The following is a 72089-nucleotide window of genomic DNA, read 5'->3' as shown; positions in this document are numbered from 1 at the left end:
ACAAAATATACGTGTTTCTTTATTTTTAAAGGAGATTCTAAATACCAATTTTCACATCTATGACCTTTAAAAGTTTTGAGATATACAGTAGATACACTCATTTTAAAATATTACCCCCTTTTCACCCCCTCCCTTAATTGGATTTTCCAGAAACAAAAAAATACGTGTTTCTTTATTTTTAAAGGAGATCCCAAACACTGATTTTCAGGTCTGTAATATCTTCAGTTTCTGAGATATAAGTAGTCTCATTAAAGGCATTCAACTCTTTTTCCACCCCTTTTCACTCCTCCTATTGCGATTTTCCGAAAACAAAAAAATACGTGTTTCTTTATTTTTAATGAAGATTCTAAATACCAGTTTTTACATCTGCAAACTTTAAAAGTTTGGAGATATAGATTCACTCATTTTAAAAATTCACCCCCTTTTCACCCTCCCATTAATTGGATTTTCCAAAAACAAAAAAATACTTGTTTCTTTATTTTTAAAAGAGATCAAAAGTACCAATTTTCAGGTCTGTAATATCTTCAGTTTCTGAGATATAAGTACCGGTATCCTGTTTGAAGGCATTCAACCCATTTTTCCCCATTTTCACCCTTTTTCACCCCTCCTATTGGGGTTTTCAGAAAACAAAAAAATACGTGTATCCTTATTTTAAAAGAAGATTCTAAATACCAATTTTTACATCTGTAAACTTTGAATGTTTTGAGATATAGATACACTCTTTTTTAATTTCACCCCCCTTTTCACCCCCTTAGCGACGAAATATCCAAAAATCCTCTCTTAGCGAGCACCTACATTTTAATATGAATATATCCCCAAAATTTCATTTCTTTATGTCCAGTAGGTTTGGCTCGGCGATGATGAATCATTCAGTCAGTCAGTCAGTCAGGACAAGCTACTTTATATATATACTAGCAAGATACCCGTGCTTCGCTACGGTATATACTGAAATTTATAATTGAATGCTTATTGTTTTAGATATATAATCCGCCGAAATTCGGGATCTGACTCGTTCTCTGCGAGAATCCACCAAAATTCCCGATCTATTATTTTACGGCACGTTTCCTCCCATTTTTAAATCTTCCTTTCCAGCAATCGATTTCGTACTTCCCGGGTTAGGCTCAGGTATTCCTCCAGGTCAGTTGGGTCCGTAAATCTTTGGCATCTTTTCCTATAATATTTTTAATACGGATATAATCCTTCAGGAGATCCGGCGTGCTGTCATACTGGGTGCCTTGGCGGCACTGAACCCGCGACCGGACTGCATTCTTAGTCATTACCCGTCCAGGAGCCGTTTCCATCGCGGTCCGCAATTTGACGACGGTCCGGAATATTATTATTATTATTATTATTATTATTATTATGTGTTGCTGGAATGGCTGGTGACAGGGAAAACCGGAGTATCCGGAGAAAAACCTGTCCCGCCTCCGTTTTGTCCAGCACGAATGCCACATGGAGTGACCGGGATTTGAACCACGGAACCCAGCTGTGAGAGGCCGGCGCGCTGCCGCCTGAGCAACGGAGGATCAAGTACATTAATAACAGTAAAATCAATTGGTCTCACCTCCTTCTACACCCCACCGCCGTTAAGTTTATTTACAGCCCCCCCCCCCCCACGAAAAAGAATTAAAAGGATGCTTGTTTCTTTATGTTTAAGGGAGATTCCAAACACCAATGTTCACGTCTATTACCTTCAGTTTTGAGATATAAGTATCCACATAAAAATAATTTAATTTTTTTTCACTTCATTTCACAATAATCTCTCCTCCCCCTAAATGAATTTTCCCGCAAAAAAATACTTGTTTCTTTAATAGTAAAGGATCTTCTAAATACCAATTATCACGACTCTAACTTCTTCAGTTTTTGATTTATGTGTCCTCATGAAAGGAATTCAACTCCTTTACACTCCCGCCCTCCAAGATGGTTTCCCCACCAAAACGCCTTTTTCTTTGTTTTTAAAGGAGATCCAAATACGAATTTTCACGTCTGTAACAACTTTAGTATTAGATGTATGTATTCTCATACAATTAAGTCAACTAATGTTTCAATTCTTTCACCCCCCCCCCCCCCCTTCATTGGATTTTCCGAGAATACGTGTTTCTTTACTTTTGAAGCAGATTGCAAATATCAAATTTCACTTCTGTAACATCTTCATTTTTGAGATATCAGTAGCCTAATTAAAAGAATTCATCACCATTTTCAGTCACTTTTACCCCCCCCCCCCCCCGCCCACCACCCAAGTGGTATTTCCGAAAACTAAAAATACACTTTTCTTTATGTTTAATAGAGATAAAAAATACCATTTTTCACTTCTGTAACATGTTAAGTTTTTTAGATATCCGTAAAAATTCTCATTTTAAAATTTCACCCCTTTTGGGTTCCCCTTAAGTAGAGTTTCCAAAAACAAATAACCTATATTTCTTTACATTTACAAGAGATTTACACCCACTTTTTACGTCTGTAACATTTTACAATTCCAAGATATTCTGTAGATATAGTCTTTCAAAAAATTCACCCCAATTTGTCACTCCTGTTTAACCGCCATTAATTGGCTTTTCCAAAAACTAAAAAATACGTGTTTCTTTATTTTTAAAGGAGATCCCATATGCGAATTATCAGTTCTGTAATATCTTTCGTTTCTGAGATATGTGTATCCTCATTAAAGGCATTCAACCCATTTTTCACCCTTTTACACCCCTCCTATTAGGACTTACTGGAAACAAAAAAATACGTGTTCCTTTATTTTTAGAGGAGATTCTAACCACCAATTTTTACATCTGTAAATTTTAAAGTTTTTAGATGTAGACACACGCATTTTAAAACGTTCACCCCCGTTTTCACCCCCCAATATTTGGATTTTCCAAAAACGAAAAAATACTTGTTTCTTTACTTTTAAAGTAGATCCAAAATACCAATTTTCAGGTCTGTAATATCTTCAGGTTCTGAAATATAAGTATCCTCATGAAAGGCATTCAACCCATTATTCACCCTTTTATTCCCTTCCTATTGGGAGTTTCCGAAAACAAAAGAATACGTGTTTCTTTATTTTTAAAGGAGATTCTAAATACCAATTTTTACATCTATAAACTTAAAAAGTTTTGAGATATAGATACACTCATTTTAAAAAATCACCCCCTTTTCACCCCCCCCCATTAATTGTATTTTCCACAAACAAAAAATACGTCTTTATTTATTTTTAAAGGAGATCCCAAACACCAATTTTCAGGTCTGTAATATCTTCAGGTTCTGAAATATAAGTAGACTCATGAAATGCATTCGACCGTTTTTTCAACCTTTTCCACCCTTCCTATTAGGATTTTCCGAAAACAAAATATACGTGTTTCTTTATCTTTAATGGAGATTCTAAATACCTATTTTTACACCTATAAACTTTAAAAGTTTTGAGATATAGATACACTCATTTTAAAATATTACCCCTTTTTTACCCCCTTAATTGGGTTTTCCAGAAACAAAAAAATACGTGTTTCTTTATTTTTAAAGGAGATCCCAAACACCAATTGTCAGGTCTATAATATCTTCAGTTTCTGAGATATAAGTAGCCTCATTAAAGGCATTCAACCCCTTTTTCACCCCTTTTCACACCTCCTATTGCGATTTTCCGAAAACAAAAAAATACGTGTTTCTTTATTTTTAATGAAGATTCTAAATACCAATTTTTACATCTGCAAACTTTAAAAGTTTGGAGATATAGATTCACTCATTTTAAAAATTCACCCCCTTTTCACCCTCCCATTAATTAGATTTTCCAAAAACAAAAAAATACGTGTTTCTTTATTTTTAAAAGAGATCAAAAGTACCAATTTTCAGGTCTGTAATATCTTCAGTTTCTGAGATATAAGTACCGGTATCCTGATTAAAGGCATTCAACACATTTCCCCCCATTTTCACCCTTTTTCACCCCTCCTATTGGGATTTTCTGAAAACAAAAAAAAAACGTGTTTCCTTATTTTCAAAGAAGATTCTAAATACCAATTTTTACATCTGTAAACTTTTAAACTTTCGAGATATAGACACACTCATTTTAAAATTTCACCCCTCATTTCACCCCCTTAGCGAAGGAATATCCAAAAATCCTCTCTTAGCGGGCACCTACATCTTAATATGAATATATCCCCAAAATTTCATTTCTTTACGTCCAGTAGTTTTGGCTCTGCGATGATGAATCAGTCAGTCAGTCAGGACAAGTTATTTTATATATATATAGATAGACTAGCAAGGTACCCGTGCTTCGCTACGGTATTATACTGAAATTTATAATTGAATGCTTATTGTTTTAGATATATAATCCACCGAAATTCGCGATCTGACACGTTTTCAGCGAGAATCCACCAAAATTCCCGATCTGACTCTTCTATTAGATTACGGCAGGTTTCCTCCCATTTTTCAATCTTCCTTTCCAGCAATCGATTTCGTACTTCCCGGGCTAGGCTCAGGTATTCTTCCCGGTCAGTTGGGTCCGTAAATCTTTGCCATACCGTATTTTCCTATAATCATTTTTAATCTGGATAAAATCCTTCAGGAGATCCGGCGTGGTGTCCTATTGGGTGCCTTGGCGGCACTGAACCCGCGGCCGGACTGCATTCTTAGTCATTACCCGTCTAGGAGCCGTTTCCAGTGCGGTCCGGATATTTGACGACGGTCCGGAATATTACTATTATTATTATTATTATTATTATTATTATTATTATTATTATTATTATTAATGTTATTCTTATTCTTATTATTATTATTACTATTATGTGTTGCTGGGATGAATGATGACAGGGAAAACCGGAGTATCCGGAGAAAAACCTGTCCCGCCTCCGTTTTGTCCAGCACGAATGTCACATGGAGTGACCGGGATTTGAACCACGGAACCCAGCTGTGAGAGGCCGGCGCGCTGCCGCCTGAGCAACGGAGGATCCTTATAAGTACATTAAGAACAGTAAAATCAATTGGTCTCACCTCCTTTTACACCCCACCGCCGTTAGTTTTTTCTGCCAACCCCCCCCCCCCCCCCAAATTAAAAGAATGCGTGTTTCTTTATGTTTAAGGGAGATTCCAAACACCAATGTTCACGTCTATTACCTTCAGTTTTGAGATATAAGTATCCCCATAAATATAATTTACTTTTGTCACTTCATTTCAAACTACTCCCCCCCCCCCTAAGTGAATTTTCCCGCAAAAAATACTTGTTTCTTTAATAGTGAAGGATCTTCTAAATACCAATTAGCACGACTCTAACTTCTTCACTTTTAGATTTATGTGTCCTCATGAAAGGAATTCAACTCCTTTACACTCCCGCCCCCCAAGATTCCCCCCCCCCCCCCAAAACGCGTTTTTCTTTGTTTTTAAAGGAGATCCAAATACGAATTTTCACGTCTGTAACAACTTTAGTTTTTATTAGATGTAAATATTCTCATACAATTAAAGTCAATTAATTTTTCAATTCTTTCACACCCCTCCCCGCGCTTCATTGGATTTTCCGAGAATACGTGTTTCTTTACTTTTAAAGCAGATTGCAAATATCAAATTTCACGTCTGTAACATCTTCATTTTAAAGATATCAGTAGCCTAATTAAAAGAATTCAACACCATTTTCAGTCACTTTCACCCCCCCCCCTCCACCCAAGTGGTATTTCCGAAAATTAAAAATACACGTTTCTTTATGTTTAATAGAGATAAAAATGCCATTTTTCACTTCTGTAACAAGTTAAGTTTTTTTAGATATACTGTAAAAATTCTCATTTTAAAATTTCACCCCTTTTGGGTTCCCCTTAAGTGGAGTTTCCAAAAACAAATTACATATGTTTCTTTACATTTACAGGAGATTCCAAACACCCACTTTTTTCGTCTGTAACATTTTACGTTTCCAAGATAATCTTTCAAAAAATTCACCCCAAATTGTCACTCCTGTTTAACCGCCATTAATTGGATTTTCCAAAAACGAAAACATACGTGCTTCTTTACTTTTATAGTAGATCCCAAATACCAATTTTCAGGTCTGTAATATCTTCAGGTTCTGAAATATAAGTAGCCTCGTTAAAGGCATTCAACCCATTATTCACCCTTTTACACCCTTCCTATTGGGATTTAACGAAAACAAAAGAATACATGTTTCTTTATTTTTAAAGGAGATTCTAAATACCAATTTTTACATCTATAAACTTTAAAAGTTTTGAGATATAGATACACAAATTTTAAAAAATCACCCCCATTTCACCCCCCCCCCCCATGAATTGGATTTTCCAAAAACAAAAAATTATGTGTTTCTTTTTTAAAGGAGATCCCAAACACAAATTTTCAGGTCTGTAATATCTTCAGGTTCTGAAATATAAGTAGACTCATGAAAGGCATTCGACCCTTTCTTCAACCTTTTCCACCCTTCCTATTAGGATTTTCCGAAAACAAAATATACGTGTTTCTTTATTTTTAAAGGAGATTCTAAATACCAATTTTCACATCTATGACCTTTAAAAGTTTTGAGATATACAGTAGATACACTCATTTTAAAATATTACCCCCTTTTCACCCCCTCCCTTAATTGGATTTTCCAGAAACAAAAAAATACGTGTTTCTTTATTTTTAAAGGAGATTCCAAACACTGATTTTCAGGTCTGTAATATCTTCAGTTTCTGAGATATAAGTAGTCTCATTAAAGGCATTCAACTCTTTTTCCACCCCTTTTCACTCCTCCTATTGCGATTTTCCGAAAACAAAAAAATACGTGTTTCTTTATTTTTAATGAAGATTCTAAATACCAGTTTTTACATCTGCAAACTTTAAAAGTTTGGAGATATAGATTCACTCATTTTAAAAATTCACCCCCTTTTCACCCTCCCATAAATTGGATTTTCCAAAAACAAAAAAATACTTGTTTCTTTATTTTTAAAAGAGATCAAAAGTACCAATTTTCAGGTCTGTAATATCTTCAGTTTCTGAGATATAAGTACCGGTATCCTGTTTGAAGGCATTCAACCCATTTTTCCCCATTTTCACCCTTTTTCACCCCTCCTATTGGGGTTTTCAGAAAACAAAAAAATACGTGTATCCTTATTTTAAAAGAAGATTCTAAATACCAATTTTTACATCTGTAAACTTTGAATGTTTTGAGATATAGATACACTCTTTTTAAAATTTCACCCCCCTTTTCACCCCCTTAGCGACGAAATATCCAAAAATCCTCTCTTAGCGAGCACCTACATTTTAATATGAATATATCCCCAAAATTTCATTTCTTTATGTCCAGTAGGTTTGGCTCGGCGATGATGAATCATTCAGTCAGTCAGTCAGTCAGGACAAGCTACTTTATATATATACTAGCAAGATACCCGTGCTTCGCTACGGTATATACTGAAATTTATAATTGAATGCTTATTGTTTTAGATATATAATCCGCCGAAATTCGGGATCTGACTCGTTCTCTGCGAGAATCCACCAAAATTCCCGATCTATTATTTTACGGCACGTTTCCTCCCATTTTTAAATCTTCCTTTCCAGCAATCGATTTCGTACTTCCCGGGTTAGGCTCAGGTATTCCTCCAGGTCAGTTGGGTCCGTAAATCTTTGGCATCTTTTCCTATAATATTTTTAATACGGATATAATCCTTCAGGAGATCCGGCGTGCTGTCATACTGGGTGCCTTGGCGGCACTGAACCCGCGACCGGACTGCATTCTTAGTCATTACCCGTCCAGGAGCCGTTTCCATCGCGGTCCGCAATTTGACGACGGTCCGGAATATTATTATTATTATTATTATTATTATTATTATTATTATTATTATTATTATGTGTTGCTGGAATGGCTGGTGACAGGGAAAACCGGAGTATCCGGAGAAAAACCTGTCCCGCCTCCGTTTTGTCCAGCACGAATGCCACATGGAGTGACCGGGATTTGAACCACGGAACCCAGCTGTGAGAGGCCGGCGCGCTGCCGCCTGAGCAACGGAGGATCAAGTACATTAATAACAGTAAAATCAATTGGTCTCACCTCCTTCTACACCCCACCGCCGTTAAGTTTATTTACAGCCACCCCCCCCCCCCCCACGAAAAAGAATTAAAAGGATGCTTGTTTCTTTATGTTTAAGGGAGATTCCAAACACCAATGTTCACGTCTATTACCTTCAGTTTTGAGATATAAGTATCCACATAAAAATAATTTAATTTTTTTTCACTTCATTTCACAATAATCTCTCCTCCCCCTAAATGAATTTTCCCGCAAAAAAATACTTGTTTCTTTAATAGTAAAGGATCTTCTAAATACCAATTATCACGACTCTAACTTCTTCAGTTTTTGATTTATGTGTCTTCATGAAAGGAATTCAACTCCTTTACACTCCCGCCCTCCAAGATGGTTTCCCCACCAAAACGCCTTTTTCTTTGTTTTTAAAGGAGATCCAAATACGAATTTTCACGTCTGTAACAACTTTAGTATTAGATGTATGTATTCTCATACAATTAAGTCAACTAATGTTTCAATTCTTTCACCCCCCCCCCCCCTTCATTGGATTTTCCGAGAAAACGTGTTTCTTTACTTTTAAAGCAGATTGCAAATATCAAATTTCACTTCTGTAACATCTTCATTTTTGAGATATCAGTAGCCTAATTAAAAGAATTCATCACCATTTTCAGTCACTTTTACCCCCCCCCCCCGCCCACCACCCAAGTGGTATTTCCGAAAACTAAAAATACACTTTTCTTTATGTTTAATAGAGATAAAAAATACCATTTTTCACTTCTGTAACATGTTAAGTTTTTTAGATATCCGTAAAAATTCTCATTTTAAAATTTCATCCCTTTTGGGTTCCCCTTAAGTAGAGTTTCCAAAAACAAATAACCTATATTTCTTTACATTTACAAGAGATTTACACCCACTTTTTACGTCTGTAACATTTTACAATTCCAAGATATTCTGTAGATATAGTCTTTCAAAAAATTCACCCCAATTTGTCACTCCTGTTTAACCGCCATTAATTGGCTTTTCCAAAAACTAAAAAATACGTGTTTCTTTATTTTTAAAGGAGATCCCATATGCGAATTATCAGTTCTGTAATATCTTTCGTTTCTGAGATATGTGTATCCTCATTAAAGGCATTCAACCCATTTTTCACCCTTTTACACCCCTCCTATTAGGACTTACTGGAAACAAAAAAATACGTGTTCCTTTATTTTTAGAGGAGATTCTAACCACCAATTTTTACATCTGTAAATTTTAAAGTTTTTAGATGTAGACACACGCATTTTAAAACGTTCACCCCCGTTTTCACCCCCCAATATTTGGATTTTCCAAAAACGAAAAAATACTTGTTTCTTTACTTTTAAAGTAGATCCAAAATACCAATTTTCAGGTCTGTAATATCTTCAGGTTCTGAAATATAAGTATCCTCATGAAAGGCATTCAACCCATTATTCACCCTTTTATTCCCTTCCTATTGGGAGTTTCCGAAAACAAAAGAATACGTGTTTCTTTATTTTTAAAGGAGATTCTAAATACCAATTTTTACATCTATAAACTTAAAAAGTTTTGAGATATAGATACACTCATTTTAAAAAATCACCCCCTTTTCACCCCCCCCCCATTAATTGTATTTTCCACAAACAAAAAATACGTCTTTATTTATTTTTAAAGGAGATCCCAAACACCAATTTTCAGGTCTGTAATATCTTCAGGTTCTGAAATATAAGTAGACTCATGAAATGCATTCGACCGTTTTTTCAACCTTTTCCACCCTTCCTATTAGGATTTTCCGAAAACAAAATATACGTGTTTCTTTATCTTTAATGGAGATTCTAAATACCTATTTTTACACCTATAAACTTTAAAAGTTTTGAGATATAGATACACTCATTTTAAAATATTACCCCTTTTTTACCCCCTTAATTGGGTTTTCCAGAAACAAAAAAATACGTGTTTCTTTATTTTTAAAGGAGATCCCAAACACCAATTGTCAGGTCTATAATATCTTCAGTTTCTGAGATATAAGTAGCCTCATTAAAGGCATTCAACCCCTTTTTCACCCCTTTTCACACCTCCTATTGCGATTTTCCGAAAACAAAAAAATACGTGTTTCTTTATTTTTAATGAAGATTCTAAATACCAATTTTTACATCTGCAAACTTTAAAAGTTTGGAGATATAGATTCACTCATTTTAAAAATTCACCCCCTTTTCACCCTCCCATTAATTAGATTTTCCAAAAACAAAAAAATACTTGTTTCTTTATTTTTAAAAGAGATCAAAAGTACCAATTTTCAGGTCTGTAATATCTTCAGTTTCTGAGATATAAGTACCGGTATCCTGATTAAAGGCATTCAACACATTTCCCCCCATTTTCACCCTTTTTCACCCCTCCTATTGGGATTTTCTGAAAACAAAAAAAAAACGTGTTTCCTTATTTTCAAAGAAGATTCTAAATACCAATTTTTACATCTGTAAACTTTTAAACTTTCGAGATATAGACACACTCATTTTAAAATTTCACCCCTCATTTCACCCCCTTAGCGAAGGAATATCCAAAAATCCTCTCTTAGCGGGCACCTACATCTTAATATGAATATATCCCCAAAATTTCATTTCTTTACGTCCAGTAGTTTTGGCTCTGCGATGATGAATCAGTCAGTCAGTCAGGACAAGTTATTTTATATATATATAGATAGACTAGCAAGGTACCCGTGCTTCGCTACGGTATTATACTGAAATTTATAATTGAATGCTTATTGTTTTAGATATATAATCCGCCGAAATTCGCGATCTGACACGTTTTCAGCGAGAATCCACCAAAATTCCCGATCTGACTCTTCTATTAGATTACTGCAGGTTTCCTCCCATTTTTCAATCTTCCTTTCCAGCAATCGATTTCGTACTTCCCGGGCTAGGCTCAGGTATTCTTCCCGGTCAGTTGGGTCCGTAAATCTTTGCCATACCGTATTTTCCTATAATCATTTTTAATCTGGATAAAATCCTTCAGGAGATCCGGCGTGGTGTCCTATTGGGTGCCTTGGCGGCACTGAACCCGCGGCCGGACTGCATTCTTAGTCATTACCCGTCTAGGAGCCGTTTCCAGTGCGGTCCGGATATTTGACGACGGTCCGGAATATTACTATTATTATTATTATTATTATTATTATTATTATTATTAATGTTATTCTTATTCTTATTATTATTATTACTATTATGTGTTGCTGGGATGAATGATGACAGGGAAAACCGGAGTATCCGGAGAAAAACCTGTCCCGCCTCCGTTTTGTCCAGCACGAATGTGACATGGAGTGACCGGGATTTGAACCACGGAACCCAGCTGTGAGAGGCCGGCGCGCTGCCGCCTGAGCAACGGAGGATCCTTATAAGTACATTATGAACAGTAAAATCAATTGGTCTCACCTCCTTTTACACCCCACCGCCGTTAGTTTTTACTGCCAACCCCCCCCCCCAAATTAAAAGAATGCGTGTTTCTTTATATTTAAGGGAGATTCCAAACACCAATGTTCACGTCTATTACCTTCAGTTTTGAGATATAAGTATCCCCATAAATATAATTTACTTTTGTCACTTCATTTCAAACTACTCCCCCCCCCCCCTAAGTGAATTTTCCCGCAAAAAATACTTGTTTCTTTAATAGTGAAGGATCTTCTAAATACCAATTAGCACGACTCTAACTTCTTCACTTTTAGATTTATGTGTCCTCATGAAAGGAATTCAACTCCTTTACACTCCCGCCCCCCAAGATTCCCCCCCCCCAAAACGCGTTTTTCTTTGTTTTTAAAGGAGATCCAAATACGAATTTTCTCGTCTGTAACAACTTTAGTTTTTATTAGATGTAAATATTCTCATACAATTAAAGTCAATTAATTTTTCAATTCTTTCACACCCCTCCCCCCGCTTCATTGGATTTTCCGAGAATACGTGTTTCTTTACTTTTAAAGCAGATTGCAAATATCAAATTTCACGTCTGTAACATCTTCATTTTAAAGATATCAGTAGCCTAATTAAAAGAATTCAACACCATTTTCAGTCACTTTCACCCCCCCCCCCTCCACCCAAGTGGTATTTCCGAAAATTAAAAATACACGTTTCTTTATGTTTAATAGAGATAAAAATGCCATTTTTCACTTCTGTAACATGTTAAGTTTTTTTAGATATACTGTAAAAATTCTCATTTTAAAATTTCACCCCTTTTGGGTTCCCCTTAAGTGGAGTTTCCAAAAACAAATTACCTATGTTTCTTTACATTTACAGGAGATTCCAAACACCCACTTTTTTCGTCTGTAACATTTTACGTTTCCAAGATAATCTTTCAAAAATTCACCCCAATTTGTCACTTCTGTTTAACCGCCATTAATAGGATTTTCCAAAAACTAATAAAATACGTGTTTCTTTATTTTTAAAGGAGATCCCATATACAAATTTTCAGTTCTGTAATATCTTCCGTTTCTGAGATATATGTATCCTCATTAAAGGCATTCAACCCATTTTTTACCCTTTTACACCCCTCCTATTTGGATTTACAGGAAACAAAAAAATACGCGTTCCTTTATTTTTAAAGGAGATTCTAACTACCAATTTTTACATCTGTAAATTTTAAAGTTTTAAGATGTAGACACATTCATTTTAAAAAATTCACCCCCCTTTTCACCCCTCAATATTTGGATTTTCCAAAAACGAAAAAATACGTGTTTCTTTACATTTAAAGTAGATCCCAAATACCAATTTTCAGGTCTGTAATATCTTCAGGTTCTGAAATATAAGTAGCCTCATTAAAGGCATTCAACCCATTATTCACCCTCTTACACCCTTCCTATTGGGATTTTCAGAAAACAAAAGAATACGTGTTTCTTTATTTTTAAAGGAGATTCTAAATACCAATTTTTACATCTATAAACTGTAACAGTTTTGAGATAAAGATACACTCATTTTAAAAAATCACCCCCTTTTCACCCCCCATTAATTGGATTTTCCAAAAACAAAAAAATACGTGTTTCTTTATGTTTAATGAAGATTCTAAATACCAATTTTTACATCTGCAAGCTTTAAAAGTTTGGAGATATAGATTCACTCATTTTAAAAATTCACCCCCTTTTCACCCTCCCATTAATTGGATTTTCCAAAAACAAAAAAATACGTGTTTCTTTATTTTTAAAAGAGATCAAAAGTACCAATTTTCAGGTCTGTAATATCTTCAGTTTCTGAGATATAAGTACTGGTATACTGATTAAGGGCATTCAACCCATTTTCCCCATTTTCACCCCTTTTCACCCCTCCTATTGGGATTTTCTGAAAACAAAAAAAACGTGTTTCCTTATTTTTAAAGAAGATTCCAAATACCAATTTTCACATCTGTAAACTTTTAAACTTTTGAGATATAGACACACTCATTTTAAAATTTCACCCCCCTTTTCACCCCCTTAGCGACGTAATATCCAAAAATCCTCTCTTAGCGAGCACCTACGTCTTAATATGAATATATCTCCAAAATTTCATTTCTTTATGTCCAGTAGTTTTGGCTCGGCGATGATGAATCAGTCAGTCAGTCAGTCAGGACAAGCTACTTTATATATACAGGGTGTTAGGTGTATACGTGCAGATATTAAGCTAGTCGGCAAAGAAAAAGACATCTCACAATATATGCTATGTACTTTTTATCTTGTCCTATTAGTTTGCCCATAACTGAGCCAAATATTTCAGGACCTAATGTGTTTTGAACGGCTGTAGCAGGATATGCCGGTTACGTCATTCTGTCCACGCGTAGTGGAAGTACAGTAGCAGAGTCTAGGGCTTGTTGAACCTGTTTCTTATCGCAGGCCAACACATGTTGTTGTGCACTTCCCCTAAAGGCTTGGCAAGTAGCAGAGGATGACTCACGTGCCAGGCCACTTGCTGTACTCGTAAACCGGTCTAGGGTACTCTGTGTGAAATGTACACAGGATCCTTACAGTGACCTCGAAGATACGCACCAGCACATACGTGCGAATAAAGTATTGTGTAGTTGTGTGTGATTTATAAGACGTCAATGGCATTACTCAGTGATCCAACCTGACAAAATGAAAGGAAATAGTTAATAAGTAAATGAAAAATGAGCGCAACATTTCTGTGCTGTTATTGCGACAGTCTACGATGAATTTCTGACAATAAACAATGCGAGTTGTCTATGCTTATTCATAAAATTTTCAGGTCAATGAAAGAACGGTGGACACTGAAAGAAAAGGCTGTAAGCATTCAGTCATATTGTTATTAATGAGACAGATTTCAAAAACCGTAGTTGCAGCCATGCGTGAACATTGCTCGAAGGAACAATAGCTACTGTGGATTTCTTTTGCTAGATGCTTTACGTCGCACCGACACAAATAGGTCTTATGGCGACGATGGGACAGGAAAGGGCTAGGAGTGGGAAGGAAGCGGCCGTGGCCTTAATTAAGGTACAGCCCCAGCATTTACCTGGTGTGAAAATGGGAAACCACGGAAAATCATCTTCACGGCCGCCGACAGTGGGGTTCGAACCTGCTATCTCCCGAATACTGGATACTGGCCGCAGTTAAGCAACTGCAGCTATCGAGCTCGGTCTACTATGGAATTGCCACCGGGCATTTCTAATAGAAGTCTTATTCTTCTTTTTCCTAATCTGTTTACATTCCAGGGTTGGTTTTCCCTCGGACTCAGCGAGGGATCCCACCTCTACCGCCTGAAGGGCAGTGTACTGGAGCGTGAGACATTGGGTCGGGGATACAACTGGGGAGAATGACCAGTACCTCGCCCAGGCGGCCTCACCTTCTATGCTGAACAGGGGTCTTGTGTAGGCCTTGCGGCGGAATGGGGAGATTGGAAGGGATAGACAAGGAAGAGGGAAGGAAGCGGCCGCGGCCTTAAGTTAGGTACCATCCCGGCATTTGCCTGGAGAAGTGCGAAACTACGGGAAACCACTTTCAGGATGGCTGAGGTGGGAATCGAACCACCTCTACCCACTTGACCTCCCGAGGCTTAGTGGACTCCGTTCCAGCCCTCGTACCACTTTTCAAATTTCGTGGCGGAGCTGGTAATGGAACACGGGCCTCCGGGGGTTGGCAGCTAATCACACTAACCACTATACCACAGAGGTGGTCAGAAGGCTAATTACCGGGCAGTAAGTGCCGATAGGTAATGTAATGGACCCGTTTAATTAAAACGTCCGTAATAATAATGTTACTACTACTACTACTACTACTACTACTATCTTTACGTTCCACTAACTAATTTTCACGGTTTTCGAAGACACTGAAGTGCCAGAATTTTGTAAAGCAGTACGTTTTTAAATGCAAGTAAATCCACAGACACGAGACTGGCGTATTTCAGCACCTTCAAATACCACCGAACTCAGCCGCCATCGAACCTGCCAAGGTGGGATCAGAAGACCAGCGCTCTATCGTCCGAGCTACGCAGACCGGCATTGGGGCTTAGAGTAAGTTGATCGTGCGGTTAGGGGCGCGCAGCTGTGAGCTTGTATTCTGGTGATAGTGGGTTCGAACTCCACTGTCGGTAGCCGGGAAGATGGTTTTCCGTAGTTTCCCATTTTCACATCAGGGAAATGCTGGAACTGTACCTTTATTAGACTTCGAACGCTTCCTTCCCACTTGTATCCGTTTTCTCTCCCACTGTCGCCGTAAGACCTATTTGTGTCGGTGCGACGTAAAACAATTTGTAAGTACATGCTTCGGTAATTTCGGAGACATGTCTGCAATTATATTATTAATAATAATTCGGACATGTTAAAAGTTCACTATTTTCTTTAGTGTTTTCTGACAGATTACGAGCTACGAAGTTTGAGTGGGGCGATTAACTTTTATTTTAATAATAGTCAGTAATAATAGACTAACACAGTTTTTATAATAATATTGTTAGTGGCTTTTCGACGGATGCAAGCTAATCGCACGGCCAATTCGCCCAATAATAATAATAATAATAATAATAATAATAATAATAATAATAATAATAATAATAATAATAATAATAATAAATCTTCACGTGCCAATGGAGACGCGCGGTGTCGGAATTTAGCCCACTGGTATTCTTTAACGTGCCCGTAAATCTACCGATCAGAAGCGGTCGTATTTGAGCACCTTCAAATACCAGCGGACTGAGCCAGGATCGAGCCTGCTAAGTTCATGAAACCAGTGCTTGAACCGTCTGAGCCACTCAGCCTGGCAACGTTTATTTTGATACGTTGAATAGGCACTGCAAAATCAGCAGTAAGCTAGAAGGTTCTCATTTACATTTAAACATGTTCTCTTCGGTTGGAAGCACGAAAGGAAGGTACGTTTAATTAATTTATGTTTATAACATGTCCCTTACTGGTATGAAGTAAAACGTTCGATGTGTTTTGACATTTCAATTCCGATACTACTCACTTTGAAATTCTATCCCATGCATTCTTTCGTTGACGTAATAAACTTTATTTACGTACACGTCAACACGGGTTGTTTCTGCATACGGCGAGTAGGACTCCCAAAAGACCATGATATTGAAATCGCACTGTGGGAGAATATTCCATGTAAGCAGTTCGACAAAAGCACTAGACCTGTCACATGCTGGTTGTCTGCTGTTCTTAGCGACGGGGATGTCGCTGGACGGGTTCCCCACCCCTACATGAAACCGGTCTGTCTGACCTTGACCTGAATAACAGCTGTCAGAGATGCGAATTATCGTCCGTGCTTTGCGTTTTAAGGGCCGATGACATTAAGACAGCAATTATCATCATCATCATCATCATCATCGTCGTCGTCGTCGTCGTCGTCGTCGTCGTCACGAATAAATATTCAATAAAATAATCGTTTTATATTCATCATTACTGAAATAGGAACTATAAGTTAACATTTAACTTAAGAAGATTGCCTAGAGTGTTTTGTTAATTTATAAAGGAAAGTTTAACATTTCTTTTAATGCAATCTGTATGTTTTGTTTTCTAAACTGTTGTACTGTAATGTTTAACATAGGTATATTATGTTGTTCACAGGCGTTTTCGTGTACGTTCGTAAATCCGTACTTTTCTATTCGAGATAGTCTTGTTACCGTCCACCTGGAATTACGGAGCCCGTACTGTATGTTAGTTCATTATTTTTCTACAACAGAGTGTTACGAATGCGACTGTAGTACCCGCGACCACGCCACTCTTATGTCTGTGTCACTGATGTGCACTTTGTTCAGCTGTGTGCTGCTTGACTATGTGGCTCTCGTTACCTTCTTCTTCCTCTTCTTCTACTGCAGCCTTATGTCTTAACAGGTATACTGTATTCTACCGACATTATCTCAACACGCAGTAGCGTAATCTGCTGCGATTTACCGAGCTCGATAGCTGCAGTCGCTTAAGTCCGGCTCCATGGCTAAATGGTTAGCGTGCTGGCCTTTGGTCACAGGGGTACCGTGTTCGATTCCCGGGAGGGTCGGAAATTTAACCTTAATTGGTTAAATTTGCTGGCACGGGAACTGGGTGTATGTGCCATCTTCATCATTTCATCCTCATCACGACGCGCAGGTCGCCTACGGGAGTCAAATCAAAAGACCTGCATCTGGCGAGCCGAACTTATCCTCGGACACTCCCGGCACTAAAAGCCATACGACATTTCACTTCAGTGTGGCCAGTATCCATTATTCGGGAGATAGTGGTTTCGAACCCCACTCTCGGCAGCCCAGAAGATGGTTTTCCGTGGTTTCCCATTCTCACATCAGACAAATGCTGGTGCTGTACCATTAAGGCCACGGCCGCTTCCTTCCCTGTCCTAGCCCGTTCCAGTCCCATCGTCGCCATAATGCCTATCTGTGTAGGTGCGACGTAAAGCCAATTGCTGCTGCGATTTGTTATTAGCACCATTATAGTAAAATGTAATATAGTTGTGGCGGAATCTTCTTAGATAAGTTCGACATCTGTGGATTGTGTATAATTTGATAACTCATCTGTACTCATGAAAGCGACCGTCGGCCTGGCGTTCAGGTTAATAACTACATGTCTCTAACGTGTAACCTTGTTTATGTTTCTTATATTTGTTGATGTGTATGTTTGATGTTTATACACAATACGAGATTACAGCTGACTCATCCCCACGAGCTTGACCTGGTTCTCGCTTTACGCATAGTAATCTGTAGGTAACTACTGCGACCGATGCTAACTCACGTGACATACATTTCATCTTGTTTCCTCTTAAACCACGCATATTTTACTATTTTCTTCCACGTATTTCAGCTTTTAATGACCTAATAATAATAATAATAATAATAATAATAATAATAATAATAATAATAATAATAACGTTAAGTGCTTTACGTCCCACTAACTACTTCTACGGTTTTCTGAGACGCTGAGGCGCCCGAATTTAGTCCCGCACAGTTCTTTTTATGTACCAGTAAATCTGCCGACACGAGGCTGACCTACAGTATTTGAGCACCTTCAAATACCACCGGACTGGGCCAGGTTCGAACCTGTAAAGTTGGAATCAAAAGGCCTGCACCTCAACCGTCTGAGCAACTCAGCCCGGAAGGAGGCATGAAATGTAGGTACGTTTAATTTATTTAGTTGTATAACATGTCCAATATTCCTTTGAAACTAAACGTTCGATGTGTTTCGATAATTCAATTCCGATGCTACTCACTTGGGCATCCCATAACTGCTTTCGTTGGCGTAAGGACCTGCCATCTTTCTTGTACCTTTACGCAATGCACAACGGGGATCTACTGTATTTCACGTCCCGGCGCGCCTATACCAACCAATAATTATATCACACGCTCGTACAGGTCACGCACGGATTCAGGTTTTCAGGTCATTTCCATACTCGCTAGACCACGGGGCTGATGACCACACATATCCCAATCCCGTAAAGGACATAACAGCAAATGAACCAGTATTAACGCTGAGAATTCGGAACATCCAGGGTCCGAAACCGATGACCAGGGTTGTCTGAAGCCCCTAAGACGGAAACTGAATACTGACAACTACGAAACCACTCTGGCGAGAATGTAACGTAACAAGGCATACGCTACTGTAGTAGCCACCTTCAGCTGTTATCGTAGCTCAGTTGCTCTTAAACATAAAACCAGTTTGACAAGTATGTTACGTAACATCTCGTGCACTGCATAGGAAGCGTTCAGCTGTTGTACGTAAACATAAACAGAAACCAGTTTGGCACGCATGGCGCGTGACTCGCCTGTTCTCAAAGGGAAGCTATTCATTCACAAGAACAAGGCATACTACCTATTCTAAAAACATCGTGTCTCTTTGCTCTCGAAAATAACTTCCGAGAATTTCTAAAAGTTTGATATATAGTGGTTCGTCACATCGTTCTCTATTGCTAGAAGAAATATCTGCAGGTATACACCTAACACCCTGTATAGATACTAGCAAGATACCCGTGCTTTGCTACGGTATTGCACTGAAATTTATAATTGAATGCTTATTGTTTTAGACATATAATCCGCCGAAATTCGCGATCTGACTCGTTCTCTGCGAGAATCCACCAAAATTCCCGATCTATTATTTTACGGCACGTTTCCTCCCATTTTTAAATCTTCCTTTCCAGCAATCGATTTCGTACTTCCCGGGTTAGGCTCAGGTATTCCTCCAGGTCAGTTGAGTCCGTAAATCTTTGCCATCTTTTCCTATAATATTTTTAATACGGATATAATCCTTCAGGAGATCCGGCGTGCTGTCATACTGCGTGCCTTGGCGGCACTGAACCCGCGACCGGACTGCATTCTTAGTCATTACCCGTCCAGGAGCCGTTTCCATCGCGGTCCGCAATTTGACGACGGTCCGGAATATTATTACTATTATTATTATTATTATTACTATTATGTGTTGCTGGAATGGCTGATGACAAGGAAAACCGGAGTATCCGGAGAAAAACCTGTCCCGCCTCCGTTTTGTCCAGCACGAATGCCACATGGAGTGACCGGGATTTGAACCACGGAACCCAGCTGTGAGAGGCCGGCGCGCTGCCGGCTGAGCAACGAAGGATCCTTGTAAGTACATTAATAACAGTAAAATCAATTGGTCTCACCTCCTTCTACACCCCACCGCCGTTAAGTTTATTTACAGCCACCCCCCCACCCCCTCCGAAAAAGAATTAAAAGGATGCTTGTTTCTTTATGTTTAAGGGAGATTCCAAACACCAATGTTCACGTCTATTACCTTCAGTTTTGAGATATAAGTATCCACATAAAAATAATTTACTTTTTTTCACTTCATTTCACAATAATCTCTCTTCCCCCTAAATTAATTTTCCCGCAAAAAAATACTTGTTTCTTTAATAGTAAAGGATCTTCTAAATACCAATTATCACGACTCTAACTTCTTCAGTTTTTGATTTATGTGTCCTCATGAAAGGAATTCAACTCCTTTACACTCCCGCCCTCCAAGATGGTTTCCCCACCAAAACGCCTTTTTCTTTGTTTTTAAAGGAGATCCAAATACGAATTTTCTCGTCTGTAACAACTTTAGTATTAGATGCATGTATTCTCATACAATTAAGTCAACTAATGTTTCAATTCTTTCACCCCCCTCCCCCTTCATTGGATTTTCCGAGAATACGTGTTTCTTTACTTTTAAAGCAGATTGCAAATATCAAATTTCACGTCTCTAACATCTTCATTTTTGAGACATCAGTAGCCTAATTAAAAGAATTCATCACCATTTTCAGTCACTTTTACCCCCCACCGCCCTCCACCCAAGTGGTATTTCCGAAAACTAAAAATACACTTTTCTTTATGTTTAATAGAGATAAAAAAATACTATTTTTCACTTCTGTACCATGTTAAGTTTTTTAGATATCCGTAAAAATTCTCATTTTAAAATTTCACCCCTTTTGGGTTCCCCTTAAGTAGAGTTTCCAAAAACAAATCACCTATATTTCTTTACATTTACAGGAGATTTACACCCACTGTTTACGTCTGTAACATTTTACGATTCCAAGATATTCTGTAGAGACAGTCTTTCAAAAAATTCACCCCAATTTGTCACTCCTGTTTAACCGCCATTAATTGGCTTTTCCAAAAACTAAAAAATACGTGTTTCTTTATTTTTAAAGGAGATCCCATATGCGAATTATCAGTTCTGTAATATCTTTCGTTTCTGAGATATGTGTATCCTCATTAAAGGCATTCAACCCATTTTTCACCCTTTTACACCCCTCCTATTAGGACTTACTGGAAACAAAAAATACGTGTTCCTTTATTTTTAGAGGAGATTCTAACCACCAATTTTTACATCTGTAAATTTTGAAGTTTTGAGATGTAGACACACTCATTTTAAAAAATTCACCCCCGTTTTCACCCCCCCATATTTGGATTTTCCAAAAACGAAAAAATACCTGCTTCTTTACTTTTAAAGTAGATCCAAAATACCAATTTTCAGGTCTGTAATATCTTCAGGTTCTGAAATATAAGTATCCTCATGAAAGGCATTCAACCCATTATTCACCCTTTTACACCCTTCCTATTGGGATTTTCCGATAACAAAAGAATACGTGTTTCTTTATTTTTAAAGGAGATTCTAAATACCTATTTTTACACCTATAACCTTTAAAAGTTTTGAGATATAGATACACTCATTTTAAAATATTACCCATTTTTACCCCCCTTAATTGGGTTTTCCAGAAACAAAAAAATACGTGTTTCTTTATTTTTAAAGGAGATCCCAAACACCAATTTTCAGGTCTATAATATCTTCAGTTTCTGAGATATAAGTAGCCTCATTAAAGGCATTCAACCCCTTTTTCACCCCTTTTCACACCTCCTATTGCGATTTTCCGAAAACAAAAAAATACGTGTTTCTTTATTTTTAATGAAGATTCTAAATACCAATTTTTACATCTGCAAACTTTAAAAGTTTGGAGATATAGATTCACTAATTTTAAAAATTCACCCCCTTTTCACCCTCCCATTAATTAGATTTTCCAAAAACAAAAAAATACGTGTTTCTTTATTTTTAAAAGAGATCAAAAGTACCAATTTTCAGGTCTGTAATATCTTCAGTTTCTGAGATATAAGTACCGGTATCCTGATTAAAGGCATTCAACACATTTTCCCCCATTTTCACCCTTTTTCACCACTCCTATTGGGATTTTCTGAAAACAAAAAAATACGTGTTTCCTTATTTTCAAATAAGATTCTAAATACCAATTTCTACATTTGTAAACTTTTAAAGTTTTGAGATATAGGTGCACTCATTTTAAAACTTCACCCCCCTTTTCACCCACTTAGCAACGGAATATCCAAAAATCCTCTCTTAGCGAGCACCTACATCTTAATATGAATGTATCCCCAAAATTTTATTTCATTATGTCCAGTAGTTTTGGCTCGGCGGTGATGAATCAGTCAGTCAGTCAGGACAAGCTATTTTATATATATATATAGATAGATAGATATGGGATGTAGTATACTTGCACTTCAAGGGCCATAGGTAATCATTAATTCCTGGTCTCCTTCGGTCCTCAATTGTAACGTACATGTTACCGGATAACTGTTGCAGTGTGTGCACTCCCAACAGTTAAGAACTTATCTAACAATTTTCTGGATATATTCCAACTTTTACAACCCTTCATACGTCCTCCAGTCTATTGTCTACCACCATTCGCCCCTTCCCTCAAAAGGGAAGAAAGCTGCTATTGAAAATCAGTTCGCCTTTTCTTGTAATTTACGTAAACGTGAACTGTGGGAACCTTTTCATTCTATCAAGTGAAAAGGGTGACGTTGATATGAGGGTAAAAGAGTGGATTTTAGATTTAGGTAGCAGCTTTCTTGTCTAATCACACGGTGGAGCAATCCTTTTGAGATTAAAGTCTCGAGCCACTTTGTGACCTGGAAATGAAACGAGGAGAAAATAACAAGGACACTTCCTCATGGCAAAAATTGTTGAAGTAAGGCTCAGAAATGTTAAAATGTGATTAGGTATCTGTGCTAGGCTCATAAATTGTTTTCATGACGGTCTAACTGGGATGGATCAATGCAGTCCTCCTTTCGGTCCTGAACCATGGTGAGAGTCACTGTAGTGAAGTCCTAATTGACGAACCATGGTGTGAGTCACTGTACTGAAGTCCTAGTTGATGAACCATGGTGAGAGTCACTGTAGTGAAGTCCTAATTGACGAACCATGGTGTGAGTCACTGTACTGAAGTCCTAGTTGATGAACCATAGTGTGAGTCACTGTAGTGAAGTCCTAGTTGATGAACCATGTTATCAGTCACTGTAGTGAAGTCCTAGTTGATGAACCATGGTGTGAGTCACTGTAGTGATGTCGCAGTTGATGAACCATAATGCGAGTCACCGTAGTGAGGTCCTAGTTGATGAACCATGATGTGAGTCACTGTAGTGAGGTCCTAGTTGATGAACCATGGTGTGAGTCACTGTAATGAAGTCCTAGTTGATGAGCCATGATGTGAGTCACTGTAGTGAAGTCCTAGTCGATGAACCATGTTGTCAGTCACTGTAGTGAAGTCCTAGTTGAGGAACCATGATGTGAGTCACTGTAGTGAAGTCCCCGTTGATAAACCATAATGTGAGATACCGTAGTGAAGTCCTAGTTGATGAACGATGATGTGAGTCACTATAGTAAAGTCCTAGTTTATGAACCATGTTGTGAGTCACTGTAGTGAAGTCCTAGGTGATGAACCATAATGTGAGTCATTGTAGTGATGTCATAGTTGATGAACCATGATGTGAGTCACTGTAGTGAAGTCCTCGTTGATGAACCATGGTGTGAGTCACTGCAGTGAAGTCCTAGTTGATGAACCATAGTGTGAGTCGCTGTAGTGTAGTCCTAGTTGATGAACCATGTTGTGAGTCACTGCAGTGAAGTCCTAGTTGATGATCCATGTTGTCAGTCACTGTTGTGAAGTCCTAGTTGATGAAACAGGGTGTGAGTCACTATAGTGAAGTCCTAGTTGATGAACCATGTTGTCGATCACTGTTGTGAAGTGCTAGTTGATGAATCGTGGTGTGAGTCACTGCAGTGAAGGCCTAGTTGATGAACTATGTTGTCGGTTACTGTAGTGAAGTCCTACTTGATAAACCATAGTGTGAGACATTGTAGTGAAGTCCCTGTTGATGAACCATGTTGTCGGCTACTGTAGTGAAGTCCTAGTTGATGAACCATACTGTGAGTCACTGTAGTGAAGTCCTAGTTGGGTAAACTATCGCCAGCGCCTGATTGGTCTTGACAGTCGCGATACCACTTGCTATGCCATACGAGTGGGCATGCCGTACATATTTTGTGTCATGGCCCTTCTTGTGACTGGTGGTGAGAGGAGACAGGCTATAAGTAGGATAGCATGGTACTCCGCAGTAAGTTACCAAACTGGGAATATTCCAATCAATCAATCAATCAATCAATCAATCAATCAATCAATCAATCAATCAATCAATCAATCAATCAATCAATAGCCACTGAATTGCATTTAGAGCAGACGCCCAGGTGGCAGATTCGCTATCACTTGTTTTTCAAGCTTTTTCTTAAATAACTGCAAAGAATTTGGAAATTTATCGAACATCTTCCTTGGTAAATTATTCTAATCCCTAACTGCTCTTCTTATAAACGAATATTTGCCCCAATTTTTCCTCTTGAATTACAACTTTATCTTCATATTGTGATCTTTCCTATTTTTAAAAAATACCACTCAAACTTATTCGTCTACTAATGTCATTCACGCCATATCCCCACTGACAGCTTGGAACATACCACTTACTCGAGCAGCTCGTCTCCTTTCTACCAAGTCTTCTCAGCCCAAAGTTTGCAAAATTTTTGTAACGCTACTCTTTTTTCGAAACTCACTCAGAACAAATACAGCTGCTTTTCTTTAGATTTTTTCCAGTTCTCTTATCAAGTAATCCTGGTGAGGCCTCTATACACTGGAACCATACTCTAATTGGGTCTTACCAGAGACTTACATGCCCTCTGTTTTACATCCTTACTACAACCCCTAAACACCGTCATAACCATGTGCAGGTATCTGTACCCTTTATTTACAATACCGTTAATGTGATCACCTCAATGAAGATCTTTCATTACATTAACGCCTACGAACTTACATTGATCCCTATAAGGAACTTTACCCCATCAACGCAGTAAATAAAACTGAGACGAATTTTCGTATTAATGAAACTCACAACCTCACCTCTGAATGTATGTGTATTTTTTTTGTAGGTATTGCATCCTCAGTGTGTAATTGTCAGCAATATTTTGGAGACTCTCAATTTTTTTTGCTAGTTGTTTTACGTCGCACCGACACAGATAGGTCTTATGGCGACGATGGGACAGGAAAGGGCTAGGAGTGGGAATGAAGCGGCCATGGCCTTAATTAAGGTACAGCCCCAGCATTCGCCTGGTGTGAAAGTGGGAAACCACGGAAAACAGTCTTCAGGGCTGCCGATAGTGGGGTTCGAACCTACTATCTCCCGAATACTGGATACTGGCCGCACTTAAGCGACCGCAGCTATCGAGCTCGGTACTCTCCATGTTGGATGTCTGGCTGTACTGTTGTATTAGCTAAGTCAACTGTTGCCAAAGGATGCAGAGGTCTTCCTACTTCATTAGCAATTTCTGGTCTGATTTTGTTCAGGATAGTGAAGTGTATGGTCACGGTTGTCCTTCTTTGATGAGCTATACGTTATTATTATTATTATTATTATTATTATTATTATTATTATTATTATTATTATTATTATTATTATTATTATTATTATTATTATTATTACACTACTACGAAAGATGAATTCACCACCAGAGTGTCCGGCTCCATATCTAGATGTTTAGCGTGCTGGCCTTTGCTCACAGTGGTCCCTGAATCGAATCCCGGCAGGTTCGGGAATTTTGACCGTCACTGGTTAATTTCGCTGGCACGGGGGATGGGCGTATGTGTCGTCTTCATCAACATTTCATCCTCATCACGACGTGCAGGTCGCCTACGGGAGTCAGTTCACAAAACCTGCACTTGGAGAGCTGAACCTCTCCTTAGACACTCCCGGCACGAAAAGCCGTACACCATTTCATTATTTTACTCACCACCAGAGTGAACAGTTCTCTGGCCGACCCTGTTGATCCCAGGTAAGCATTTGAGGTCTCCTTTCTCTATGGTAAGTGAACCCACGTCACACTGGGTGAACTGAACTCTTGTCGCTGTTTCACGCCCCCTGTGGCAGGAGTGTTGGGTTGTGTGATCAGAAACGCCGAGTTCGCAGGGTGAGCTGAGTTCAAACAGTATTTCATTGTAGACTTTCGTCTGTGTTCTCTCCCTTTGAATGAAACATTCCGCTACTTTGCGGTAATTCTCCTCATCAGGATGCCGGGTTTCTTTAAATTCAACATCATGAATAATGCAAGGGGAAGAGCAGCACGAGAAAGGAGACTACATCTGGATGTTACAGTTATAATTATCACTTATGGCACTCTATTCTTCTTTATCAGTTTTGTAATTTGAATATTGTGGAAAGAAATACTAGTCGTCTGCGTTACGCGGGCATTGCTATTTCTTGATGCATGGAGTACTTTGGCGCAGCCCAGAGTAAAATGTAGTCTCAGTCAGTATGGAAAGTGTACCGCCATATCAGTCTTGTTGCTTCAAAAAAAAAGAAGAAGAAGAAGAAGGCTTGGTAAGTTATTCCAATCCCTAACTCCCGTTCCTATAAACGATTATTTGCCCCAATTTGTCCTCTTGAATTCCAACTTTATCTTCATATTGTGATCCTTCCTACTTTTAAAGACACCACTCAAACTTATTCGTCTACTGATGTCCTCCCACGCCATTTCTCCACCAACAGCTTGGAACATGCCACTTAGTCAACCAACTAGTCTCCTTTCTCCCAAGTCTTCCCAGCCCAAACTTTGCAACATTTTTGTAACGCTACTCTTTTGTCGGAAATCACTCAGAACAAATCGAGTTGGGGTTTTACCATAGACTTATATGCCCTCCCCTTTGCATCCTTACTACAACCCCTAAATACCCTCACAACCATGTGCAGAGATCTGTACCCTTTATTTACAATCCCATTTATGTGATTATCCCAATGAAGATCTTTCCTTGCATTAAGACCTAGGTAATTCAATGGTCCCCAAAGGGAACTTTCACCCCATCAACGACAGAACGTACCCGGGTTTTTGGAATCTAGCGGGGGATGGGGGCTCCGGGGTATATACATCAAAACTGAAAAAAAGGGGCTACAAAATGGTAAGTTTCTTTTATGATCTCTGATCAAATTTCGACAGAAAGGTAAAGATTGAAAGTCTACCGACTTATACATGGTAACAATAGTTTTTTTGAGATTTTGATTCAATATTATACACTAAAAATGTCACCAAAGGAACAATCATCTTCTTTTTCTACCGCTTTTCCCAAACGTGTGGGGTCGCGGGTGCGAACAGTGTAGCACGTGTAGATTTCTCCCTGTTTTACGGCCGGATGCCCTTCCTGACGCCAACAGTATATTGAGAGATGTAATCACTATTACATGTTTCTGTGGCGTTTGGTAGTGTAGTATAATGTATGAATATGAAGACGGAAGTGTTGAGACAAACACAAACCCCCAGTCCCCGAGCCAGAAGAATTAATGAGACGTGATTAAAATCCCCGAACCCGGGACCCTCTGAACCGAAGGCCTCAATGCTGACCATTCAGCCAAGGAGTCGTCACCAAAGGAAAAATATTACACATGTATTACAATTAAATAGAAGTAAGGCTTTGTTTAGTTCTTCTTTCGAAACGTCAGCGAACTGTAGGGAATGTACAGAAAACAAGAATACGGTTCAACCCGGAAGAAGATCTAAATAACTCCATACACCGTGAAAGCTTCATTTCTAAGAAGCACGGTGTGATTATACAATTAAAAATCATTTAGTATTTGACTGCCCACTAAGAAACTTCCTCTTTCAGTACGGTAATTCAGTCTAATGACTGGTTTGCCTCTGCGATGAGTCTTCTCCAACTGGATCGATCCTGTGCAGTACCGGTACGTCTTGCGTCTGCAATAGCTCCTGCATCCTGAGAGCACAAGAAATGTCATCATGAATGTCTTTCTTGGTCTTCCACGAGGGCATTTCCCTGATATTGTACCTTCCAAAATGTCTATCAACACATTCCCATGTCGAAGCCTATGTCCCATTCAAAGCAGTTCTCTCTTCCTAATCTGACTCATCAGCTCTTGGACAATGTTCAATACCTCAGTGCTGGTCTTCTGCTCCACCCAACTTATCCGTTGCAGCCGACGCCAGCACCACACATCAACAAGGCTTCTAACTAACCAAACTAACCCCATGACACTACAGCCCTGAAAGGCCTTGTCCTACCAAGCGACCGCTGCTCAGCCCGCAGGCCTGCAGATTACGAGGTGTCGTGTGGTGAGCACGACGAATTCTCTCGGTCGTTATTCTTGGCTTTCGAGACCAGGGCCGCTATCTCACCGTCAGATAGCTCCTCAATTCTAATCACGTAGGCTGAGTAGACCAGCCCTCAGATCCAGGTAAAGATCCCTGACCTGGCTGGGAATCGAACCCGGGCATCCGGGTACCCCTACACCACGGGACCGGCTCTCAAAGGCTTCTAGCCTGTTAATATCTCTCTTGGTTAACGCCCAGGCCTCAGTACAATACAGCGCAACAGACCAAACATAAGATTACAGTACTCTTTTACTATGTTTTCTGACACAGAAGGGACTATTTATCTCTGAAGGCTTGTTTTGCTATTGCTATTCGTGCTTCTATTTCAGCCTGACTCTGAAGGTTTTCTGTTATAATCAGGCCAAGGTGTTTGAACTATGCTACTTGTGCAATAGACGTGGGTTCCTACTAACTTCATTACTTTTGCCTTTATTAATATTGATTTCCATACCAAATTCCTTAGATTTTTCATTCAGTTTTAGCAACATTTGGATATAGTTGTTGGCCTCCCCGCAGCTATAAATTGATCATTGGCAAAATGTGATGGTCTGTATTAGTCTCCATCCCATTTTCACCCCAAGCTTGTTTTTTGTTATACATCCATTGATGATTTTCTCAGCAAAGACATTCAACAGGAATGGTGAGAGCAGACAGCCTTGTCTCACTCCTTTCAGTATCTGTACAGGGGCCAAACCTGATAACTGCATTTTGATGTTTATATAACAGCGGTATCATGCGATGTTGGCAACCTATATCAACGAGAAGTAGAAACAGTTTGTTCCATGGCAATTTATCAAACGCTTTCTCGTAATCAGTGGAGCATACATACGGATTCCTTCCGGAGCCCAACAATCTTTCACCCATACAACGCAGTGTAACTATGGCATGACGTGTAGACAAATCTTTGCGGAAACCAAACTGGGTGTCGCCAAGGTTCTCCTCAATGTAACTCTCTATTCCGCATTTTATGATATGGAGGAGTATCGTAGATGTGTAAGTGATAAAACCTATCTTCCTATAGTCTTTACTACAGCCCGGAAGTTCGGGCATTTAATTTGCTAAAATAGGCAGGGAAATAAGCACTTAACATTTACGAAATAGGCAGTAAAATAATTAAAATAGATATTTTAATGACAAAAATGGGCACTAAAATAATAAAGATGCTTTAATGTAAGCTACATAACACACATCAACGTCACATTTTTCTACTTAATCTTGCATCCTCCTGTGGGTGGGGATGATAGAATAACACCAACCGTATCCTCTATCTGTCCTAACAGGATGTGACTATGGGGGGGACCAGGGCCTCTCAAGTTGGGAGTGTGGGTTGGCGACCACGGTTCCCCTAGCTGAGTCTAGCGTTGCTTCCACTTACTTGTGTCAGGTTCCACGCTCTTACTTTTCCTGTCACCGGGCGAGTTGGCCGTGCGATCAGGGGCGCGCAGCTGTGAGCTTACATCCGGGAGGGCCGGGCTGAGTGGCTCAGACGGTTAAGGCGCTGGCCTTCTAACCCCCACTTGGCAGTTTCGATCCTGGCTCAGTTCGGTGGTATTTGAAGGTGCTCAAATACGACAGCCCCGTGTCGGTAGATTTACTGGCACGTAAAAGAACTCCTGCGAGACCAAATTCCGGCACCTCGGCGTCTCCGAAGACCTTAAAAAGTAGTTAGTGGAACGTAAAACAAATAACATTATTATTATTACATCCGGAAGATAGGGGGTTCGAGCCCCACTGTCGGCAGCCCTGAAGATGGTTTTCCGTGGTTTCCCATTTTTACACCAGGCAAATGCTGGGACTGTACCTTAATTAAGGCCACGGACGCTTCCTTCCCATTCCTAGCCCTTCCCTATCCCATCGTCGCCATATGACCTATCTGTGTCAGTGTGACGTAAAACAATAGCGAAAAAAGTTTTTCCTGTTTGACCTCCCTTGGTCAACTCTTGTTCTTGGCCGACCTCGAAGGTATTAGATTTGCGAGGCCGAGCGAGTCTTTCATTGTCACTCTCTTCGTGGCCCTTCCCTTTCTTTTGCCGATACCTTCATTTTCGAAGTATCGGACCTCTTCCATTTTCCTTCTGATTAGTGTTAGTAGAGGACGGTTTACCAAGTTGTTCTTCCACTTAAAACAATAATCACCAGCAGCACTTAATTTTATATACCAAGGACGGGACCTGGCAAACCTCTCCACCATTTGGCTTGTGAGTTTTCAGTAGAGACTTGTGTAATATAAAAATATCGTTTGTGTAAATGTTACTTGTATCTAGTAAGATGAAATGAATAGCTTCTTTATTATTAATACAGTACGTTGGAATTATATATTTTTCTTTCCATTCAGCAGCTGCGAATAGGGGGTAGGGCGAGGGGAGGGGGGCAGTTGCCCCTCCACTTTGTGGACAAAAAGTATTTTTTATTCCATTTTAGCCACCTGATATTTTTTAGTTTCGGCAGACTGACGAAACTAAGTTATTGATTATTGTTTTAGGAGGAAGTACAACTGGGCAACCTCCTCTATATAGCACTAATCTGAGAGAAAAATGGAAGGGATCCGATCCGCCCCTCCACTTCAAACTCCCAATTGCCGCTAATGTTTCCATTGATTAATTTTAACACATAAATAAAAGCAGAAAATATCGACAACTTAAAAAAATTAAAAAAGGCATTAAACTATCGAATAGGCTACAGAAACTGAAATATGCAAAATATAATGACTGGTCCTACGGTTCCCAAACGTACGGAAACATGTTTGTCTCTATGCGACACTTCGATATATCCACCCAGAAAAAAAGGCATTTTGCCTAATTTCCGAACTGTAGTCATTACCAAACGGTAGGAGTTATTTCTTTTGAATAGGTATGATGGTTGAAGAGTAAAAGTTCTCTGGCCATTCGCCTTGTTCGTTTTTTTTTTCCAGTTAATTCACAAAGCTATACCTTTGTTATTTCACCACTGTTCTCAATAAGCTCCACAGGAATATTATCAACCCCTGGTCATTTTCCGTCGCGAAGCTATTTAAGAGCAACTTCAAATTCATGCCTAGTTATACCATCCTCTTCCAGCATTCTGTCATCAAGTGCTACTGCTATCCAAGAAAAGTGGAACATTTGCGCTGTACAAATCCTTCACAAATATTCTCCATAATTCTTTATTCACATTACTGTCCAGTAACACTAGACCGTTTTTATTCTTCATCAACCTTGTGCAAAATCATTTTTGTTCCCTTGATGTTTTATTAATTTTTTCGTAAACTAAATTTAATTTGCCTTCTTGTTCCAGATGTTCAATTTTTTGTCGCTTCAAGTTCCACCACTCTTCTTTCAGTGTTCTACACGATCTCTCAATGTCATTTTTCAGCGTTCGATATTTCTTTCTGCCTTCCTCTGAAGGATAATTCTTGTACTTATTCCTTTCATCCATTTTTTGAAGTACCTCATTGGCAATGCATGGCTTACGACTAACCCTTTTAACTGATGCCGCAAATTCGCCTGCAGCCTTGATCCTTGTCCACAATTTGTTTACATCACTTGGGTTTGAGTTTGCACTTAATATTTCCTTATCAGTGGCCATTTTATATTCCTTTTTGGTCTCTTCTTCACGAAATATATGTAGATTCCATTAAATCCTCATTTTTCCCTTTTTCAATCAATCAATACTGATCTGCATTTAGGGCAGTCGCCCAGGTGGCAGATTCCCTATCTGTTGCTTTCCTAGCCTTTTCCGAAATGATTTCAAAGAAATTGGAAATTTATTGAACATCTCCCTTGGTAAGTTATTCCAATCCCTAACTCCCCTTCCTATAAATGAATATTTGCCCCAGTTTGTCCTCTTGAATTCCAACTTTATCTTCATATTGTGATCTTTCCTACTTTTATAGACGCCATTCAAACCTATTCGTCTACTAATGTCATTCCACGCCATCTCTCCGCTGACAGCTCGGAACATACCACTTAGTCGAGCAGCTCTTCTTCTTTCTCTCAATTCTTCCCAACCCAAACATTGCAACATTTTTGTAACGCTACTCTTTTGTCGGAAATCACCCAGAACAAATCGAGCTGCTTTTCTTTGGATTTTTTCCAGTTCTTGATTCAGGTAATCCTGGTGAGGGTTCCATACACTGGAACCATACTCTAGTTGGGGTCTTACCAGAGACTTATATGCACTCTCCTTTACATCCTTACTACAACCCCTAAACACCCTCATAACCATGTGCAGAGATCGGTACCCTTTATTTACAATCCCATTTATGTGATTACCCCAGTGAAGATCTTTCCTTATATTAACACCTAGATACTTACAATGATCCCCAAAAGGAACTTTCACCCCATCAACCCCTAAAAAGTCTTTTCAATTTTAACTGGCACACATTATTACCAGAGAGAGATCTGCTGCTACATCTGCTCCAGGAAATGCCAAAGATTTTTTAACGTGATTTCTATATCGTTGCTTAACTAGAATGCAATATATTTGGTAGCGATGGATGTCCCGTGGCATCTTCCATATACATTTACGCCTTGTTGGTGCTGTAAACCAAGTATTAGTTATAACGTAATGTTCTTGTTTGCATAAATCAGGAAGGCGTTGGCCGTGTGCATTTCTTGTGCCAAGGCCAAAATTACCTATTATATTTCCATCTTTCCCCTCTCAAACTACAGCGTTCCAGTCCCCCATTGTTAATTGTCAATGGACTTTGAATTTGACGCAAATGGAATAAACTGATATGAATTGAAAACAATATTCCTTAACCCATGGGTAAATAATGCAAGTATCGAGCTCGAATTATTATTATTATTATTATTATTATTATTATTATTATTATTATTACTTGTGATGTACATTCACTTATTAGTATTAGTATTATTATTATTTACGAAACTACGTCATGTACGACGATACAATCGTATTATTTGTGAGGTTATGTCATGAAACATGTGCTGTGTACATATATTTATACGAGTTTAGTTAATGTAAGAACCTGTAATTAATAGTATATAATGTATTATGACCTGTGTATATGATGTGTAATCCACTACAGTATTGTGCAAAGCATTGTAATTTCCAGAATAACACTAGGTAGGATGAGAACTATGTAGTCTATAATATTCTTTACATTATATCTATGCTTTAGGCACTCTAGAAATTACTAGAAGATATGTCATGATACATCCTTCTAGAAGCCTGGCCAGGCAACCTGTATAAAGCGACAGTATCGATGGTGGAGTGGAGTTATTGTTTAACAGGAGTCGTGTTGTGTTTAAGGCCGACATGTTAATGTAAGCAGTCAGCAGTCAACTGTTTCAAGGTTGCAGTCTCCATGTGCAAGTGATAGGCTGTTGTTAAGTATGGTCTTTGTTGATGTTTTCCGCACTAGTGTTTTGTTTGTGACGGCAGTGATTAAGGTTATGCGTGTTAATGTGAACATAATTAGTTCTAAATAAATACGTGTACCAATTGATAGCATTTTGTGTGCGTCTTTGTGGATACGACATCTTCAACAATAACTCTTCAAGTGACTCATAAACTACTTCGACCCTTTGTCGTCATTGGTTGAAGAGGGCATATGAACGTGGATGGTAACTATAAGCACAGGAGCTGCTGAAAAACGAGCCCTAATTAGCCTATTGCCTACAACTTTAACATGTAGGAGATGATTTGAAGCAACTTTATTCTTAACGAAAGCAACACCACCTGTCCTTTTTCACTACTTGAACATAGAACTTTGTAATTCCCACTTACAAATTCACTTCCTTCTCTCTATCGTGTTTCAGCTATTCCAATTGTAACAAGTCCATATCGCTCCATTTCCCTTTTAACATGTTCTAGACACTAAAGATGCCTTTGCTGGCGAGATGTAGTGTTTACAGTGCACTATGTCTTCTGGTATGGGTTATAGGCTATCAAATTTGTTACTTTCATTGACCTGTCTCAGTCTCATCCTTGGCTTTGAGGATATGAAAGTGACTGAGGTATGAGTGATGCTAGTAATACCATTGCCTATGCAGCCAGTCCCTGTTATGAATGGTGTGAAAATATCGCTCATAGGGTCGGTTGGTGCATGCATTTCAGTGGGCTTGGCAGACTGATATGTAATAGCAATGGCTGGCTCGGTGAGGAAAGCAACGGGAAACTACATCAATCCTCATTTCCCTAGTACGCCTCTTCAGTGACGCCTAGGCTATTTGTGACAGCTGTTGGCGGAGCTGCAGATGATCAAACCAGCCTTCGGGCTGAATACCCAACACACACACATACATACATACATACATACATACATACATACATACATACATACATACATACATACATACATAGACACTAAAGAGACTGCCAGACCCACATATGCGCGCGGCAAGCGAGTGAATCATACCTCAGAATCCATGACCATGGCAAAAAATATACCCCTGCTGCTCTTCCACACAGCACATGCAAAGTGTCCACTACTTCGTGTGGCGCTATAGAAATCAGTCAGCTGTGACGAACGACATTTTGTGCGTACTTCCACGAATAATTTTGTTAATGATAATTAATGATAATGAAAATCCTCAGCCTGTTTCGAGTCATTCAACCAGGTCAGGAATGGAATGAATGAAGCCCCATTTAGCGGCGTGGATTGGAACTGCGCCGGCTGCTGAAGCCTATCGCACTCCTCTGGGGCAATGATAAATGACAGCCAGATGAAATGAAATGATACTGGAGAGTGTTGCTGGAATGAAAGATGACAGGGAAATCCGGAGTACCCAGAGAAAAACCTGTCCTGCCTCCACTTTGTCCAGCACAAATCTTACATGGAGTGACCGGGATTTGAACGACGGTATCGAGCGGTGAGAGGCCGGCGTGCTGCCGCCTGAGCCATGGAGGCCTAATTTTGTTAGTAATTAAAGATAATAAAGGAAATAATAAGCTGATTGATAAGATAACAGGGTTTGTAAAAATTGCTTGTTTTAATAATGCAGGCTAAAATGAAATAAAAATGTAATGTTTCCCTACAAAGTGGGAGGATATATCCCCCATATCCCCCCCATTACGTACGCTACTACAACAGGCATACTGAAAAAACTGTCACTTCCTATTGGAGAAAGTGGGTGCTCCTTTTAATTAAAATGAAGTGAATAGTTGTCGAGAAAAGTGTACATGTATAATGAAAATTGTAAAACAGAAAAACAAGCTGAAAGGAGAGGAGTAACTAGACAAAGGGGAAGAAAATAATTAGGAAGAGTATTCAAACTTCCATCCCCAGCCTTTGTCACTCAGCAAGGACAAACGCTGGAGTTTCTTGAACACTCTACCATATGTTGCTATCCTGAACTAACTAACCTCTACTTTAATGCTAGTGAAATGAAGATTACGTCACTGAAATGAGTATCAAACATTCAAAAAACAAACTGGACAACAAACTGTCATATCATCGGTCAAAATTCTTCCCAAAACCTGACATCAGAAACAAAGTTTCAAAAAAACGAGGACGTGACTCGTTCAAGAGCTCGATTTCAAGTCCGACATTTTGAGGATATGTTCTCAAAGTATACACCTTTCGTATACAATTTTTTTATTTGCCATCATCTCCCCTTAGGGTATAGTTTTCATGGCAACACGATATTTCAGAAGATCGGCAACACAAGGACTTCAGTGATTGGCCTTGTTCTCTTCCTTGTCCAGAAGAAAAACTGCGTCTTTTGGACGAGGTCAGTAAAGAGGAGCTATTTGGAACTTGTACCAATTGTACACGCAAGCACAGAAATTGTGTCCCGGTATAAACAAATCATGGCGTTCCCCCACCTTCTTGCTGAAAGCATTGCTGCAGGTAGACAGCCCGCCACAAGGGGGTTTGAAAATGAAATGAACACATTGGTGGATGTATAACAATATACATACTGTGCCTTCAGTACTACCTGTTCACTCCCTCCCCTCTTTTTCTGTGCTCTAGTGATGGGTACCTCGTCAATTAGTCGTTCAAAATGAACGCTTCATTCTTGTGTGTATGTATGTATGTATGTTCAATCCTCAGCCCTAAGGCTGGTTGGATCCTCCACAACTCCGCCATCAGCTGTTATAGATTGCCTAGATATCACTAAAGAGGCGAAATGAGGCGTGAGGTAGTTTCCTGTTGCTTTCCTCACCGAGCCAGAAGTTGCTACTACATATCAGTCTGCCAAGCCCACTGAAATGGATGCACCAACAGACCCTATGAGCAAAATTTTCACACCATTCATAGCAGGGACTGGCTGCATAAGGAATGACATTACTAGCATCACTCATACCTCAGTCACTTTCATATAGTCAAAGCCAAGGATAAGACAGAGAAAGTAACAAAATTGCTCTAGCCTATACCAGAAGACATAGTGCACTGTAAACACTACGTCCCGCCAGCAAAGGCATGCTTCATTCTTATGAAGGGTGAACTAACCACTCAATTTCAATGAACTAGTAGTTGAAACACCTCACAACCGAGGTCGATAGCTGCAGTCGCTTAAGTGCGGCCAGTATCCAGTAATCGGGAGATAGTGGGTTCGAGCCCCACTGTCGGCAGCCCTGAAGAGAGTTTTCCGTGGTTTCCCATTTTCACACCAAGCAAATGCCGGTGCTGTACCTAATTAAGGCCACGGCCGCTTCGTTCCACTTCCTGAGCATTTCCTATCCCATTATCGCCATAAGACATATCTGTGTCGGTGCGACGTAAAGCAAAAAAAAAAAAAAAAAAAAAAAAAATCAACCCTCACAGTTCTCACACTTCGTCTGTCGCTCGCTTACTCGCTCTCTTCCTCCTCCCAATGTTTGTGTCATTCACTCCCGGGCCCATCCTACCTGTCAACCGGCTTGCCAGGTAGAATTCGTACACGTGTGTTAAAGGAGGAAGAGGGAAGGGCGAATGAGATAGATATGAACAATATCAAATAACTTGCAGGACTGCCTCTGCTCCCGTGTAAAGAGTAGCCCAGTTTCCAGGAATTGACCCAGCCATCAAATTATGGAGTTGTTTATGCATGATCATCGTGTGAATCTAGTAAGGGAATGTTACGTTTACATTTCATACGGATGTTTAATAGCATGAAAATAAGTGTGTGCGTAAAGGTATACTTCACCACTTTTTGCAGCATAGTTGTATGCTTATATTGGTGGTTAATACAGCGTCTGACTATCAGATTAGCGATGGACGGTGTGCAACTACATTCTCGATTTAAAACCTGCACGGAATATAATAAGGGTACAAGCATGTGTTGGAGTCGTATTCCATAAAGTACTCTCTTCTGAATATCAGTGATAATTCATTCAAGTGGTTTCGAAATCAATGGATAGATAGATAGATAGATAGATAGATAGATAGATAGATAGATAGATTTATTAACCACCAACATGTTATTCCCAATTACAGATGAGGTACTACACCTATAATCTATTTCCTATAGCTAACTTATATTTGGCCGTGCGCGTAGAGGCGCGCGGCTGTGAGCTTGCATCCGGGAGATAGTAGGTTCGAATCCCACTATCGGCAGCCCTGAAGATGGTTTTCCGTGGTTTCCCATTTTCACACCAGGCAAATGCTGGTGCTGTACCTTAATTAAGGCCACGGCCGCTTCCTTCCAACTCCTAGGCCTTTCCTATCCCATCGTCGCCATAAGACCTATCTGTGTCGGTGCGACGTAAAGCCCCTAGCAAAAAAAAAACAAAAACAAAAAAAACCCTTATATTTGCAAATAATCACAAACACTAATGTTCAAAAATTAACACATTACAGTACTAAATAGAGATCTATTATTTTTCCATATGTAATACTACCTTTCTAACTGCCTTTATATCAGAAAAGAAGCAATCCACAGGTTGGCCAACACTGTTCAGTGTCCTCCTATGGTGTTGAGTTCTACACTCTGTGTCTTGTGTTTCGTTCCGGAACATGAAGTGGTTTTAGCTGCAGGAGCTCCGGACAATCTATTATATTTGTTATACATTTTATTGTGAACAATGCATTAGTACATTTGCGACGCAGCAGTAAATTCTCCATTTGCAGCTGTTGGCAAAACTCATCATATAATGAAGACGTCATCTTAATCTCGAAGCGCCTGTAACTCACCCACTTCATAAATTTTTCGTGGACTCGTTCTAGTGAGTCAATTAAATATTGTTGGGATGGTATCCAGATCTCGGTACCATATTCAAACCCTGACCTAATATAGGAAATATATAGAGTTTTCAGGGTTCGAACAGAAACAAAATATCTACAATTTCTCTTACGAAAACCCAAAAACCTAAAGAGATATCCTTGTTATGAAATCTATATGGTCCTGGAAGGAAAGGACATTTGTATTGCTTAATATGATGCCTAAATCATTGATCGTATTCGTATCTACATGGTTTAAATACACGCCATTGAAAGCGAGTGAAGCTGATCACAATGCACTTCGAAACATTGATCTGCAACATCCACTTCTTACACCAATCACTCATACGAAGAACATCCGACAAATCAGAGAAGGATTCAACTGCCGGTGTAGACGCCATTTCACACCACGTGTAGTGGTAACAGGAATTTGTGTTTGTAAACTGTGCACGATAAAAATACATCAGACGAAAGCAGCTATCTACCGCCTGCACACATTGCTGAAACAGTACATAAGGACTTCTAGAATACACTGAGAGCAGGAGCCCCGTGGTCGCCTTCATCAACGTGGGTCATCCTTGCGGCAAAATGTGTTCGTAGCAGCAGGCGAGTGGAAGTAAATAAATTTTAAGTCAACTTTTTCAAAGACATAGAGACAGAAGTGACATTAAGCAGCAATGTTTTGAAGTCGTATATTTATACATGAAAAATAATAACATTGCGTTTCTTCTTGGGAATTTCAGTTTCATTCTGTAATGTGCTTTCTGAAGTGCCAAGCATTGTACATTTTTGAACAACGACTTGAAATGTATTTTCTCCTAATACCGCATGTACCCGGAGGTACACCTCAACCCCGCACATTAAAAAAAAAACGCCTTAAGGAACTCTATCTATCGAACAAAACGTGAAACAGCTAGTACATAAAAGTTGGGACATTAATCAGAAGATGTCACTACTGAATAACTGAGAAGTTTGTTATTTCAAAGTTTCCTAAACTGACTGGATTTCTTTGTTTTGTTTTGGTGTTCATCAAGAATTTTGAACTTTCCTCCATAGATGTCTCTACAAAAACTCTCTGGCGAAAAGTGGAAGAATGAGTGATTTAAAGAAGTTTTGTTTTAATATGTTTTCTAAACTAAATTAACTTTCATTTCAAGGTTTACGACACTTCCTTCCCATCCCGCCAGCTTTTGAGTGTGACCAATCAGAAATTTTCTGTATTTATTTTTCAACCAATAATAGATTTCTTGTAACTTTTTATTCTGCCAATAAAAATGAGAGGGTGTGTCCGGATTTAGTCCACAGCCTTCTCGAACCTTCCCCTCGGGTATATAAGCTGAGGCTTTTTCAAGCTACTTTGTCTTATTGATCGACGGAGCTCTGAGTGTGTGTGTTAAGACAGGAGGCGGGGTGCCTCTTTCTTCGGCAAGCAGAACATCAGCCCAGGTAATGGCCACCAGTTATCTATCTCTGTAGCTATCTTCGCAAACTTACCCGAGGGGGAGGTTCTAAGCTTTAATTATGTGACCGTCTGATTTCTAAAATATAAACTTTCTTCTCTCTCACGTAAAATTTCATAAAGTCTTAAACCGTAAATCGGGGATCGAGAGTGCGTTACCCTCTCGAGTTCCCCTTCAATGTATCATGGGGTGACTACGATTTTGCAACTGTTTATCTTTCTGTAAAGCAATAATTAACCTTTCTTTCTAGTCATCTCAGTAGCTTGGGATTAGCCTCTGTATCATCGTGCCGCGAGCCCAAGTAGGGTTTTATTCTTGGTTTTCTGGGAGCGCAAGTGTACGTTTCCATACATTTTGAGTTTGGGGCCAGTACTGTTAACCTGTTCTTCTTTTTCACGAAGGCCCAGTAGTATGGGTACTAGACACCCCTGTATTAACTAGATTGTAAATTGTAGGTTGTGCCTAGAGAGGCTAGAGATTGTAAAGTTTTATGTAAAGCTGCCTTGAGTAGGCTGTAAGGAAGTGGGAGCGCAGTCTCCTTGGTTGAATTTGGAGAGCATGTAAGCTCTTTTCTGTGATTTGTGTAATATTGAGTGGGGCCTTTGGAAGGCCGTATTTGTAACCTTTGGAGCAAAGTGCTCTTGAATTGGGAGATTTCTCTCCTCGTCTAACTAAACGCGATGTTGTAAACTTGTAAATTTGGAGCTGGAAGCTCAGCACTTGTAATTTCCAACCCTTGGGTTTCCTTTCTTGTATCAAACATTTTTTTTTTTTTTTTTTTTTTTGCAAGTTGCTTTACGTCGCACCGACACAGACAGGTCTTATGATGGCGACGATGGGACAGGAAAGGGCTAGGAGTGTGAAGGAAGTGGCCGTGGCCTTAATTAAGGTATAGCCCCAGCATTTGCCTGTTGTGAAAATGGGAAACCACGGAAAACCATCTTCAGAGTTGCCGACAGTGGGGTTCGAACCTACTATCTCCCGAATACTGGACACAGGCCGCACTTAAGCGACTGCAGCTATCGAGCTCGGTATATCAAACTGCTATTTGTACCTGTAACCTTGTTATTTACGAACTGCTATTTGTACCTGTAACCTTGTTATTTCACTAAGTGAAAAGTTTGTTAAGTTTGAGATTTGAAAAGAAATATAACGTTTATTTTTAAAGTTTTAAGTTAATCTTCGATATCGTAGATGGACTCATTTCAACCAGCACCTTCTTTCACCTCTCTCTGTTCCACGGAAACTCCGTAACATCGCACATAAAATATGATTTGTTCTATTCAGTTCGTGTTCGTCTACAGGTGCTCACGCTGGCCATTCCGTCCCGCAGACGCCCTGGGCGGGCTGGCAGGCGATGAGCGTGTGCTATTCGACTACAGTGACGTTGTGACTACGTCACACACCGTGAAGGTTGGGCGAAGTTCTCCCAGTCACTCGCGATCACTGCGGCGATCCCCGAGTTTGAAATGGAGGCAGAATACAATGGAGTTTGGGGTTGAGGAAGATGATAGTGAAGAAAATCCCTATCAAGAAATTGTATTTTTGGCATTTCCTTTATTATGACTACCATATCCGCCTCTGTGATGTAGTGGTTAGTGTGATTAGCTGCCACCCCCGGAGGCCCGGGCTCGATTCCCGGCTCTTCCACGAAATTTGAAAAGTGGTACGAGGGCTGGAAACGGGTCCACTCAGCCTCGGGAGGTCAACTTAGTAGACGAGGGGGTTCGATTCCCACCTCAGCCATCCTCAAAGTGGTTTTCCATGGTTTCTCACTTCTTCTCCAGGCAAATGCCTGGATGTCACCTAACTCAAGGCCACGGCCGCGTCCTTCTGTCTTCCTTGTTTTACCCTCCCGACCCAAATTCTCACGCTTCAGGACACTGCGCTTGAGGTGGTAGAGATGAGACCGAGGGGAAAATCAACCCTGAGGGATAAACGGATTAAGAAAGAAAGACTAACATATTCAAATGCTGATGTAGAACATGTCCTTGATCACGTTAATATTGTAAAATCAAAATCATGAAAAAGAATGCTGACGCGGACATTAGATGCCATTTAGTCCCAGAAGAACCAATAGCTGTTGCCATTCATGCGAACTCCCTACAAAATAATTGGCACCACAGCAACATATTCTTTCGCTGATGCTTCTAAAATTGCTACTGTATCTTCTGCTACCTCTGGTAGTGTTGTTGGAGGTGAAGAACAGGATGTGAGGACTATATTTTTCAATAATTGGGTGAGTACATCTAGCCTTTTTTTTCCCCAGCCATTTCAGTCAGTAATTTTAGCCACTTTTAGTTATATTTTAAGTACAGTTTACCTACTGAGTTGGCAACCCTGGCAATATCCTAGCAATAAATGAACGGGTGAATTACTGTTTAGATTTTTGCTTTACGTTGCACCGACACAGATAGGTTTTATGGCGACGATGGGGCAGGAAGCGGCCGGTGGCCTTAATTAAGGTACAGCACCACCATTTACCTGGTGTGAAAATGGAAACCACGGAAAACAATCTTCAAGGCTGCCGACAGTGGGGTTCGAACCCACTATCTCCTGAATTTGTCCGCATTTCAGCGACTGCAGCTATCGAGCTCGGTACGGTGAATTACTCGCTCAGCCCCACCTTCCTCATAGGATCGAGCGAGTTAGTTGTAAAAAAGAACCCGGGCTCGCTAACGAGTGGCTCGGCTGCAATGACTGTGCAGGTCTTGCAGTGCGTGTTTCTCTTGCTATGGCACCATGCCTAGTAGAACCAAAACATGTGATGTCTACCAGGAAACCAAGTGTCCCTGGCTGAAGCTTTTGCACAGAAATTTCTGTAATTATGTTACAAATATCAGAACTGTTCGGTATTCCCTCCCTGCTCTGCACACGTAAGAAAGATGTACGCAACGCTATACCCTCTGAAACGGCATAAGGACATTGCTGCAAGATGTAAAGATACAACTTCTCCAAACATTGATATTACCAATACTTGACTGTTGCGACATTGTCCTCGTTGATGCTACCCGTGAACAAACTGCTGAACTTCAACAAGCATTGCACTCTGGTCTTCGATTTGCTTTTAACTTGAGGTTTGATACTCACATAACCCCTAGCTACACAGGTCTTTCCTGGCTGAAACCCAAAAGGCGACGGAAACATCACATACTTACGTTGATTTATCGAACTCGGAAGGAAAATGTACTCAAATACATTTCTTCAAAATTCCATTTATTATCCACATTCCATAATTGTAACAGTAGATCTGGCACTTCCCTTGCTATCCAATGTGTAATAGACCTTCGTTGTGGCTGGGTGACAACTTTGGAATTCGCGTCCAGTTGCTGTCAGGAACTCTAAGTAAACAACAAAATTTAAAATTGAATGCAGAGATTACCTGTTCAATATCGCTGATTGTCTCATGTGATTGGTGACATATGATAGGTTGTGTGATTGTGGTACGTAGGCTAGTAACATTGGCATTTTACGATACAGCTGAAGAACATTTGTTCTTATAATTAATCATCATCATCATCTGTTTACCCTCCAGGTTCGGTTTTTCCCTCGGACTTAGCGAGGGATCCCACCTCTACCGCCTCAAGGGCAGTGTCCTGGAGCTTCAGACTCTTGGTCGGGGGATACAACTGGGGAGTATGCCGAGTATGACCAGTACCTCGCCCAGGCGGCCTCACCTGCTATGCTGAACAAGGGCCTTGTAGAGGGATGGGAAGATTGGAAGGGATAGGCAAGGAAGAGGGAAGGAAGCGGCCGTGGCCTTAAGTTAGGTACCATCCCGGCATTCGCCTGGAGGAGAAGTGGGAAACCACGGAAAACCACTTCCAGGATGGCTGAGGTGGGAATCGAACCCACCTCTACTCAGTTGACCTCCCGAGGCTGAGTGGACCCCGTTCCAGCCCTCGTACCACTTTTCAAATTTCGTGGCAGAGCCGGGAATCGAACCCGGGCCTCCGGGGGTGGCAGCTAATCACGCTAACCACTACACCACAGAGGCGGACTCTTATAATTAATATTAGGTTATAATTATATTTTTATTGTGATAGAGTAAATGCACATAATATTAGCTTTTAACTCATGTACATAAATCACTGTTTATTGCCACACTTGTATTTCCGTTAGTTTATTATGTATTGTGTTCTGTTTATGCACTGCTTATGTTTTTCAGTTTATATGTAACTTTTCATTATGACTTTTTCTCATCTATATATTAAATGTTTTTATGAAAACTGAAGTCAGTCAGTCCGGCCATTCTATCCGGTTGATTTCCTTCATTTTTTAAAACTGAAAGGTATTCATGCACATCATCAGGTACTATAAATCACTTAACTTCCGCCTTCCTCAAATTATTTGATTTTTCAATTTTTGTCTCTTTGAAGCGATCATATCTTTGGTTCCACTTTCGGTACGGAGTTCGTTAAGGCCTAAGAACACTCAGTGGATCAATCTCTTTCATTTCAGCTCTTGACTATTCAAATTGGTTTATTCTGAGAAAAGTTATGAGTGCACATTCAATTTGACGTCTCATTTCTTCAACATTTTTCCTCATTGAAGCAATCATAACTTTCGTTCTAATTGAGGTACGCAGTTCGTTTTGGTTTAAAAACACTCAGTAGATGAAGCGCTTTCCTTTGAGGTAATAACTACTTAAATTGGTAGATTCTGAGAAAAGTTATGAGTACATTTGTCTCCATGATGAAGATCTTTGAAGGACTTTTTAACAGTTCGGCGCGTAGTGTTGTTCCAAGGAACGTTTAATTCAATTTCTTTGTGTGATGTATTTTCAAGTGTTTTGTTGACATAATATTACATTCTATTACACAGCAGATCATGTGCTTTATTTCATTAACTCGAAACTTTGCAAATACATTCGTGAGGATTTTATATTTGATTTTATAATAGAGTAGTACATCTTTATATATGTATTAACTTGTAGTTTATGTTGTTGAGTGTAAGAGAGGGCCATGAGCCCTAACTTCGCCACTGCTAAAGTCAAATAAAAATAAATAAATAAATAAATAAATAAATAAATAAATAAATAAATAAATAAATAAATAAATAAATAAATAAATAAATAAATAAGTGCCTACTCATCGTGGAAGGTCAACAGCGATTGGGAATGATAAGCCATATTACGTGCGTTTTAACTCTCTTAAACGCTGTCCGAGTTGGGATGGATGAAGTTTCTCGTGATATAAAACATTACGTGTCGTTTCATTGTAGTAAAATACGCATTCTATCCCTGCTGTTTTCAACGAACTGATTCAACAATAAAGTTGCTGTTCCATTCCTCAGAGTGACAATAAACCGTGTTAAAGAACGCACTGCACACTCGTATATGTTTCTGAAGAAAATGTCTTCTATACGCTTTAAGAAACCCCGACAAAACTCCGAATTAGAGTGCGTCCATTGACTTCCCTCTGGCCTTTTCATAAACTCTTATGTTTACTGCCGAAACCGATGCTCGACGCGGGATACAATTAATTATACACCACTTCTGAATCTGAAATTCAACTTCCTAGAACGTGACTTTAATAGTAAAATGTATTTTTGGTTTCAATTTCCTTTCGGTTGTTCCCTGAATGTTGAATGGTGGAAAGGTCTCACTACAAAGACCGCCGGCAGCAGTCGTTACTCACAAATGACTTGCGTATGATTCCAGGGGGCCGTCACTGGACCTCCCGCTACGGGAGCTATCAAACACTCCCGTACCTTCTTTTTGTCTTCTTTAACAACGTACCGAATTATGATGTCTTGCTTGTTCGGTGTCAATGTCATCATGAGAAGGAGCTCCTTTCTCTGATCTCCGACAATGGTGCTGAGATCGTCATTAAGGAACGATCAAAGTGCCCAGAGCCGACTGCTATTTAGCTTACACAGGTCAGAAAGACTTGGACTGCACATAGGCCCTACTGCACCTATTTGACGTCATTTTTCCGCGTCGTTCAAATCATACGTGACCACTGTAATTACTAATACGTACGGTGACACTCTGTCTTCATAATGTCACATACGAGGGGAACCCACCAAGTGAAAAAATCCGATTTAAAATTAAAGAGAGGATCCAACGGTTGATCATATACTGTATTATGTAGATGTGGAAAATATGAAAGAGAAAGTCAATTATTCTTTCTTCCTTAATCTGCTTACACTCCAGGGTTGGTTTTTCCCTCGGACTCAGCGAGGGTTCCCACCTCTACCGCCTCAAGGGCAGTGTCCTGGATCGTGGGACTTTGGGTCGGGGGATACAACTAGAAAGGAGGACCAGTACCTCGCCCAGGCGGCCTCACCTCGTATGCTGAACAGGGGTCTTGTGGGGTGGGGGATGATTGGAAGGGGTGGACAAGGAAGAGGGAAAGAAACGGCCAAGGCCTTAAGTTAGGTACCTTTCCGGCATTTTCCTGGAGGAGAAGTGGTTACCATGGTAAACCACTTCGAAGATGGCTGAGGTGGGAATCGAAGCCCCCTCTACTCAGTTGAGCTCGCAAGGCTGAGTGGACCTCGTTCCAGCCCGCGGCCGAGTTGGCCGTGCGGTTAGAGGCGCACGGCTGTGAGCTTACATCCGGGAGACAGTGGGTTCGAGCCCCACTGTCGGCAGCCCTGAAGATGGTTTTCCGTGGTTTCCCATTTTCACACCAGTGATGCACCTTAATTAAGGCCACGGCTGCTGCCTTCCCACTCCTAGGCCTTTCCTGTCCCGTCGTCGCCATAAGACCTATTTGTGTCGGTGCGACGTAAAACAAATTGTAAAAAAATAACTTTTCAAATTTCGCGGCAGAGCCGGGAATCGAACCCGCGCTTCCGGTGATGACAGCTGATCGCACTAACCACTACACCACAGAGGCGGACACAGAAACAATAAGAAAATATAACACATATTTTTCTGCAATTGAAGAAGGATTAAAATGACTGGATGAGTTTCGGAAATAATTATCAAAAGACCTTATAATCAACTACAGACATTTGGAAAATGTTTTGATAAAATATTCTGGTATTGAAATATTGTATGTGTTTTCTGAGAAATTCGACCCAGATTCTTTAGAAAAGTTTGTTAGAATTATAACATCACTTGGTTTCGAGAATGAGCATCCAACAATGCGCACACAGTCTCTTAAAACCATCAACATTTGGGAACTGTGAGACTCTGCAGAAAATAAGCCTTATATTACCAAGCGAGTTCGCTACGCGGTTCGCGGGGTGTAGCTTGTATCATGGAGATAGTGCGTTTTCCCACTTTCACACCAGGCTGTACCTTAAGTGAGACCAGTACTAGCCCGTCGCCATAAGGACAGTACGAATCTCGTCACCAGTAGATAAACTCGACAGTCAGCGGTCATGGGACTCTGATGAAACAGTTGTATGGCTGAAGTGGTTGAATTTATTATGTAGCGGGATTCGTCACTAAAGGCTCTTCAAATATTTTAGGGTGATCTGTGTGTACAGATACCCTCTATCACTCTGCCTACAATGCATTTACTAACAAAAGCGAACTTAAAGTATAAAAGAAGAGGGGATCTAGTTCATGCGAATGGTTGTATGAATTAATGGAACTTTCTTGAAGAGGAACACAGACAGCGCAAGTGGCAAGTGTGTTCCAACTGCTACATAACTAAAGTGAGCTTCTCTCATCTGTTGGCCGGAAGGCGCGCCCAGCTTATCTGCCTCCCTTTGACTCATCACTTCCCGTTACACAGCGCAGCGACAGCACGGGAATGCCCGCACTTCGCAGTTCAGGTCCGTGTATTAAGTGTTGATCTGTTCTCGAGCTGTGAAGTGTTACTGCGGGGTATCATTCAAATAATGCCTCCACATGTGTACACTGTAGGGGACAGGATATTTATGTACGATAATTATGTGAAAACAGAGTAATTTATAACACAATTTCCAGGTGTACTTCCTCCACACCGACAGACCGTGCGGAAACTCGTAAACAAATTGAGAGGAATTGGTCTTTTATTCGATAAGAAGCAAAGTGTTAAAAAAACGTGTGCTTAACGAGGAAACAGTAAATGCAATCGCAGAAAGATTAGAACATACGACTGCAAAATTTCTAAGACGACTTGGATAAGAAGCCGGATATTCGAAGAGCTTAGCATAGTGGGCTACGAAAATGTGTAAATGTGTCTAAAGTGTATGCAAGAAACCCCCACACGTTGGACGAAGTGAAATAATATATCTGGAGAGAAATAGCCTCAGTTACGGAATCGGAGTTTTCTAAGACGATGCCAGAAATGTGTGGATGTAGGAGAACATTTCCAGCATCTCCTGTCGTAAGATACGAGCTTATTTCCTTAATTATTAATGTTCTTAATTCTTATTTTCTAAATTTTAATTGTTATCTCATGTCATGCGCGGATGAAGTGAGCGATGTGCGGTCCTTTTTGCTATGTCGCGGCGCGGGGAGTGATGAGTCAACGGCAGGCAGATAAGCTGGGGGGCGCCTGCGGCCATCCAATGCGAGAAACTCAAGTTCCCATGCATTAAACACCAAGAGGACAGGATCGCCAAAATAAGTCATTACTGTTTATCCCTACGTATCAGATAATAGGAACTCTACAGTGGGAATCAAGACCAAAGGAAAACAAAGGAAACGTCCGTAGGCCCATAGTTTGAAGCGCTGCAATGGCAGTTGAGGGAATTAAGGGCATATAACAAACGCTCTATTTATCACCTAAATATCATGAGAATATGCTTTGGAAGTGGAAGTAAGGAGAAATTGAAATTGAAAGAACTTACTAGGAAATTGAATCTAGCAAAGAAGTCAGCTAAGGATAACATGATGGCAAGCATAATTGGTGGCCATACAAATTTTAGTGAAAAATGGAAGGGTATGTATAGGTACTTTAAGGCAGAAACAGGTTCCAAGAAGGACATTCCAAGAATCATTAATAAAAAGGGGAGTGTGTATGCGAGGATCTTCAAAAGGCAGAAGTATTCAGTCAGCAGTATGTAAAGATTGTTGGTTACAAGGATAATGTCCAGATAGAGGAGATAACTAATACTAAAGAAGTATTAAAATTTACCTATGACAGCAATGACATTTACAGTAAGATACAAAAGTTGAAAATTACAAAAGCAGCTGGAATTGATAAGGTTTCTGGGGATATATTAAAAAGACAATGGGTTGGGATATAGTACTATATCTGAAGTACTTATTTGATTATTGTTTGCATGAAGGAACTTTACGAAATGAATAGAGAGTTGTTATAGTGGGCGCTGTATATAAAGGAAAGGGTGATAGACATAAAGCTGAAAATTACAGGCCAGTAAGTTTGACATGCATTGTATGTAAGATTTCGGAAAGCATTCTTTCTGATTATATAAGACATGTTTGTGAAATTAATAACTGGTTTGATAGAAGGCAGTTTGGGTTTAGGAAAGGCACTGAAGCCCAACTTGTAGGATTCCAGCAAGATATAGCACATATCCTGGATTCAGGAGGTCAATTGGATTGTATCGCGATTGACCTGTCTAAGGCATTTGATAGGGTAGATCATGGGAGACTACTGGCAAAAATGAGTGCAATTTGACTTGACAAAAGAGTGACTGAATGGGTGCCTCTGTTTCTAGAAAATAGAACTCAGAGAATTAGAGTAGGTGAAGCTTTAACTGTCCCTGTAATAATTAAGAGGGGAATTCCTCAAGGCAGTATTATTGGACCTTTATGTTTTCTTATATATATAAATAATATGAGTAAAGGAGTGGAATCAGAGGTAAGGCTTTTTGCGGATGATGTTATTCTCTACAGAGTAATAAATAAGTTACAAGATTGTGAGCAACTGCAAAATGACCTCGATAATGTTGTGAGATGGACAGTAGGCAATGGTATGAAGATAAACGGGGATAAAAGCCAAGTTGTGAGTTTCACAAAAAGGAAAAGTCCTCTCAGTTTTAATTACTGCGTTGATGGGGTGAAGGTTCCCTCTGGGGATCATTGTAAATACCTAGGTATTATTATAAGGAAAGATCTTCATTGGGATAATCACATAAATATGATTGTAAATAAAGGGTACAGATCTCTGCACATGGTTATGAGGGTATTTAGGGGTTGTTAGTAAGGATGTAAAGGTGAGAGCATATTTGTCTCTGGTGAGACCCCAACTAGAGTATGGTTCCAGTGTATGGGACCCTCACCAGGATTACTTCATTCAGGAACTGGAAAAAATCCAAAGAAAAACAGCTCGATTGGTTCTGGGCGATTTCCGACAAAAGAGTAGCGTTACAAAAATGTTGCAAAGTTTGGGCTAGGTAGACTTGGGAGAAAGGAGACGAGCTGCTCGACTAAGTGGTATGTTCCGAGCTGTCAGTGGAGAGATGGCGTGGGAGGATATCAGTAGACGAATAAGTTTGGGTGGTGTCTTTAAAAGTAGGAAAGATCACAATATGAAGATAAAGTTGGAATTTAAGAGGACAAACTGGGGCAAATGAAGGGTACAGGGAAAAAAGCAGGCAAGTCACTTTTTAATCGAAATTTAGTTTGAGGTGCCATTAGATTCTCCATGGGAAGGACTGTCTGTTAGTCATATGAAACAGGCAAAGAAACAGGTTAGTAATGGGTTTATTTACCTTCAAAGATTTGGCGTGCAGGAAAAGAAGCAGGTAACTCAACTGTTACAGGGGAAAAAACCAGGCAAGTCATCTGCCTCCCAATAGAGAGCAGTGTGATCGCTGAAATATCCCGCCAGTATCTCATCGTAACTCTTGTGAGTCGGTTGTGTTTTTGCATTCTGTTTCTTAGTGCAAGTTATTATTCCAATACTTTGTATTATCGTGACGTGCTGTCATGATGTCAACATTGGCGAATGAAGAAGATTGTATACCACGATATGAGCCTAAGAAACGGAAGAAAACTGGCCGTATTGCAGATGTCGGTAAGAAATTAAGGTTAAGTTCACATGAGATAGGGAATGCTTGCAAGTGCTCTCGTTTTAAATGTTTTGAAGTCACCACTGAAGCAGAAAGAGCTAAAATACTACGCAATTTCAACAGTCTACAAGCACACAATGATCAGAAGGCATATTTGGGAGGGTTAATAACAGTACTACCTGTAAAGCAAAGGAGACCACGCCAGGCAGAAGAAGTTGCAAAATTACGAGATGCTTCATTTGCATATAGGATTCGAGTCGGTGACGGATCTGACCAGAATCATGATATACCAGTTTGTGCAAAAGCATTTTGTGCAATACATGGTATCACAAAGAACAAACTGGAATATTTACAGAAAAGCTTGAAAATGACTGGTTGTCCACCGCGAGATAAGGGAGGTAAACATACATCTCTTCACAGGAAGCTTGACGAATCTACAAGATCATTGATATGCAGTTACATAAACAGCTTTAAAGGCCGACAAAGCCATTATAGCTTAAAGGATTCCAAAAAGAAATATTTGCCTGAAGAGTTGAATGTGAAGAAGATGTTTCTGATGTTTAAAGAATTGAATCCTGCAGTTCATGTATCTTATGAAACCTACAGGTGCATTATGAATGAGGATTTCAACATATCATTTGGATACCCACGTAATGACACATGCACTCGTTGTGACGAATTTTCAGCCAAACTAAAAGCACTGTCCCCAGAAGAGGATAAAGAAGAAATTTAAAAGCTGACAACCTTGAATACTCTTCACAAAAAAGGCTGAATCATTCTACCAACGTGAAAGAGATGCAAAACACAAATCTATGAAATCCAAGAAGATGGAATCAATTTGTATGGATTTCGCCAAAAATGTTCCAATACCAAATATAAGTACCAACGATGTATACTACAAGCGTCAGCTGTCATTGTATTCATTCAACATCCACATTCTCTCTACTGGGAAGTCGGTTTTCTATGTGTACTATGAGGGTATTGGGAAGAAAGGGCCCAACGAGGTTGCCTCCTTTCTCTTTCATTTCATTATGAACTACCTTTATGATGAAGTTGAAGAGCTTCACGTATTTTGTGACTCTGCTGGAGGGCAAAACAAGAATTTCATTATTTTCCGCTTCATGCACTATGTTGTTGATAATCTAATCCATGGCTTAACAAACTTGAAGATCACATTTCCAGAACGAGGACATTCATACATGGAATCTGATAAGGACGTTGGGCTGTGGAGTATGAAAAAAAGAATGGAAACTCCAAACGACTTCATTAGCATGATTGAAAACTCAAGATTGAAACCATCACCTTTCATTGTGGTGACAGTCTGCCAGGAAATGCTATTTGCTTGGAAAGAATTTTTAGATCAGAAATATGTACTTAAATGTCCGTTTAAGACCCAATCCGTCAGGGAACTTGTGGCCTCATCCAACCACCCTTGACTACTGCACTGGCGAGCTTCTTATAATGGCTCTTTCGAATCCAGCATCATAATAAAGGCTGTCAAAGGTGTTTCAACACAGAAGAATGGAGAATTTGAGCTACCTTTTTTGGCCTATTCAGGTAAAATTGTTAATATATTTATCTAATTAACTTCTTTAAATTTCCCGTTAAAATTAGTTGTGTGGAAAATGTGTAACAAATCTCTCAATTGCCCTCAGGTCCTCTTCGTATTTCCAAAGCTAAGTACCAAGATATAATGAGCCTCATGAAATTTTGTGGTCAGCCAGCAGTGAAGTTTTTCCAGGGATTGGCACATGAATGATAAATTGTGAGTTACCATGGCTTTATTATTATTATTATTATTATTATTATTATTATTGAATTCCATTAAAATAATAGTAATTATATCGTCTTACAGTCTTACACACAAAATTATAGGGGCTGACATACCTGGTTTTCTTTCTGTTTAAGGTGAGTTACCTGGTTTTTTCCCTGAAGAAAGTGGTGTATGAGTGAAATTTTTGGCTTTGTTTGATACTCTTGACATTCAGGGCACTAAGCATCCTTTTACTTGGTTCGCTACACCTGAGACTTCAATATTTCACTTTGCTTCAAATAATTACTCTGTTCTCGAAGCACTTATTACGTTTTGAAATTAAAAAACTGTTTCCTGGGTTTCATGAAAAAGTGACTTGCCTGCTTTTATCCCTGCACCCTTCAAATATTCATTTATAGGAAGGGGAGTTAGGGATAGGAATAACCAAGGGAGATGGTCAATAAATTTCCAATTTCTTTGCGATCATTTAAGAAAAGGCAAGGAAAACAACAGATAGGGAATCTGCCTCCTGGGCGACTGCCCTAAATGCAGATCAGTACATTATGTGATAGCAGAACCTTACTGTCTCAGCATTGCTTACGTCCGTAGGCTCATAGTTTGAAGCGCTGCATTGGACGTTGAGGAAACTACGGACATATTCCAAACGCTCTATTTATCACCTAAATATCATGGGAATATGATTTGAATTTATTAATGCCATACTGTTGTGTTGAAATATAACAACGACCAGAAATAGAAGTAGAATTATGTGGATTATAGAGCACATGTCTTGGATTGGATGCTGCCATGTGGTCAGACATTATGTGATTAAAGAATTAAGAATTTTGTGACTCAACGTAAATTACGGTGATCATAACCAAGAACAAGCCCATGCCAGACGAGATTGAAGTAGAGTCATTCTTCAGCTTACAGACTGAACGAGTTGGTCGTGCGCTTATGGTCGCGCAGCTGTGAGCTTGGATTTGAACTCACTGTCGGAAGCCCTGAAGATAGTTTTCCGTGGTTTCCCATTTTCACACCAGGCAAATGCTGGGGATGTTCCTTAACACGTTCCGTGCGGTGGCCCCGAAACATGTTACTCTTCTCCGTCGGTGCGAACTTCTCAGAATTGCGGAGTAAGTAATTACGTCCTAGTTACGAATTTCCGTTAACTAATGGCAACCTAGTGTTCCAATTGAAGTAAAGGATCGAGGCATACTGCTAGTTTTGATCGGCCCACCGGTGACCCGAAGGAAGTTTTTTCATCTTCCATTCATATCGCTTCGGGTCACCCTGAGTCCCGATTGTTGTCTGACCTATATTTTTACGCGGGAATCGCTTAGCGCGGTTACGGCGAATGAAGCCTAGAGTGTTGCTGCCCGCAGATGGTAGATTGTTGTTTAAGGAGTATCACCCTTCTGATATCTGCTTTCTACATTGCTCTTAGGAAAGCCTATAGAGTTTACTGGAGTAGTTATTGATATATTTATTATCTTCCGAATATAATATTTACAAGCAATTTCACGTCCTTTTTAGGTATGGAGCTTTCACATTTGACACACCGGTGGCACGGAAAAGAAAGAGGGTTAGGACAGCACTGGGGTAGGCTTTTAAATAGGCCACGGTCGCTTCCTTCTCACTCCAAGCACTTTCCTAAACTATCATCGCCATACTCTTCGACATGATGTCATTTTGGTGAGTATGATTTGCCAGGCCCCGTGCTGTAGGGGTAGCATGCCTGCCTCTTACCCGGAGGCCCCGGGTTCGATTCCCGGCCAGGCTGGTTCGAGGTCCACTCAGCCTAAGTGATTACAATTGAGGAGCTAGCTAGTGAGATAGCGGCCCCGGTCTCGAGAGCCAAGAATAACGGCCGAGAGGATTCGTCGTGCTGACCACACGACACCTCGTAATCTGCAGGCCTTCGGGCTGAGCAACGGTGCTTGGTAGGCCAAGGCCCTTCCAGGGCTGTTGTGTCATGGGGTTGGTTTTATTCATGATTTTGCTATTGGGCTGAATAGACTCGACCAACTGGCCTATTACTAATCCAGTCACGAACTTGCTAACTGACTGGTGTTTAGATGCGTTAGAAGTTATAAGACCCTCTATAACAAATCTTGAGATTTAAAAGAGATGGTTAGAAGTATTGATACTCATGTTTTGACTGATAGGAAATTATGTTTCCTGTGAAAGGAAGAAATCCATCCCTCAGGCGCTAAAAGACAGTGTCCCACAGGAATACTACTACTATAGACTTAACTTTTTAGTCACCTATTTCCACGTTTCACACGTTTGGAGAGACATAAAGTAGGTCACACATTACACTTCGACGCATTCTGCGCGGACGCGGGATTCGCATCCGGTGGCTGCGCAGCGTCGGTGCTGGTTTGTTGGAGCGACAAAGTGACAGATACTCAAGAAGTGTGACCAACTGTATTTATTGCTCTTCAAAATACCACCCAGATATATGCATCGTAATAAATATTTTGCACCTTCCTAATTCTGATGGTGGCACTCGCACATAGCCACTTAGAAGTAAAATGGTGACGGATATTTTCATTTTTTCTGGGTTACTTTAGGATCTTCTTCATTTTTAAAAAGCGCATACTTTCTGGCTCCAGACAACAAGACATTCACAATTTCATCGTCAAAATACAACTCAAAAAAGTATTTCGGTCAGCATCATATTTCGAAAAGTGGTAAATTTTGCACTAGGGAAATGGACTGTTGTGGGAACTAGGTCCTTCGCCATCCAGATAGTTGGTGGACGAGGTGATGATTTCGCTCTCTTCGCGGGGGGTGAATCATTATAGAACTTCTGTCCGACTCGTTGGCTGAATGGTCAGCGTACTGGCCTTCGGTTCAGAGGGTCCCGGGTTCGATTCCCGGCCGCGTCGGGGAATTTAACCTTCATTGGTTAATTCCAATGGCCCGGGGACTGGGTGTTTGTGCTGTCCCCAACATCCCTGCAACTCTCACACCACATATTACACTGTCCTCCACCACAATAACACGCAGTTACCTACACATGGCAGATGCTGCCCGCCCTCATCGGAGGGTCTGCCTTACAAGGGCTACACTCGGCTAGAAATAGCCACACGAAATTAATAATAATCGACCTTCTGTGCGGAATTTACTGTTTCAGCACTACATCAGGTGGTGCTCGGAGCTGACCTTCCGTTAGGTTATCTGCGAGACCCCCTTCATCTTCCTCAGCCGGATCTTCATCCGATAATCCATTACATTCCGGTGGTTCAATGTATACGGCTTCATGACCAGTATCCTCTTCTTCCATAACACGTAGAACCTCCTCAAGCGTCAAGCCACTCAAATGAAGTTCACGTATCATTAGACGATACATCGCGCTCTCCGCTTGTGTTATGACGTGGATTTTTTAAAATTAAAATCGACAATTATACAATTGAATGACGCATATAAATCATAAACTACAGTATGAATTGCTCTTTAGAATCGCACTTAGAAGTAAGGAGGAGAAAAGGAACAGAGAGGTACGGCAAGCGCCGTGCCGTACCACGGAGTCTGTCCCCTCCTACAACGTATATGCAAACGCTCCTCCAGCCGTCAAGGAGTGGAGGCCCAGCAGTACGCAGATGACATTGCCATGTACACCAGTAAGAGAAGACACGCTCATGCTATCTTCAAGGCGAAAATAAATCCTAACAAAACACAGGCAATTGTTTTTTCAAGCGTCGGCCTAAATTTGGTCATCTCGCTATTAACAATGTCCCACTTTCCCGACCAACAAAATAAATTATCTGACCTTAATAATGGGCCGTTGTTTGTCCTGGAAATACAAAATAGGACAGGTCTTACAACAAACCTGGGCACAGACACCAACTCAGAAATCTCTGTTGGAAAATAAATATATTTACAAGTATTAAGAGAAATATTTACCTATTATGTGTCAGGCCTATCCTGCTGTACGGTTGTGAGGCCTGAGGCTATATTCCCAAAACTTCACGTTCTAAATGTTTTCAAAAACAAGACATTGAGAATGATGTCTAGAGCCCCAGTACGAAAATCTAATAAGAAGATACGACACGAACTTCGTATTCTGATTATTAGATCTAATACTAAAGACGACCAAATCCTCCTTAATCATGCAACCGACTCTTCAAACGGGTCATGAGGACCAAGAAACCGAGCGCAAGATTCAAATATCGAGGGAAAAGGGAAACAAGAAATCTTTCGGCTTTTTCCAAATTTAAACCAAGCGTCACTGAAAATTAGAAGTTTGTTTCTTGAGAAGTGAGGTTGTCCGCCTCTGTGGTGTATTGGTTAGAGTAATTAGCTGCCACCCCTCGGAGGCACGGGTTCGATTCCCGACTCTACCGCGACATTTGAAAAGTGGTACGAGGGCTGGAACTGGGTCCACTCAGCTTCGGGAGATCGAATGAGTATAGGAAGGTTCGACTCCAACCTCAGCCATCCTCAAAGTGGTTTTCCGTGGTTTCCCACTTCTCCTCCAGGCAAATGCCTGGTTGATTCTTAACCTGAGGCCACGGCCGCTTCCTTCCCTTTTCCTTGTTTATCCCTTACGATCTTCCCATCCACCCACAAGACCACTGTTCAGCACAGAAGGTGAGAATACTTGGGCGAGGTACTGGTATTCCTTTCCAGTTGTATCCCCCGACCCAAAGTCTCACGCTCCAGGACACTGCCCTTGAAGCTGTAGAGGTGGGATCCCTCGCCGAGTCCAAGGAAAAAAAAAACTAACCCTGGAGGGTAAACGAACTAAGAAAGAAAGAAAGAAAGAAAGAAAGAAAGAAAGAAAGAAAGAAAGAAAGAAAAAAGAAAGATAGATAGAAAAGAGAAGTGAGGTTTCCGACCTCCTCTAATACACCGACATTAAATACAGCGAGGAGGGGTTACTTTTCTGACGGGAGGCAAAATACTGCCTCTCAGCAAGATCGATTTTCCCCCGCCAGTATAGTAAACAGTAATCATATTAAAAAACACATACACTCTTTACAGGTAAAACAGATATTCATTGTATTCATTCTCATTGTGTAACATTGCTCTTTGTGGTGTCCCACGTTCCGCACTCCATGCGATGGAGCTCTATCTTTACGTGATTCTACGCGTGGTGGACAGTACGAGAAGTAGAAACGATGGCGAGGAACTAAACTAAACGAGGCGTAGTTAATTGACAGAGGCTTGCAGACTGATAGATGTATGTTTTAATGACTTTGCCACTTCTCTCTCTTCCCCACGCCAGCAATAACCTTTCACTGCCAACTTTTATGGAATATTAAAACTCCGCTGTGAGGTCACCAAGGACTCCGAACACAATGTACCATAAAGCGGTGTGACGTTCTTAACGGCCCAAGTATCGGAAAATTTTCATTAAAATGACTCTGTACAAAAGAGAGGCAGTGGAGGTTTAGAAGTGAGTATAAATCATCTAGAATTTGTTTCTCTCTTTTTTTTGTGTGTGTGTGTGTGTGTGGTGGAATGCTTCTGAAGAAGTTGGTAGCCTCACGAGCAGAGCACATTTTAAACTCCTATACTGGAAGGCTGCCCGGCTCCATGGCTAAATGGTTAGCGTGCTGGCCTTTGGTCACAGGGGTCCCGGGTTCGATTCCCGGCAGGAATTGGTCAGTTCCCCTGGAACGGGGACGGGGTGTACCTGTCGTCTTCATCATCATTTCATCCTCATCACGACGCTCAGGTCTCTACGGGAGTCAAATTAAAAGACCTGCAGCTGGCGAGCCGAACTCCTCGGATACATCCCGGCACTAAAAGCCATACGCCATTTCATTTCATACTGGAAGGCTACTTGGATCCTCAACAACTGCTGCATTTGTCCTTCGTGCCGGATGTTCGAAGTTTCTTGTCTTGCGAATGTTACTGCTTACATTTTGGCCGTTCACTTATACAGGATTCTGACCAGGAATTCCATTCCTTGTCAGTTGCATAGATTCCTCGTCGGTGGTGAGCATAACATTGTACAAATTATTTTGACCTGTTTCAAGTGAATGAAATAAGCTACCGTAATGCCACGTAGAGCCATCAGTATGTGCTCGAATACGTTTGCCGGAAGTGTGAGGTACCGTATGTCTCTTCATGTGGGCAGGAAGGTCCGATACTTCGAAAATTAGAGGTACCGGCAAAGGAAAGACAAGGACCATAAAGGGCGTGAAGGATGAAAAGAGTGTGAACATGTAACCGAAGAAAAGTGGCAGAGTTGGTTCAGTGACTGGTTTCGACGTATGGAGAATTGTATTGTGTGTGGCGGAAATTATTTTGAAAAAGTCTAAAGCGTTCGCTCACATTGCAAAACTTTCCTAGTGCCCTCACCATAACAGGGGTGTCCAGCCAACTGTTTTTGCGTATTGCAAAACTTTCTTAGTGTCCTTTGTACGTTGTTCGAGCATATATCTTCGCGCCTAGCGGAGGCACCGTGCAGGTCATGGAGGCCCTTGGGTGAGCGGAAGGTAAAGGTTTAACGTCAGCATTTCAGAGACAGAATGGTTAGTGGACCTGGTACCCGTTCCTGTCCCGCTCCTGAAGAGGACATCTCGTTTCTTAAATTGTTCCACTTGCTGACGGGGAATCGAACGTTTTTCCGGGTATGAATGTACATGCGATGAAAAGTAAAGTTGTAAGTTTCACCAAGCGGAAAAGTCCTCTCAGTTTTAATTACTGTGTTGATGGGGTAAGAGTATCTCATGGGAAACAATGTAAGTATAAGGAATGATCTTATTGGGGTAATCACATTAACGAGGTAGTTAAGAAAGGGTACAAATCTCTGCACATGGTTATGAGGATATTTAGGGGTTGTAGTAAGGATGTAAAAGAGAAGGCGTATAAGTCTGTGGTAAGACCGCAGTTAGAGCATGGCTCCAGGGTATGAGACCCTCACCAGGATTACTTGATAAGAGAACTGGAAAAACTCCAAAGAAAAGCAGCTCGATTTGTTCTGAGTGATTTCCGATAAAAGAGTAGCGTTACAGAAGCGTTGCAAAGTTTGGGCTGGGAAGACTTGGGGGAAAGGAGACGAGCTGCTCGACTAAGTAGTATGTTCCGAGCTGTCAGTGGAGAGATGACGTGGAATGACATTAGTAAACGAATAAGTTTGAGTGGTGTTTTTAAAAGTAGGAAAGATCACAATATGAAGATAAGGTTGGAATTCAAGAGGACAGATAGGGCCAAATATTCATTTATAGGAAAGGGAATTAGAGAAAGAAATCATTTACCAAAAGAGATCTGCGATTAACGTCGAACTTATTTCAAATCGATTAAGGAAGACTAGGAAAACAACTGACAGGGAATCTGCCACCTGTGTGACAGCATGTCAGTGGTGATTGCGAACAGCTCCGAGCCACGCAACAATTTTCAGCAGTTAATTTGATTATTGCCTTTACATTTGATAACTGATCATTTAAATCTGTCCCTTGTTAGAAGTGCGAATGTTCTCAGGAGAACGATGGGTTCTGTCCCTGTGCAGTAAGCTGAGTCCCTGTACTTCTGCTGCGTGTTTCCACTCTGAATGTGCTTGTCATGTGTTACTGCTCCGGGCTGGACACTCCCTGAAGAAGTTGGAGGGAGAAGAAAACCTATAACGCTGTTTCCTTGTAACGATATTGAAACGGAATTGAATCAGTGAATAGAAGTGAAAATCAAATGATATTCAAGTCACCGAAACTCATATTTGGAGTAAGTGAACTGCACATATTTTTGGAAATAACATCTAAGTGTTTTCACACGTTTGGTCACAATTTGAGTGTTGGAGGATTGATAACGAACAGGGATGACAAACTAACCACTTCATGTCCGTATCGATATGACAATATGACAGATCGAGGACGGAGAACACTGGCACGGACCCACACCCAAGATAGCGGGAAGTAAAGACGGAAATCCACAGACAGGGATCGTGTTGCAAGCTGCCCAATTGTTTAGTTCGTGGAGAAGTGACATCTAAGCACGTCCCAACATTAAGTTGCAAGAGCATTTAAACTTTGGACAATAAGGAATCCACCTTTAGTAATAAAATTATAACACCGAGCTCGATAGCTGTAGTCAATTAAGTGCGGCCAGTATCCAGTAATCGGGAGACAGTGGGATCGAGCCCCACTGTCGGCAGCCCTGCAGATGGTTTTCCGTGGTTTCCCATTTTCACACCGGGCAAATCCCGGGGCTGTACCTTAATTAAGGCCACGGCTGCTTCCTTCCAATTTCTAGGCCTTTCCTAGCCCATCGTCGCCGTATGACATATCTGTGTCGGTGCGACGTAAAGCAAATAGCAAAAAAAAAAAAAAAAAATCACAAGTTAACCAGTGTTTATTCAAACACGCTTTCGAGCAGGAACACAAAGGAAGACTTTAAAAGACGTTTTTATATTTTTAATTGGAAGTTTAACCATTTTTAATAGTATTTTAATTAAGGATAAATTTAATACTTTTTAAGCACCCCTCCATCCCCACTCCTCCCGCCACACTACCATCATCCTTCCCCATTAGACAAAGTCATACGTTTCCATGAAAAGAGATCAAGGCTGTGGCAGCACCAGCGTGAACCACAGAAACTATAATTGTATTCCTTGGACCTTTCTGGTATGAGTGATTTGTTTACATTGTGTAATCTTCTTTGTATGCATCCTGTGTTTTAGAAGCTCTGTCCATATAGTATGGGACGGAATAATAAAATATAGATCAAATAAAAAGGTTAAACGGGATATCTGCTGTTTAATCATACGATATTTGACATCTGGCGACCGTGACAGCACTCGTCTGTGGTAGTGGAGTTGCTGTTTCACTGAACCTTGTTTGTGCTTTCGGGTTCGGTTGTTATTGACTATCGTCTATTCTTTCGGAGTAGTTATTTATTCCGACCATCGCGATGACGACTGTGGAAAAAGAAGATATTTGGAAATTGGCCGTGAAGAAGCGTGGAATTTTAAGGTCAGTATTCACGAAGCACTATAATGCCGTCATAGAAATGATGAGTAAACAAGTCGTTGTGGACGAAGTTGTCACTAAGCTTTCTGTAGTTGAAGTCAGGTTTGACGATATTGTGGCTCTCGATAATAATATACAGGATTTCTTTTATTTAAGCGAGTATACCGACGAGGAAATATTACAAGTTGGAGATAGTTGATGGGTATAAAGAGAAGTATTGTACACTGAAAGGCGAGGTTGATGAACTGAAGAAGTCCCAAGTAAATGTGGCACGATCTGTTTCCGAGTCATGTGATTCGGGAAGACATAGACATAGGCTACCGAAGTTGGAACTGGCTAGTACGGTGGCGAGATCTCCCTGTGGATTGGGTTCTGAGCACAGTTTTCCCATATTGATAGCGACCCGGAACTTAGTAACGAGGAATAATTCCAATAACTTTTACAGGCCGCAGTGCCTAAATCGAGAGCCAGATCCATTGTAGAAAGTTTTCCGCCTTCAGGCGAGAATTATGACAAAGCGATTCGACCATTGAAGGAGAGGCTCGTTCGTAAGGACATCTTGGTACAATATTACATTAGGGAATTGTTGAAACTAGTTACTGGTCATAAGAACATGAAACTGTCAGTACTGTATGATAGATTGGAAGCACAATTACGTGCATTAGAAACATTGGAGATAATACCATTCTCTTCCCGTTAATGAAGTCATGTTTGCCACTAGAAATGTTGAAGCAGTAGGAGCGTGTCAATGGAGACTGTGGTAGGACATCAGAGGAAGAGATGTATAATTTAATTACATTTATCAGGCGAGAGGTAAGACGAAAGAGCGTGTGGCCTCCTCACTTTCATCTATCCTACCCGACCTTTCTTGGTCAACTCTTGTTCTTTTCCGACCCCGACGCTATTCGGCTTGCGAGGGCTAGGGAGTCTTTCATTTTCACGCCCTTCGGGGCCCTTGTCTTCCTTTGGCCGATATCTTCATTTTTCGAAGTGTCGGACCCCTTCTAATTTTTCCCTCTGATTAGTGTTATATAGAGGATGGTTGCCTAGTTGTACTTCCTCTTAAAACAATAATCATCATCACGACCTTGCTAATAATCTTTTCGGTACTTCTAACTCGCAACCAATGGATAGAGGAAATTATTCTCCTTGTGAGACTCAGCCATGAGCTACCGCAGCTGACTTAGCCAGTCTCTGTCTTACGAATCAGTGCCAATTTTGTGAGGGCAAGCCAGTACCACTGACTGCCAGAAGGCCATGACCATGTCTATTGATGAGAAATGGAAGCTTCTGGCTCAGGCTGGTTGTTGTTTCGCCTGCATCTTGCAAATCGATGTCGGGTGAGGTGTAGTTCTAGTAGAGGGCGACACATTCTGGTGATGTGTAGCAAAGTCACGGCCAGTTCAGAGGTAGGAAAGGGAGACGTTGTGGCACGCCCTTCTTCGGAATTGGATCTCCTTACTATTAATGATAATCTGATTTTTGGTGTCTCACATGAAGTGTTCTTGCAGTCCTTCGCTGCTATTCTGTACAATGGTGCTATGCAGCGAAGGGTTCGTGTTTTAACAGACAATGGATCACAACGCTCCTACTTGGCGAGATAAATGAAGTATGATGTCATTGGTGAAGAAAGTCTGATTCATTCTCTGTTTGGATGCTGTAAACTCGGACCGGTCAAGCACCGATGTTATAAAGCTCATCTACGAGGGTTAAATAGAGACTTCGCCTGTAGGTTTTAAGTACTGGATCAAGACAGCATTGCTTCGATTATCCCGTTGGCCAAGCCCAGCGTGAAAATGGAGGAAGAGCTTCAACAATTAGGTATCAAGCTCATTGAAGACGTGCCTGGGCCCATAGATGTACTGCTGATATCGCGGGCAAGATTTGGTCGGGCAACATAGTAATTCTTTCTTATGGTGTTGTGGCTGTGGAAACTTTATTTGGCTGAACTCTAATGGGCAGTGACACTGCCTTCGTGATTTCCAAGCCGTACTGTAGCTCTGATGACGTCACGCTTTGGGTGGGACTTGGAGGCGATACGCATCCGCTCCGCTTGAATTACACACTCGTTTAAATTATTTAAGAAACTATTAATAACACCTTATAAAACCAAATACTATTCTTAAATATTTGTTAGTTCTGACATACAATGCATATCCTTCCCCGTAACGTTCTATTTCTCGCGTACATCCGTTCGTTTCCGTGAGTACAGGCTAACACTTTGGGACATATTCTTGCGTTTCTATACATTTTCTAGTCAACTGGAACATTCACATCATACACACTGATAGAAAACAAGCAACCAATTACCAATATAATATGCTACAAATATAAATTATTTCTGTACCACCAATTCAGTACCTACAAGAGAGATTACGAGTAAGCTAACCTCCAACAATAACAAAACATTTACTGTCACTGTCATGAAATTCAGTTACTGTTTCAAAAAAGTAGTATTTTAAACAGCAAATAATGCCTATGCAATTATTTTCATATTCAGTTTTCATGGAATAACCCTGTTCCATTGCCTATGATATGAAATTTGATAGTAAAAATCTCAGCAGAATTATTTCACAACACATTTCTACCTAAAATGGTAAAATGCATAAATTGTACTTAAATATACAGATACACCGATTTCAAATAAGCCGTAAGTCTGATTACATAAAAATATATCTAACGTTACCCATGTTCTTGATATAATGAGAAATTTTAACTCACCATCTGGACGAGACACTATTATTTCCCTCAGGATTTAGTCTTCAGAAAATTGGTTGATTCACACAACTGTTTGGTGATTAACTATTAATTTTTCCCTAAGAATAGCCTTCTTCCATAACCTAACTCTTTCTTCATCAGAAGAAAACACAAATACTGGAGTGTACTGTCCTCGTTTATAATTTGCTATGCAGCCAGGCACACAGCAACTCTTAGCATGGTGATTTCTCTCACTGATAACCTTAATTCAATTACAGTATATACACATCGCAGTTGATAATAAAACCCTGAATGCACTAATTCAATTAATTTTACACTAAGGATATAACATTACACAAATAAACTACAAAAATTAAAGCACGGCAGAGCGATATCCTTAACCTATAGCCTCACATGATTACACGCTCACACTAAGTTTTCTTCACTAATTGAGGACTTTTCACTTAATAATGCAGTCGACAACGCCTCAGTCTGATTTATATTGGAGTAAACATGCGGCCAACGTTAAAAATTTCAATAAAACAGCGAAGAATTCACATGTAATTAAACTAACTCACTTGCTAAACTTCCCCCCTAACAATCAGCTGATTGCTTTCCCGCGCTTGCTACAGTATGGCCTGTACTTCACGAAGGCAGTGGCAGTGACAAGAAGATACCCATTGCTAGCTGCTGTACCAATATTGCCACAACCTACACTATGACAACTACAATTGATGAGGAGATTTCTGATGTGTGGAAACTTGAGGCCATTGGTATCTGTGGCCCAGCTGAGAAGCAGGATCGAACTGCTTTGAACCATTGTAAGAGAACTGTTGAATATGTGGACGGTCGATACCAGGTTCGACTTCCATGGTCCCTTGTTTCAGAATTGTCCTCTAATCTTGAAGTGGAGGAGGGTTAGCTGATGAGGACAACAAGAAAGATGCGCCGATCCAACAATTTATTTGAAGATTACGATTCGGTATTTCATGAATGGTTGAAGCTTAACATCATTGAGAAGGTGAACATGTCCTCGGACACTCCCGGCACTAAAAGCCATACGCCATTTCATGTTTTCATTGAGAAGGCACAGGAGAATAGTAAGGGACACTATTTGCCCCGTCGTCCAGTGGTAAAAAGGCTAGCAGTACCACAAAGGTGCGTCCCGTCTTTGACGCCTCTGCAAACATTGCTGGTTCTCCTTCTCTTAATGAATGCTTGGAGCAAGGACCGAATCTCATTGAGTGTTACCCGACATTTTGATGCGATTTCGAGAGAAAACCGTGGGTGTCTCAGCGGACATTTAGAAAGCCTTTCTACAGATTGCGGTACATCCTGATGATGGAGACTGTCTCAAGTTTCTGCGGTAGGACCGTGACGGCAGGTTAATGACATTGAGACACTCCCGCGTGGTTTTCGGGGTGACGTGTAGCCCATTCCTCTTGGCCGCAATTCTCGATCACCATCTCAGTAAATGCATTGAGAGTTACCCTATAGAAGATGGTGCTAGGATGAACAAATTGAAAACCAGATTCTATGTTGATAATTTAGCTATGATGCAGACAGTCCTTCAGAGGCTGAGTATCTGCGGACTCTTGATACATGTGTTATGGCAAAAGCAGGAATTAATCTCAGAGGGTGGGAGTTCTCAGATGACTCTGCTGAAGAGTCGGATCCTATGCCAGGGCTGAAATGGGATCGTAAGAGTGACAAGCTCAGTCTTAACATCAGTTGGTGGGAGAAGGCTACTCAGGTGGGCTGTTTTACAAAGAGGAACCGTATCTCCATGCCACAGAGAATATTCGAACGAATTGCTTTTAGCGGACCTTCAACTTTGAGTTTGAAGCTGATGTTACAGAACCTACGGGAGAAGAAATCGAACTGGGACGATCCTATATATGATGAAAAGATTTTTAATGCTTGGCTTCAACGAGTTCCTCTGTTCAAAGAAATAACCATCCTTCGAAATATTGGGGCGTCTCATGATCGTTCACTGCACCTTTTCGTTGACGCAAGTTACAAGGCGTATGCTGCTTGCGTACTTTTGCGCAGTGAAACTGAAGAGGGAGATGTCATAATCAATTTGGTGGTGTCTAAGTCGAGAGTTGCGCCATCTAAGAAACTTACGATGCCACGAATAGAGTTGATGGCAGCTACCATCGGAGTGAGATTACTGAATTCTGTTCGAGATGCCATCCCCCTGTGGGTGGGGGCGGTAGAATAACACCCGCGGTATCCCCTGCCTGTCGTAAGAGGCGACTAAAAGGGGCCCCAGAGGCTCTGAACTTTGGAGCGTGGGATGGCAACCACGGGTCCCTTAGCTGAGTCCTGGCATTGCTTCCACTTACTTGTGTCAGGCTCCTCACTTTCATCTATCCTATCCGACCTCTCTTGGTCAACACTTGTTCTTTTCCGACCCCGACGGTATTACGTATGGAGGCCTAGGGAGTCTTTCATTTTCACGCCCTTCGTGACCCTTGTATTTCTTTGGCCGATACCTTCATTTTTCGAAGTGTCGGACCCCTTCCATTTTTTCTCTCTGATTAGTGTGATATAGAGAATGGTTGCCCAGTTGTAGTTCCTCTTAAAACAATGATCACCAACACCACCATTCGAGATGCCATTGGTTGGACCACTCAATCCATTCATGCATAGAGAGATCCGAGCACTGTGCTTGCCTGGATCCGAAGAGAAGAAGAGTGGTCAGTCTTTGTCAGGAATCGCGTCAAGGAGATGCGAAAATTAACTCAGGGGGTTGAGTGGATGCACATCCCTGGTCCTTTGAATCCAGTTGACCTCCCTTCTAGAGGATCTCGTCGTTTCACATTGGTGCGATGGGCCCCCATGGTTGAGACAACATCACGATTTTTGGCCTCTGTCTTCCTGTACAGACGTTGAGGAAGAAGTGATCAGCGAAAAGCTTAAGAAAAGAAACTTGCCACTATGTTGAGTAATTTTCAGTCCTGAAATTTAGGTGGGAGGATGTTGCAGCAAGAGCGTGAACCACAGAACTATAATTGTATTCCTTGGACCTTTCTGGTGAGTGTTTTGTTTTCATTGTGTAATCTTCTTTGTATCCATCCTGTGTTTTAGAAGTTCTGTTCATATAGTATGGGACGGAATAATAATATATGGATAAAATAAGAAAGGATAACGGGGATATCTGCTGTTTAATCATACAATATTTGAGAAAGGCTGCTAAGAGAACATATAATGTGTAACTTTCATATTTTTATACCTAAGCATAAATGAATGTAGCTAATGATGACTGCGAAGCATCGAAGCATGTACTACGAATAATTTTATAAAATTGCCAAAGGCAAATAAAGGTATCAGTTAGGTGGTTAAATAATTATTTGATTCTGAGATGGAACAAGGATGTACCACAGAGATGTAAAGAAATAATCTACAAGACTTATTTTGTCCCAATTTTGACATATGAATTCCCCCTGTGGGTGGGGGCGGTAGAATAACACCCACGGTTTCCCGTGCCTGTCGTCAGAGGCGACTAAAAGGGGCCCCAGAGGCTCAACTTTGGAGCGTGGGATGGCAACCACGGGTCCCTTAGCTGAGTACTGGCATTGCTTCCACTTACTTGTATCAGACTCCTCACTTTCATCTATCCTATCCGACCTATCTTGGTCAACTGTTGTTCTTTTTCGACCCTGGCGGTATTACGTATGGAGGCCTAGGGAGTCTTTCATTTTACGCCCTTCGTGGCCCTTGTCTTCCTCTGGCCGATATCTTCATTCTTCGAAGTGTCGGATCCCTTCCATTTTACCCTCTGATTAGTGTTATATAGAGGATGGTTGCCTAGTTGTACTTCCTCTTAAAACAATAATCACCACCACCACCACCACCACCACCTCAGGCTCCTCACTTTCATCTATCCTATCCGACCTCTCTTGGTCAACTCTTGTTCTTTTCCGACCCCGACGGTATTACGTATGGATACCTAGGGAGTCTTTCATTTTCAGGCTCTTCGTGGCCCTTGTCTTCCTTTGGCCGATAGCTTCATTTTTCGAAGTGTCGGACCACTTCCATTTTTTCTCTGTGATTAGTGTTATATAGAGTATGGTTGTCCAGTAGTACTTCCTCTTAAAACAATAATCACCGCCACCACGTGACATATGAATCAGAAACGTGGGTGATGAAGGAGAGAGATAAAAGTAGAATACAAGCAGTGGAAATGAAGTTTCAGAGGTGTCGAGTAGGTTTAACGAGTAAGAAACGAGCGAGTTCGGGAAATGGTAAATGAGGTACCCCTACAGGAAAAGATAGAAAAATCAAGGCTGCAGTGGTATGGACATGTTAAGAGAATGGGAGAAGAGAGGTTACCAAGAAAGCAGAAGAAGAAATAACTATTTGTTTTTTTTACAATTGTCTTTACGTCGCACCGACACAGATAGGTCTTATGGCGACGATGGGATGTGGGCTAGGAGTGGGAAGGAAATGGCCGTGGCCTTAATTAGGGTACAGCCCCAGCATTTGGCGTTGATGGGAAGGAGACCTAGAGGAAGACCGAGGGACAGATGGCTGAGAGGTGTAAAGAAAAGCATCGAGACAAGAGGAGGGAACTGGACGACAGTGAGAGAAGACAAGTGGTGGCTGGACAAAAAAGCGATGGAGAGGCTTATGTTCCAAGCAGACCCAGCCTGTGGTTGGAAACTGTTCCAGATGATGATGAAGGTCACAATTTATTTTCTTGTCATTGAAGAACATGATTGTGTAAGTACTTACACACCCACCCCGCGCTGCAGATTCAGCCCCTCTTCTCGCTGACGAATGTTACACAACTATTAAGTAAAGCAATACCGAAAGGCATTATTTGAGCCAGAGATAAACAAGCTTCGTGTTTTTGATAGTTTCATAATGAACCCATACCCAGAACAATGTGAATACTCTAGAATAGAACTGAACGTCGACAACGTGTCACGTCATAACGTTCCATGTTTAGTATATTTTATAATGTTGTATCATAAATATATTATTATTATTATTATTATTATTATTATTAATTTCACATTTTCATGGAATAAATAACTATTTCTTTTTTACAATTGGCTTTACGTCGCACCGACACAGATAGGTCTTATGGCGACGATGGGATGTGGTCTAGGAGTGGGAAGGAAGTGGCCGTGGCCTTAATTAGGGTACAGCCCTAGCATTTTCCGTGTGTGAAAATAAGAAACCACGGAAAACCACCTTCAGGGTTGCCGACAGTGGGGTTCGAACCCACTACCTACCGGATGCAAGCTCAGAGCTGCGCGCCCCTAATCGCACGGCCCGGTAATCACTAATGTGCAAAGAACAGAACCTTAGTTTTGTTTGAAGACACAGTTCTTGCGAAGGGGAGAGACACTCTTCTCAAGTTCGCGAGGCGCGCTATAATCGATATGTTTAGCCATGAGCAGTCTTTATATACATTTGCGACCCGTTGCGCGCAGAGTGACTTTAAGTCGGAATTTTCCTTTTTGAGATTTTCTTGGGCCCGCCTCTGTGGTGTAGTGGTTAGTGTGATTAGCTGCCACCCCCGGAGGCCCCGGTTCGATTCCCGGCTCTGCCACGAAATTTGAAAATTGGTACGAGGGCTGGAACGGGGTCCAGTCAGCCTCGGGAGGTCAACTGAGTAGAGGTGGGTTCGATTCACACCTCGGCTATCCTCAAAGTGATTTTCCATGGTTTCCAACTTCTCCTCCAGGCAAATGCCGGGATGGTACCTAACTTAAGGCCACGGCCGCTTCCTTCCTTCTTTTTCGTCTATCCCTTCCAATCTTCCCATCCCCCAGCAAGGCCCCTGTTCATCATAGCAGATGAGGCCGCCTGGGCGAGGTACTGGTCATCCTTCCCAGTTGTATCCTCCGACCCAGAGTCTGAAGCTCCAAGACACTGCCCTTGAGGCGGTAGAGGTGGGATCCCTCGCCGAGTCTGAGGGAAAACTGACACTGGAGGATAAACAGGTAAAGGAGAAGAAGAAGAAGAAGAATGTGTTACGTCCCACTAACTACTTTTACGGTTTCCGGAGACTTAAAGAAAAAGAATTCACGCTTCTAGCTGCAATACTTCAGAAAACTACTGCTATTAACAAGCCTGTATTTTGAGAAAAACTCAGTTACAGCTTTCACTAATTTTCTTACCATATTGTACAAAGATTTCATGACATCGAGAGGGGAAGACTCGAGCTGCTGCGTAACTTAGTTTGATAAGAAGATTCATAGATAGAGCAAGAAGTAAAAACATAGAAATGCATTTTTTGCACCCATGGTACTTTCGTTCAGTTTTACTGTACCATTTCCATTGCCGACCTTGGGTCTCTTTCCGCGCAACGTGAAGAAATTCGTTTTTCTTCTATTCTCCAGGAGGTTCCCGGAAGACTTTCCTCATCAAATTATTGCTGATCATGCCTATAAATAAATCACTGGAAAAGGCTGATTGACTTTCAAATGGGCAGTTTAATGAAGTCTGTTCGAGAGTAGCGAATCACCTAACAACGTATTTTTAACACCATGTGGAAGAACATCCAACGTCGTTCACTGAGAAGTTTTATAAACAAAAGGAATCTCATTCAACCGCGTTCTTCCTAAGTACACAACTACCCTAAGGCTCACGATTTCGTCCGGCAAGAAGGTCTGTCGAAAGTAAAACTATGTACGCACTAGGCAAGGAGGCCTGTCGAAAGTAAAACTATGTACGCACTAGGCTAGGAGGCCTGCCAAAAATAAAACTATATATGCACTAGACAAGGGGGCCTGTCGAAAATAAAACTATGTAGGCACTAGGCAAACAGGCCTGCCGAAAATAAAACTATGTAGGGTCTAGGCAAGGGGACCTGCCGAAAATAAAACTATATAGGGACTAGTCAAGGGGGACTGCCGAAAAAAACTCTGTAGGCAATAGGAAACGAGGCCTGCCGAAAATAAAACTATGTAGGGACTAGGCAAGATGACCTGCCGAAAATAAAACTATATAGGGACTAGTCAGGGGGGACTGAAGAAAATAAAACTCTGCAGGCACTAGGAAACGAGGCCTGCCGTAAATAAAACTATGTAAACACTAGGCAAGGGGCCGGCCGAAAATAAAACTATATAGGCAGTAGTCAAAGGGGCCTGCCGAAAACAAAACTATATAGGGAATAGTCAAGGTGGCCTGCCGAAAATAAAACTGTATAGGGACTAGCTAAGGGGGCCTGCCAAAAATAAAACTATATAGGAACTAGTCAAGGTGGCCTGCCGAAAATAAAACTCTGTAGGCACTAGGCAAGGGGACCTGCCGGAAATAAATATATATAGGGAATAGTCAAGGGGGACTACCGAAAATAAAACTATATAGGGACCAGTCAAGGGGACCTGCCGGAAATAAAACTATATAGGGAGTAGTCAAGGCGGCCTGCCGAAAATAAAACTATATACGGATTAGTCAAGGGGGACTGCCGAAAATAAAACCATGTAAGCACTAGGCAAGGAGGCTTTCCGGAAATAAAACTATATAGGCACTAGGCAAGGGAACCTGCTGAAAATAAAATATATAGGCACTAGCCAAGGAGGCCTTCCGAAAATAAAACTATTTAGGCACTAGGCAAGGGAACCTGCTGAAAATAAAACTATTTAGGCACTAGGCAAGGGAACCTGCTGAAAATAAAACTATTTAGGCACTAGGCAAGGGAACCTGCTGAAAATAAAACTATTTAGGCACTAACAAGGGAACCTGCTGAAAATAAAATATATAGGCACTAGCCAAGGAGGCCTTCCGAAAATAAAACTATTTAGGCACTAGGCAAGGGAACCTCCTGAAAATAAAACTATTTAGGCACTAGGCAAGGGAACCTGCTGAAAATAAAACTACTTAAGCGCTAGGCAAGGGAACCTGCTGAAAATAAAACTATTTAGGCACTAGGCAAGGGAACCTGCTGAAAATAAAACTATTTAGGCAC

Source organism: Anabrus simplex, chromosome 1 (genome assembly GCF_040414725.1).
Source record: "Anabrus simplex isolate iqAnaSimp1 chromosome 1, ASM4041472v1, whole genome shotgun sequence".
Taxonomy (NCBI): Eukaryota; Metazoa; Arthropoda; class Insecta; order Orthoptera; family Tettigoniidae; genus Anabrus; species Anabrus simplex.
This window is presented reverse-complemented; position numbering follows the sequence as displayed.